General features: G+C 43.7%; 4 protein-coding genes, 1 long non-coding RNA gene and 1 pseudogene across 5 annotated transcripts in view; 5 read left to right on the top strand and 1 right to left on the bottom strand.

Moving 5' to 3' along the window:
• Positions 1–6,768, top strand: part of esd (esterase D/formylglutathione hydrolase) — a 7,270-nt gene extending 502 nt beyond the window's left edge. Inside the window, exons 2-9 of the mRNA XM_020635411.3 lie at positions 2,524–2,598; positions 2,685–2,773; positions 3,851–3,949; positions 4,044–4,168; positions 4,243–4,362; positions 4,834–4,932; positions 5,620–5,787; positions 6,360–6,768. Of these exons, the coding sequence (XP_020491067.2) occupies positions 2,531–2,598; positions 2,685–2,773; positions 3,851–3,949; positions 4,044–4,168; positions 4,243–4,362; positions 4,834–4,932; positions 5,620–5,787; positions 6,360–6,440 (849 nt within the window). The 5' untranslated portion in view covers positions 2,524–2,530 and the 3' untranslated portion in view covers positions 6,441–6,768. The remainder of the gene's footprint in view (positions 1–2,523; positions 2,599–2,684; positions 2,774–3,850; positions 3,950–4,043; positions 4,169–4,242; positions 4,363–4,833; positions 4,933–5,619; positions 5,788–6,359) is intronic.
• A 7,947-nt stretch (positions 6,769–14,715) lies between these two features.
• Positions 14,716–17,582, top strand: c1ql2 (complement component 1, q subcomponent-like 2). Its single transcript, XM_020635475.3, has 2 exons — positions 14,716–15,811; positions 16,782–17,582. The coding sequence occupies exons 1-2, from the start codon at positions 15,230–15,232 to the stop codon at positions 16,959–16,961; spliced, it is 762 nt and encodes a 253-aa protein (XP_020491131.1). The 5' UTR covers positions 14,716–15,229; the 3' UTR covers positions 16,962–17,582.
• A 16,930-nt stretch (positions 17,583–34,512) lies between these two features.
• LOC109976706 (gap junction alpha-1 protein-like) lies at positions 34,513–35,847 on the top strand (annotated as a pseudogene).
• Positions 35,848–43,300: 7,453 nt separating this feature from the next.
• On the bottom strand, positions 43,301–58,268 carry marco (macrophage receptor with collagenous structure). The gene is made up of 14 exons (XM_020635456.3): positions 58,069–58,268; positions 53,552–53,650; positions 53,290–53,453; positions 52,822–52,939; positions 52,677–52,730; positions 51,131–51,193; positions 50,360–50,395; positions 48,223–48,273; positions 48,099–48,134; positions 47,215–47,286; positions 47,100–47,135; positions 46,532–46,570; positions 45,567–45,731; positions 43,301–44,232 (listed from the first exon to the last, which is right to left on the bottom strand). Exons 1-14 carry the CDS (start codon positions 58,175–58,177, stop codon positions 44,102–44,104), a joined length of 1,173 nt encoding a protein of 390 aa, XP_020491112.3. The 5' UTR covers positions 58,178–58,268; the 3' UTR covers positions 43,301–44,101.
• On the top strand, positions 54,138–62,724 carry LOC136176978 (uncharacterized). Its single transcript, XR_010667663.1, has 4 exons — positions 54,138–55,454; positions 56,105–56,173; positions 56,412–56,537; positions 59,611–62,724. It is a non-coding gene; the product is annotated as an uncharacterized lncRNA (long non-coding RNA).
• Positions 62,725–64,460: 1,736 nt separating this feature from the next.
• On the top strand, positions 64,461–70,420 carry LOC109985173 (homeobox protein engrailed-1-B). The gene is made up of 2 exons (XM_020635458.3): positions 64,461–66,118; positions 69,479–70,420. Exons 1-2 carry the CDS (start codon positions 65,563–65,565, stop codon positions 69,796–69,798), a joined length of 876 nt encoding a protein of 291 aa, XP_020491114.1. The 5' UTR covers positions 64,461–65,562; the 3' UTR covers positions 69,799–70,420.
• Positions 70,421–70,974: the final 554 nt, after the last annotated feature.

Below are 70,974 nucleotides of genomic sequence, written 5' to 3'. Positions count from 1 at the left end.
AAGCTAAATTTAAATTAGTTTTGCAAATAATGCTCAACTAAAGTTACTGATTGGTAGCTTTTTTGCTCTGTCCAACAATCAGTGACCAACTTCATGGAACTGTATGGTGTGTAAATGCTTAGTTGTTTAAAGCTTATAGATTGATTGATCCTGAACTTTGACATTCACACATGAACATATTTAACAGATTTGATTGTTTTTTGTTGTTTACAGACTCCATAGATGTAACATTGTTTTTTTCTACATATATGAAACTGTTTTGTGGTGTTCAATGTCAGATATTCTGCCATGACACTAAACAGAAACCAGGTGTGCGCTGATCCCACGTTGAAATGCTTCACCTTTGAACCTGAGATAACCGACATGTGGATAACTGTTACGTGGCACTGTTTGAAGGCTGAATCTGGCACTTAACTGACTGTTTCTTTCACTGCAGCTGTGTTTTAAATGTCTGCTGACAAACTGAGCATTTGTTTATCGTCTCAAAAACAAGGCCACTGTGAACACCGCTGCTACCAACATCAAAACCATCCAGGTTGCAGGCAGCAGCTCTCCTTCTCTCCCCAACGATCTCAACTCATTATACACCAGATTCGAGAAGGACAACACCACACAGCTGGAAGGAACAGTGTCCATGCTCAAGCCCAGTGACTCTGCACTCACCTTCAGCAGAGAGGACGTGGTGAGAGCAGCTCACCTGGTCCAGACAACATCAGTGGGCGCATCCTGAAGCACTGTGCCGAGCAGCTAGGGGGCGTGTTTCAGACCCTGTTCCAGAGCTCTATGGACAGCAGCACAGTCCCCCAGCTGTGGAAACACTCTACAGTTATCCCCATCCCCAAGAAAAGCCCCGCCAAATCACTGAATGACCTCAGGCCTGTGGCCCTCACGTATCGGCTGACAAACTTTCAACTTGCTTCCATCTGAACGACCAGCTTATCCTGTGGATCTTGGATTTTCTGACCAACAGATCACAGAGAGTTCTGGTCAACAAAAACCTTCTCCAACCTCCAACACACCTCAACTGGCTCCCCTCAGGGCTGTGTGCTCTCACCCTCTGCTCTTCATCCTCTACACCGATGACTGCAGAACCACACAGCCAAACTGTCACCTGGTGAAGTACGCAGACGACACAGTTCTCCTGTCTCTGCTGTCAGGCCCCTCTCAGCACCACGGACCAGTTCTTTAGGAGTTTGATGAGTGGTGTGACAGCTCCTGCCTCGAACTGAATGTGAGCAAGACCAAAGACATGGTGGTGACTGTCTCCAACAAGCAGGGGGAACTGGCTGCATCAGCAATCACCACAATCCATGGGAAGCCTGTCGAACTAGTAGAGGAGTATAAGTACCTGGGTACCATCTTCGACAGCCTGCTGAAATTCGCCTCCAACACCGAGGAGATTCTCAGGAAATGTCAGCAGCAAAAATACCTCCAAAAGAAGCTCAATTCCTTTGGAGTCAGTAAGAACATTATTCTGATCTTCTACTACTCCTTCATCGAGAACATCGTCACATTCTCTATAACCTGCTGGTTCCACTCCACCAGCCTCCAGAACAGAAACCGCCTGCAGAGCACGGTCACAGTCTGCTCTGAGATCATTGGACTACCTGTAAGGACTCTGACATCCATCTACGAGCAACAGACAATCAGGCTAGCAGGTTGGATTATGCAGGACCCCTCACACACTCTCTTCCCAGCGTTTGAGTGGCTCCCCTCAGGATGCCGGCTTCGCTGTCCCTGCTGCAGGACTGCAGCTGTGAACTTTGCTGTTGTACTTCCTTTCTATTTGACATGGACCTGAACTGCCTCTGCTTTATCTGGTCTCATGCACTACATCACTTTATTCTATCCCTTTTATATCAGTATTCATACAGTTCTGGTTAATTTATTCCTGTTGTTTCTTATTCATCATTGCACTACGGTCACTTTATTTATCTCATATTTACCTTTATAGTTATATTGTCTATATTAGTTCTGTTGTTCCATTATTCATCGTGCACCTTATTAACTTATCATTTAGTATTTGCCTACTTGCACATAGCTCTGTATATATATATTTATTTCTAGTTTACTGTACATAGTTCTGTTTACATCTGTTAGTCCGATCACTGTCGACTTATATCTACACTTTTTATATTTTGTATTTTAAGTTAAGTTTAAGCTTTAAGTTGTATTTAAATTGACACTTTATATTTAGGTTAAAATGTTTCGTCTACCTGCACTGTTGTTATTTTACTGCTCCGTGTGCCTTTGAATTGCCCCCCGGGGACAAATAAAGTTTTTTGAATTGAATTGTCTTGGAACTGACTAAAGAGAACGGGTACTGTTAGTTTTAGACGCCTTTTGTCTGTAACTAATGTTAATTAATGTACTTTTATTGTAAAGTGTTACCGAATCATTCTTTTTTATGAATAGAGTTTGTTTTTTTTGACAGAAAAAAGTTTCTAAAACGGAATCCAAGTATTAAAAAAAGTTAAGGATTGAAATAATTGATCATGAACTGTTATCATTCTGCCTCTTCAGATCAGACATGGCGCTCACACAAGTGTCCTCCAACAAGTGCGCTGGTGGTTTCCAGAAGGTGTTCGAACACGAGAGGTGAGCTGAAATCTTTGAGTGTGATGTCAGCGTTTACGCATGCAGCTGTGTGAAATTCTGAATTAATGTGCGTTTCCTCATTGCAGCACTGAACTCAAGTGTAAAATGAAGTTCGCCGTCTACCTGCCTCCTAAAGCCGAGACAGGCAAATGCCCCGTCTTGTACTGGCTCTCTGGTGAGTGAGCAGCCAATGGGAAAGCTCCACAGCTGTCTACTGAAAGATGCATTAAAGGAGCAATGTGTAACTCTGACGTCCTTTAGAGTCCCCATGAAATGAAACATGTCAAGCCCCGCCCTCCTTAGTTACTGTTACTATGTTAGACATATTCTCTTGTCTCCAGGCTCCTTTAGATCCGAAACAGTTGAAAATACCTCGAGATGACAACTTTTATTTGTATTTAATTGATCTAATTATTTTCTGAGCTCGTCCTCAGTAACAGAATCAGGACAGATATAGGGTCGGGTATATGAGCAGAACTCTAAATCTCTAAAAAAAAATATGATCCACGTCTGATGCTAGTGATGGCGGCTATGGCTGTCTCAACTCTCCTGACTGACCTCTGGACTCCATCAGTGACCATCTCTGGAGCCAGAGGTCTGAAACATCCTCTAAATGTATCCAACAGATCCTTCAATATGCAGCTGAGAGTTATGAGCACAATCTGACAATCACAGCGACATCACTGAAAGATAAATGCTACAGATCAGAAACAGAAACCTAAAATTTTCTAAAATTTAGAGTCACTCCTGCAGACACCCTGAGAACCTTTAACTAGGTTTAGTAACTAAATTAAGGTCACAATTTCACTGGGACGCACTGAAGAGACTCAGCCCTGGAGAAAGTTTGGCTAACAGGAAGTAGCCCGGCAACAGTAGATTTAAGAGGGGGCTCTCTGATTGGTGAGTCAGGGGACCAATCAGAGAGCCAACAAAGGGTCAATTAAAAAGCTTTGTCGAGGCTAACGATCAAATTAAATTCATCCCAACATTCCTTATGTCCCGCCCTCTATCTTGTGATTGGTTCTATCCGTCATGTCACAGCAGTTAGACGCCATCAAAGTGACGTTTCATGGAGATTTTAACGACATGAACATGATATGAGATATTTAATTAAAACTGATTTTATGTTTTGATGAGATTTGACAAAATAATTTCGCTCTGACAAAGACAGATAGATTTAAGCGCCTTAAATGAGCTGATGTGTGAGCGACGTTTTGGTCATGGTCCCTTTTCACCCGGCGTTTCTCTGCAGGTCTGACGTGTACGGAGCAGAACTTCATCACCAAAGCCGGCGGTCAGCTTCCAGCCGCAGAGCACGGCATCATCATCGTCGCCCCCGACACCAGCCCACGTAGGGACTCAATCACAAACACACTCTTCTGTGACTAAAGCTGTCATATAAACTCCGCCCTTTCACCCTTTCCCCCTTTCCCATCATGCATCAGGTGGCTGTAACATCGAAGGGGAGGACGAGAACTGGGATTTCGGCACTGGAGCCGGTTTCTACGTGGACGCCACCGAGGATCCTTGGAAGACCAACTACCGCATGTACTCGTACATCACCGAGGAGGTGCGTTTGATTTCACCTTTGATTTCACCTTCAGCTGATTTCTTGTTGTTAATAATCTCTTTCTCTTTTTTCAGCTCCCAAAGCTGATCAACGCTAACTTCTCCACCGACCCCGACAGGATGTCCATCAGCGGTCACTCCATGGGCGGCCATGGGGCGCTTGTCTGTGCCCTGAAGAACCCTGGGAAGTACAAGGTACGGCATGTGACACGGGTCTAAAAACACTCCATGCACGCTTAGGTAGTTAGAAACACAAATATTCTCTCTTTCAATCTGAAATAAACGAGCAGAAACGTGCTCAAACTAGGATCAATATTGGAGATGCTTTTGAAAAATGGAGAGAGGTTAGAACACAGAAAGGTTTACAGACTGATGCAGAGCTGAATAAACACTGAAGCTTCAGTGTCCACCACATGGTTAACCTGTGTGAGCATCGACTGTAGAGAGGAGGGGGCGGGGGGAGACAGCTTTCTACAATGTTTAGAATCTGATCTGCAGTACCCATTTTAAACACTAGGTGTCACAGTTACATGTTGCTCCTTTAAGAAACGACAATGAACATAATCAAACATGACATCAGGGTGGCTTCATGAACACGTGATATCTTTAAGTGTTGAAGACTTTGACAGCCTGACATAAAAACAGTAACGATGTCTTTTCCTTCAGGCCGTGTCTGCATTCGCTCCCATCTGTAACCCGATGCAGTGTCCATGGGGACAGAAGGCGTTCTCGGGATACCTGGGCTCTGACAGGTCCACGTGGGAGGTAAGATCTGCAGCCTGCTCTCCTCTTCATAACTGTCATCATCATGTCGCTGTGATAATTATACTCGTATGAGAAATGCGCTCCTGTCCTCCTCTTCACTTCTCTGTGAGACGTGTCATCTGCAGGAAGCTCGACACACTAAAGCTGGATTCTTTACAGACATTGACATTGAACCTTGAACCATTGAACGTTAACTGACGGCTAAAGAAAGCTAAGTGAGACGCTCCACAGTGATGCAAACCATCAGCTTGTAAGAACGTTAAACCTTATGGTCACCCCGTTTGATGGAATATGAAGATGTTGTTTTTTTGTCCGTTTATTATCGTCTATAACTTGCTCATCGTACTTCCTGCAGTCATAAACCTTACAGCAGCTCGGAATCAGATCATTGTGTCGGACTGAGTAGAATAATCAGATTTTAGAGTTTAGTCTGTCGAACAGCTCATGGCGCTGCACAAGTTCAATTCAGCCAAAGAGACGCATCACCCAGCTGGTCTCCAATACAGGAGTCAGCTCCATAATAAGGTTTATAACTTGACTCCTTCGGATGATCCTCCAACAACCTCCCCTCCTCTCCCCTCCCCGCCCCCCCCTCTCCTCTCGTGTCCTCTAATGTCCTTCTCTCCTCTCCTCTCCTCTCCTCTCCTCTCCTTGCCTCGCCTCCTCTCCTCCTCTCCTCTCTTTCAGGCGTACGATGCCACCGTGTTGGCGGCGTCCTATTCGGGCCCTCAGCTCGACATCCTGATCGATCAGGGTCGTGACGATCAGTTCCTGTCCGCCAGTCAGCTGCTGCCCGACAACCTGATCGCTGTCTGCTCCGAGAAGAAGATCCCCGTCGTCTTCAGGCTGCAGCCGGTCAGTTCCTTTAGACTTTCAAAGCACTCAAAAGCACTCAGTTCACACGATATGGAAAACACCTGCACGTACCATCAAAATAACACCTAACAGAGAAGACGTGGTTATAATCCTCCTTCAAAATGACCTAAGTCTTTACAAACATTGATCTTAAATAATAATTCTTTAATGTTTAAGTTATAAACCCAATCCTCTTGAATGTGAAGGTTTAAATCCCACCTTCATTTTCTCAGAGCTCAGGAAGCTGTTTATAATGTCACAGCGCCATCTTGTGGCCACATTAGTGAGGTGAAGGGAAACCTTCAGCCTCTGAATTAGTTTAAATATTAATTTATTCTCACTAGAGTTAAATCATTTGGAAGATGAAGACATAAATAAATGAAAATGTTATTTACATTTTTGGAAAAAAGTGCTGATGCACTTTGGGAGTTGTAGTTTTTATATTCCGTGGTACGAAAACAGGCAACGGTGACATTAGAGTTTGACTAGAATCATATCAAAGTTTAAATTGCTCGTATCGTGACGACCATCGTATTTTCACTAACATCGATTTTTTTTTTTTCGTCCTGCAGGGTTACGACCACAGCTACTTCTTCATCTACTCCTTCATGGCCGACCACATCAAGCATCACGCCAAGTTCCTCAACGCCTGAACCCGGCTGTTCACCTGAGGGTTCACACACATACCTGAGCCGGCTTCACCTCGCTCCCGCTGCAGGACTGGCAGTAACAACATCCGCTTTGTTCTCTGGTAACAAACTCAACAAAACGATAATTCAGACGTCTGAAATCTTAAACGGCACTTAACCTGGAGTCTCCGAAAACGACAAGAAACTTTTTTTATCACGATGTAATATCATTAAAACTCCGGATTGAGACGGTGTTTCTTTATTATGAATGAGCACTCTCCTGCACACGGACAGACATGATGAGCTGAGCAGTCCCAGCTGTGTTTGAAAATAAAATCCTTCTTTCATTTCACTGTTTTGTTCTTATTGAAGTTCACTGACGGCGAGCAGAAAAACATCACGCAACAGTAAACGTAAAGCCGGCTGGAGTCGATGTCAGCTGTCATTGGTTGAGAGGCGGGGTTACACCCTGGACTGTTCACCAACCAATCACAGGGCTGACATATAGAGAAAAACAATCAGACACACTGACTCAAATTCACACCTACGGACAATTTAGAGTCATCAGTTAACCTAATGAGCATGTCTTTGGACTGTGGGAGGAAGCCGGAGTACTTGTAGAGAACCCACACATGCACGGGGAGAACATGCAGACTCCACACAGAGAGGCTCCTGTCAGACGGGGATTCAAACCAGGAACCTCCTCGCTGTGAGGGCACAGCGCTAACCACTGCATCCCTCAAAATAAAAATGAGAGCAGTAAAATAATCGTATTGACATCTCACTCTTAAGGATCATTTTGACAAATCTGTCCTAGAATCATCTCCTGTGAAGCCGGCCTGAAACAGAGAATGATAACTTACAGAAAGGAGAAGAGAAAGTGAAGTAACCCCCCCCCCCCAATTTCCCAAAACGGTCTACAACATCCTCAAAAACATAAACATCCTGTAAGGTAGACTCTCGTTGTTTCAAGTGAAGTGGCATAATTCTCAAGTTATTAAATATTTAGAAAGCATGTAATGATGATGAAGCTCTTCTCTTTTCAGGGCTGTTTGAAAATGAAATGACAACTCAGTTTTTAAAGCATTTAAGTGACATGAATTTAAGAATAATAAGAGTGAAACAAACACAAAGCTCACAGAAACACAAAGAGAAAAACTGATGGAAGAAGATTTAATGAGCGTGTGAGTGCTGCTCTTCACCACTGGGGGTCACTCTTCTACCTCGCTGTGTTTCCTGGGACGTCTGAGCACACGAGGAAGAGGTGAGTCTTCTGGCTTTGACATCTGGGTTCTTAGTTTCAGTTTAGCATCTAGTTCCAGAAACTCTTACATTTACCTATAAGAGGAAGAGTTACAGCATCAACATTTCTTGAACCGAGTATGTGTTCTGAGGAAGGTCACAATAAGAGCATTAAATATGAGTGGAAAAAGAGTTGGAGGAAAGGAGGAAAAAAGCTGTGTGGTTAAAAGGATTAAAAATAAAGAAAGCGACGTCTGGATCTTTTTTTTTTAAATCCCTGTTTGAAGTTATTTATGAAGCTAAACCTCCTTTAATGACTTTATCTGAGGGCAGACCTTTTTGTGTTGACCTTTTAAACTCGGCCCGGCTCTGTGCCGCCACGTGGTCGCTAACGTTTGACATTTCAGACTCAGACTGTGACTAACTGGAGCGAAACATTCGGAGCAGACTTCATCATCATTATCATCACTTCAGGTAAGATAAATATCTTTATAGTTATACTTTCAGTGTTCACCAAACACACCTGATTGGATGTTTGATTATTATTTTTCTTGATTCATTGCATCTTAAACATGCACAGTGAGACCCTGATGTTCATGTTACCCAATTAAACTCCTGCAGAGAGCTGTCCCCAGCCAGCTCTGCATCGGTCTGTAAACCTTTCTGCGTTCTAACCGCTCTCCATTTTTCAAAAGCATCTCCAATATTGATCCTAGTTTGAGCACGTTTCTGCTCGTGGAGCTTATTAGAAACATGCAGAGGCTTTTTAGGTCGGGTACAATCACTTCTATCTGAACCAGTTCTCTTGCCCGCTTCCATCACTACAACACCTGTTGGTTTGACCTGATAACTGCTCTCATATCTGGCAAACCGAAGGGTGTCCAAAACGGCCGTGTGGGGCTGCCTTAAAACCGCCTACCCTCTCTGTTCCAAATAAATCCAGAGCATTCAGGACCAGAATCTAAAGTTAGAAGGAGGACATACTGGCTGCTGCATTGTTGTCAGAGAAGCCAGCACTTCAACATAGCATGTTTCCTTAATGTCTGATCATATAGTAACGTACCTTTATCATTTCAGCCACTACACATCTCACTGATTGGTCCTAAAGTATGGATCTTTCAGTGATCTTTTCATAGTCCAGATGATGAGATCTTTGAAAGTGTAACTGGATCAGGTCGAGCCAATTTAGATTTTCTTTGGGAAAATGTACAGAAGGATCAAAACGTGGAGATGTGGAGGATTTGAATCCATGCCATGGAGAGTTTCTAATCCTCTCGTAGAAGGTAAGATGACTTAATAAAGGTCATACGGGTAAAAATGAGGCTGGTGGAGTTTGTGGTGACCCTGAAATTTATCAAAAGGTAAGAAATCATGTTCCCAGATTCTCAGACTGATTTCTACAATGTTAGTTATTGTTCACTGTAAACGAGGCATATTACATAACGCTGACCTTTAACCTTTGCCCTTTCTCATGAAAAGCCTCCTGAGTGTGGAGCTGCAGGCCGCTCTGCTCTCACAGTAATCTGCATGTTAATCATGAGCCCGAGGCCGAACGTTTTCATGGAGCAGGACTGTGAGGTTGTGGTCCACTGACCCACTGTGACTCTCTGAGGAGCTGAAATTAAAGGTGACGAGTTTCTCCCCCTCTCTCTAAGGCTGAGCACAGACACCCTCCAGAGGAAACTGTACCACTGTATCCGCGATTGCATTCTTTCAGTCATGACCCAAAGCTCATGTCCACAGCTGAGGGTCGGAGCAAAGATCGACCGGTAAATGGAGATCGGCTTTGACTTCAGGCTCAGCTCCCTCGTCACCATAACGGTTCGGTACAACGCCCGCCGACGCTGAGTCAATTCGCCTGTCAATCTCACGGTCCATCTTACCCTCACTGTGAACAAGACTCCGAGATACTTAAACTCCTTCAGGCCGTGACTCCCTCCCCACCCGTAGGGCGCTGTCCGTTGTTTTCAGGCAGCTATCATGGCCTCAGACTTTGAGGATCACATCACATTGAACGAGCAGAAATGTTCAGGGACACATCAGAAGTTTAAAGTTTTGACCGCTTTGACCTCGTCTCTGTGGATCAAACTGATCCTGGATGGACGTAAATATCTCAAAGACTCGATCTAACCCCGACTCAGACTGTGGCTTTGTTAGCTGCTCAGTTTGTACAGATGAAAGGAAACATAATTTAAAGAGAGTCCTAACAGAGATTCAGATTACAGAGCTCCCCGCAGGCGGTCACTGATTCAGCTGACTCATGCTTCTCTCTTTATCTGTGCACACAAACATTCCTTTTTACCTCCGTCTTTATTTTTCTTTAATACCCTTAACTGAACAGTTTTACCTCCCAGGCATCATTTGTCTCTCCATATCTAACCACATGCCCTCTCATGCACTCACAGCTATTACATCGGAGGCTTAAGTTGACCGAGGGAATTTATTTATTCATGTTTGTCTGCAGCGACCTTCCTCGCAGTCACATCTAATGTTAAACCGCACTGAAGGCGCGCCTGGCTGCCGGGCGGCTGCAGTCAGAACACGCTGTACAAACTGTTTGTGATCTGCTCAGAAAAAACATCGAGGTAATTAAAATACTGTAACAACACAGACGTTTATGTGGTCATTAGAAGGCGGGTGAAACCGTGGTCACGTATATGATGACACACACAAATAGACACGCTGAAGATGAAGAATCTGTTTACACAGGACCGGACTTTGGTATGAGAAGTTTGTAGTCCAAGTGTCGTTGACCAATCAGGTAGCAGCAGGCTTTGGCGTTTGCAGGTAAAACAGTCCGTATGGAGAGCAAAATCAGGCGGAACACAAACCATTGTTAACGACCCCCGTCTCCCATCGGCGGTTATCTGACGATGATTTGTTGATCTCTATAAACAGACATATGTACATAAAAGCGGCTCACAGATCGACTTTGATGTGAGCAACACGTCTAAAAAAAAAGTCACTCAGAGTGGAGATTTCCTGACTTCCTTGAATGCATCAGAAATGATCGATCCAACCTCCATTCAACAAACATACAGTTTGTAAACTCCACCACCAGGGGGCTCTTAATCAAAACAATACCAAAGATGACGTAGAGGCTGGCGGGGGAATCATGGGAGTTCTCTCTGCTAATGAAAATGACCTCCGCGTTGACCGTAGTCAAGACGACCGGTTGAAACTGACCTGAGGAAGAGAATATGTTTACAGACAAGCTAAAGTATCTGAGTATAATTTTCATGATGTTTTTATCACAGCATCAAAAACAGGGCGGCAGCTTTCAGTTGCAGCACACGCTTACTGATGCAGCGGTCTGTGATGTAACATCCAGTGTTTCCACGGCAACCATAAACATTTTATGTCTGTCATGGCGGCTGCCGCAACAAGACACGTCCTGTTACAACTATGAATTTACAGATTTCTTTGGCTTTGATAACTGTTAGGTCATGAAGGCTAAGTACTTATATGTAACATAGACTTAGTCCATTTTTTATTCATTTAGATTTTTTTAAATGTAATTTAATTTTTATTTTATTACTATTTTTTTTTTTATTTATTCTATTTTTTTTATCGTTTGTTGGGTCTCGTTATCGTCGCAATGGATTGTGGGATGTGTAGTTCCTTAGCTTTCCAGAAAACTTCATCTCCACAATTGAGTACTTTTGCCTTTTTCTTTGTTTTCCAGTTGTGTTTTCTTTTTTGTGCCGAATCAAAAGTTTAATAGTTGGTAGTATTCTCGTAGTTGTTTTGATTCCAGGATTTAAATATTGAAAATATTTGAGCGTTTGAGGATTTGAGCGTTGGAATGTACAACTGGAACCAGAGACGCTGAAAAAGCAGACGGTCCCTGTACAAACTGTGTGTTGGATCTCTCCCTGTCTTTAAAAATGATGAGCATGAAGAAGGATTTTAAACACTTAAATGATCAGATCCAAACTGACTCACCAAAGGCAGACACACACAAACACACACACACACACAAACACACAGACACACACACACACACACACACACACACACACACACACACACACACACACACACACACACACACACACACACACACACACACACACACACACACACACTCACTCACTCACTCTTCAAAGAGCTGTCCTCTGGCATGTGACCGTGTTTGATGTCTTGACGTTTCGCAGCTTCGGCCCGCAGCGTGTCACGCTGCCTTGACGAATGTGTCAAACTGACATTTATGAAGAAGTTGAGTGAGAGGCGGTTTGTTGGCGTTCGGCTGCTGGTCATGTTCAGAGTGTCTGAGATTACTGTTCCACCAAACCGCCTTAAGTGCCCTTCAGCTTCAGAACAGAAGCGGTCACAGTGGACTGTAGTTTGAGTCAGCGGTGACCCGGAGCTCAGATCTGACGAGTCCAAGTCCTCCGCACTAAATGATCAAATATGTCATTGGTCTTTGGCCTTTAAATGACTCATATTACTCTGTCTTCTGATCCGACACCTCTGAACACAACACTTAGTTTCAGCTGTTGTCTCTTTAAGTCAGCAGAACGCTGCAGGGCTGTCAGGGGAGGGCTGCTCTCCAGGTCTAGCAAAAGAGAGTCTATGTGAGAGGTTTCAGCTGCTTATGTAGAGGCTTGAATTGAAGCCGTCTGGTGAAATTCTTGGTTTCATATCGGGGGAACTATGCCGTGATTAAAACAAGCCGTTTAGCGCCCTCTGCAGACTCACCATCGGATTACTCCAACACACGTTTACCTCATGATCTGAAACGTTGCCCACAACGTTGCCCACATGTTTGAACATCCAGCATTCTAACACTATATGAGTTTATAAATTAAGATCAGCAGAAGAGGTCGACTTTGAGCATCCTGTGCTATCAAACCTCAAAGACATCTGGACCTGCACAAACAAAGGTCCAGAATCAAGTTATTTGCGTCGTTACATTTGGTGATGAAATGAAGGGAATGTGTTTTAACGCAGTATGAGAATCTGTTCGAGAATCTTCAGAGGAGACGCACAGATTGTTACTGAATCAATGCCGTCTTTAGCCGTCCCTGAGCCCGGGTTTTACACGGAGAAAACTTCAAATGTGTCAAATATGTCTTTACTGAATCACACACTGAATATGCATGACTCAGTCTTTAAGAAATCCAGCTGTGAGTGAGTCTGTTTTATTGCATCTTTTCCTGCAAATCAACAAGGACGCGGATCGCCAACAGAGCAGATTTCATTTCAGCCCATCAGGGAGTGAGGTGACACCATGGGGGCTCTGCAGCTTCCTGTTTGTTCGTGTGTGTGTGTTCACTTTTCTGTAGGGATTGTGTTTGTGTGTTCTCGTGTGTGTGTCTGGCACTCATCTGCAGGGTGGTGGTGGTGGGGGGGGGTGAGGTGGAGGAAGAGATGGGGGCTCCTTAAAATCGACATGGGAGCTTTGTTAGCTGCTAGCTTAGCGCTCTGAGCTGAGGGGATCTGAAGGAGGTTAAAGCGTAAATGTGTGGAGATAAGGATTAGCTGATCCTGACAACAGAAGGCAGCTCGTGTCTCTGATCAGATCAGAGGAACAGGAGGGTGGGACCCCGCCAACTTTTGGATGACTTTGACTGTAGGGGGTCTGCTTCTGGGGGTGGTGGAGTGGGGCCGGGAGGGGTCTGTGGTGTCCGACCCCTGAGCTTGAATTAATCTGAAACCAGAGGCCCGATGATGTAAGATGTGTCAGGAATCCAGCCAGTGTATGACAGATACACACAAAGGGATTTCCTCCCTGTGCAGGCCAGCTCCCAGCATGCATTTGGCCGCCAGTGAAGTGAAGCTACGTGCTCGAGTCGGACTGAACAAACTTTCCAGCAGTCTGTGATCATCGTCTCAGGGTCACAGGAAACTCCTGCTGCTAACATGAGCTACTGTAACTCATTTAAGACCAAGTGTGAAAGACTGCAGTTCTTCGAGTGTCCACTGGAGGCTGACTTTGAAAGTGAGTCATCCCCATAGAGCCCCGTGTTAAACTGTCCATCTTTACAGCAGAAATAAACATGTTTACAGCCGGGTTTAAAAATACACTCAATATACAAAATACACTGCAATGATGCGTCGGGAAACAAAGATCACACATGACTACAAATCTTCTCCTTCCTCCATGTGTGTGAATGAGATTGTCATCACTGTGAGAATGTGTTGGTGTGACCCTAATGGACAAAGCATGAGTGACGTCACCCGTCTGTTCCTGTAGGGGGCGCTTTAGTTCCATCGATGGCGGTCTCCATCCTGGAAATCCTGTCTCAGCCTAACTTTCAGTTAACCTAACGACAGGCTGAGAGCTGGAGCTGAGGCGGGTTTTAAGCCTCCTGACAAACCGTTACACCGCGCCCACCTGTCAATCAGGTCAGCTACACGCCTTATTGTGAATAACTCTTATCCTTCATCAAATCATTGTTCCTTAGAAATAGCCTTCCATGCCAAACACAGTGTGCTGCGATGCCTGGGTTTAAACAATTGCTGCTTTTTAGTTATTTACTCGAGTTATTCAAGGAAGCATTTCAGCCCTAATTTATTCTAAAGTGAGTTATGAGTGAGTGACTCTGCTTTCCCTTTAAAGCTCTGAGTTTAAACCTGGCTGAAGCAGATTTAACATCTTACACCTGCACAGAGTTTGTGCTGGTAAAATAAGAGGCTCTGAATCTTTCTATGTTCACAGTTCAGCTCAGATCTCTCGGCTCTCTCTGCTCTCACACACTGTTGAACAGCTTTTATTATTTGCATTCTGTCAATCTTTTTCAGAGAATGTTGAGCATTGTCTCTGTCTTTCTTTTGCACTACATACAGATGTTTTCAGATTTATTTAAGAGGTTTATTTTGTGGTTATTTATCTGTCTCATCCAGTTTCCTGATGTAGTTTCCGTCTTCATTAATGCTTTGTGTAATAAGTCCTAAAGCATCTGAGTCTCTTTAACTTTTTAACTTAACCCCCCCCCCCCCCACCCTTCTTCTCCTCCTCCTCAGACATAATCAGCATGAGTGTGGTGTTGTTAAAGGAGGGGATATTAGAGGAAACGTCTCAAAGTGTCATAATGCTTCCTGATCTGTTCCTGTGAGGCAGCGCTCCGGGGTTTATCATTCATACATAAAGATTGCATGATTATTGTTCACTCTTAATCCAAATTGCAACAGGCTTTGCCCCTCCACTTGTTACGTCACAGCAGCTCTGTGGGTGCAGACGGACTAAAAGCCGCTCGGAGACCCGCCGCGTGCCAACACGAATCTCTGCGCTGTCATCCTCGTGAAGCCGAGAGAGAGAGAGTGACATCGGGAGAGAGAGAGAAAGAGAGAGAGAGAGAGAGAGAGAGAGAGAAAGAGACAGAAGTGACCGCTGCAGGGCGCACTGAGCTCCGGGGTCTCTGTCTGTCCTGTCTGTCCTCTCACCCCTCCATCCCTCCCTCTCTCTGGGTTTAAGACAACCTGCTCCGCTCGCTTCTCTTTCCGCGGCGTCTCCACGCGCGCTCTCCACCTTCACCATTACGTCCCAAAGTAAAACGGACTTTTTAGCGCTCGCGTCCCGGACTCTCCACAGGAAGAGGATCGTCGCCGCGGTGGTAGGTATCGTCATGGTTCTAGCTCTGATAATCGCGATTCCCCTGCTGGTCCAAACCTCCAAAACGGACGCGCACTATGAGATGATGGGCACGTGCCGGATGATCTGTGACCCGTACAGCCCCAAACCGAGCGCCACGGCTCTGGAGGTCATGCAGGACCTGAGCGCCATTCCGTCCCCGAGCTATGTCACAGGGAATAAAGGAGAGCCTGGCCGCCCGGGAAAACCCGGGCCGAGGGGGCCACCGGGCGTACCGGGGCCGCCCGGACCGAGAGGGCCACCTGGGGATAGAGGGGACACCGGGAAGAACGGATATCCCGGGTTAGGAGGCACCGCGCGCTCAGAGACCGACGGAGACCCGGGCTCGATCATCGGTGGGTCAAAGATCGCCTTCTACGTGGGTCTGAAGAACCCGCACGAGGGCTACGAGGTGCTTCGGTTTGATGACGTCGTCACGAACCTGGGTAACCACTACGACCCCACGACCGGAAAGTTCACGTGCCAGGTGTCCGGGATTTACTACTTCACCTACCACGTGCTGATGCGCGGCGGGGACGGGACCAGCATGTGGGCTGACCTGTGCAAGAACGGACAGGTGAGAGACGTGCACGCGCTGATTCACCTTCATGCTGCCTGTTTATTCAACATGAAAGTTTTTTTTAAACAGATAAATTTTCTGGGAAAAAAAAAAAGCTGCAACACAGCATCAAAACATTTCAATCATGTGATAATCAGAACAAATATAAAAACATTTTTAAAGTCCCTTTTCTGTTTAAATCGAGATCATTGTGTTAAATCCACAAACCCGCTGCAGCTGCGTCCCTCTCCTTCATGATGACACATCAGCTGTGATACTTTAAATCAGGAGCCGTGACTCTAAACACGAACTGATTGAACTAAGAGAATCCATTTAGTCCATGTTTCTTGCAGAGTGGGTTCATGAGGAACACAAATATAATGTAACATACAAACATAATACTTGTGTTCCAAATGAGAGATGTGCAGGAATGTGCCAGAAGTAAAAGTGTGACTGACAGAAACAATGCGTAAAGTGCAGAGACGAGATTCCAGTGTGTTTGAATGTGACGCATACTGTAAGAAGTGGGATCAGAGGAACCCATCGCATCATTTTAATTATGGTCTAAATCAAGGAGCCGAAGTGTAACAGGTTCAGGTTAATTATAAATGACGGAAAAACGTGGCCATTAGAATCAAACAAAGGGCGGTATGGACTCACTTTCTTTTCCCTCCAACCCTCAAAGAGAAGCTTTAAGCACATCAATCCTGATTCTGTTATTTGTTCATGTGTTTATCTTTGTGTTGGCTCCGTCCTGGATTCTCTCTGTCACATAAATATCAGGGATGTTATTGTCTGAGTGACTTTTACGCACACTCCTCCTGCTCGCTCTCTGCTGCTGCGCGCGTAGCTCTTTACTGCGAGAGAGGGAAAGGAGGGGCTGGAGTTGGAAGGGGCATGTTGACATCTTCTTCTGCTGCTGCTGCTGCTGCTGCTCTTTGGTTTATTTAAGTTTTCTGTCCCTCCATGTCCCTCCATGTCCCTCCAGGTCCGAGCCAGCGCCATCGCGCAGGACGCGGACCAGAACTACGACTACGCCAGTAACAGCGTGGTGCTGCACCTGGACTCCGGGGATGAGATCTACGTCAAACTGGACGGAGGGAAGGCGCACGGCGGGAACAACAACAAGTACAGCACGTTTTCCGGTTTCCTTTTATACCCGGACTAAATATTCACGGGATAAATATTTACGCCACACCCACACCTCTGTAATATCTCCACTTCTGATCAGGAGGAAGATGCCAAAACAGTCCTCTTTTCTCCGTCTTTGAACGCATCTTTTCTTCCATAGAGTATGGATTATTTCTGGATTCTATAATCCCACGTATTCCGCAATAGTCTCACGTGCTTGGCTGATTGTTTACGCAGAAACAAAAGACTCATCCCTTGTTGGAAAATTAGCGAACATACATTAGAAGCTTTTTTCAGAATCATCATAAGCGCCCTGGCTGTATTGGGACTGTGTTCTGGATAAACTGGCTCCACATGAAGGAAGCTCCACAGTCTGTTGTTGCGTCTCCTCTTTGAGGATGTTTGAGGCTGAAACTGAACTGAAAGGCCTCCATGCTCCCCTGCTGTATTCAGAGGATATTACTGTGTGATGTGATACATAAAGATATATCCTGTAAAGTCTGAACATATGTATTTATGCACTTCTGTATTTCAAAAGAGAGTCAGTGAACCCGTATATAAGCTACAGTTAACTGCCCATCCAGTGTTGCAAAAATGTCTTTCTATGTCCTCAGTCTATATGTGGATCAATACTTTCAATAAATGAGTATGTTTTGTACGATGGCGTCTGATGTCAGGTGGAGTCGGAGTGAAGGCGAGTGTTTCCTGAGGAGGAGGAGGAGGAGGAGGAGAGATGTGAGGCTGCAGCAGGAGCAGCTAATAGATTTTTACAAAAGAGCCACGGGCAAATCTCTCTGCAGAAAATGTAATTTCACACATTTTTTTGAACCTCTGACGCTTCACTTTTATAATCAGGTGTGACGTCCAGGTGACATGTATTAAAGTGAAGTCTCTGCAGTCTGCAGTTTAAGCTTTACAGACCGTTTCTTTAGCTCGTCATGACTGCACACTGCTCTCACACTGTGCAGGCTTCAGTGAGAGGCCTGAGCTAAGCTATACTTTAGACAACAAACCATCAATGACGGCCAACGATTACACACAGGAGAAGTCCGGTTTTGAGAATTATTGTTGATCCAATCGAATGTTTCCCTCTTTGTCTCCGTAAAGAAACAAAAACATCCAGCCTAGAAGGCGCTGAGCCGACTCTGGAGCCCGTCTGAGCACGTCCATGAGCACTTCTACTTTCATAATTTTTGCTGATAACTCTTCTGTAGCGTCTTTGATTGGACTGGAGGTGAGCCGCGTGTTTGTGTGTGAGACAGACAACTGTCCGTGTGTTTGCAGTGATCCATTCGTCCTCTGATAGATGGAGAGACGATGTTTGCTGCTTTACCAGAGTCTCATTATTTAAGTCAACATATGAGCACGTCACACTCGTTCAGAACAAACGTCCTCGTTCAAAACCCCCAGAGACACCTGCAGCATGCTAAAGACCCACTTAAGATCTTTAAGGCATGGAGCGTCACATCCTGCAGGTAAACACACGTTATCTATCCAGCTGCAGCATGTTTGTGAGGCTTTCAGGGGTTAATCCTGTTAAACACGCTAACATCAGCCTCTTCACTCAGAGAGAAGAGCCCACAGAAAACACGTCTCTCACTCTCAATCATGCAGGCTCGTCCGTCTCCTGTCCAATGAAGAGGACCTCTAATGAGTCTGATGTGATGAAATGTTAATGCTGTTTAGTCCAGATGTTTTTGAAACGTTAGCTCCTGAGAGGTTAAGGTTATGAATGTGTTGTAAAAAGAGGTGACACATCTTACCACTGTTATCATAAGGATGATTGTAACTCTGACACCTAGTGTTAAAAATGGGTACTGCAGTCTAAATTCTAAACATTGTAGAGAGCTGTCTCCCCCCGCCCCCTCCTCTCTAGAGTCGATGCTCACGCAGGTTAACCATGTGGTGGACACTGAAGCTTCAGTGTTTATCCAGCTCTTCATTGGTCTGTAAACCTTTCTGTGTTCTAACCTCTCTCCATTTTTCAAAAGCATTTCCAATATTGATCCTAGTTTGAGCACGTTTCTGCTCGTGGAGCTTATTAGAAACATGCAGAGGCTTTTTAGGTCGGGTACAATCACTTCTATCTGAACCACTTCTCTTGCCCGCTTCCATCACTGCAACACCTGTTGGTTTGACCTGATAACTGCTCTCATATCTGGCAAACCGAGGGGCGTCCAAAACGGCCATGTGGGGGTGCCTTAAAACCGCCTACCTTCTCTGGTCCATACAAATCCAGAGCATTCAGGAGCAGAATCTAAAGTTAGAAGGAGGACATACTGGCTGCTGCATTGTTGTCAGAGAAGCCAGCACTTCAACATAGCATGTTTCCTTAATGTCTGATCATATAGTAAGGTACCTTTATCATTTCACTCTCTACACATCTCACTGTTTGGACCTTTTAACTTGAATGCATCACCAGAGTTGACGGGCTTCTTTCTTTCTTTACTGATTTATTCAGGATGTTGTAAACCTCAAACTCCAAAAGTAAAAATCTGAGCAAAGAAAAACAAACTCGATGTAAGATGATGAATGTTCACTCTTTAAAAGGCTCTCGACATTTCCCAGCACACTCTCTGAATTACAGGTAAACCCTCTGTGAGCCTCTGAGGCTGAAATGTGCTCGTGTCTGCAGCTGTCAGCCTTCATCAGACCGGCTCGTTTACCGTCACACCTCCTCCATCCCACAATCCTCTCTGCTAAATCAAAGGCAACAGGTTTTTATGGCGCTGCACAAAAAGTGAGCCCAGCGGCGGGGATAAAACATCTATTTGTTGCTCACTCTTTAGCCGGCTGTCAGAGCGAGCGGGGCAGGCAGGTGATGTTTATGTGAGTGATTGACACCTGATGTTCGAGTCCCAATCAAACCACACGCTCTGTGTCACCTCACAAACTAACCAGGGAGCTGCAGGTGAGCATCGCACGCTAACTTGTCCTGACAGGAGGCAACAGTTGGAATGGGTTTGTCTCCGAGGGAGCAAACAGAGGGCCCATCAGGCAACAATTTAAGGCAAACATTTCATTAGAAAGAATCCAACGCGCCCAGGGACAGAGGTTTCGGCGGTGCAGGGAGATTGTGCGGTTAGTTTTCTGTTGTCTCTGTGAATTTGTTCAAACAGGAGGAGCAGAGAAAGGAGGCCACGCTGATCAGCAGGAGAAGGCGACCTCGCCAGCTCTCCGTGTCACTGAGATGACTAACCACACAGTTTCCCTCCCGCCCCATCTGCACAGACGTGTATGTCACTTCCTATCGGCCCCCGGTCAGGGAGGAGGGGGCAATGGAACGAGAGGGTTCACCCATCTGCAGCCTGATGAGCCGCTGTGATGTGAAACCATGAGGCCTTCAGGGAGACGAGTGAAGGAAAGGAAACCAGAGAGGGAGTGTTCTCTGAGATGTTTAAAATAAGAATATTTAAACTGAGTCATTACGATGCTGAGGTAAATTCACTCAAATATTTAACATCAAGTTTCACTTCTTATGTAAAAAGAATTAACAAAAGGTCTGGACGACACTGAAGCCTCTATGAAACCAAATAGATCAGATCAAATAGTTCAGAGCTTTTATTGAAGATGTTAACTGCGGCGATTCAAGAGTCGGTTTGCGCCCAAATCAACAGACTGGGGAAACGGTGTTAATTTCACATCTTCATTGGTACAAATAAGATGCTTTCACACAGACACAGAACTAAAGAAGGGAAAGGAGCCGTAGGCTGGATTCGAACCTGGGTCGGCCGCTTGAAGGACTATAGCCACAAACGCCCCATTATGTTGAACTTCACGTAGCCGGCCATGTCTTTCCTCCTGAGACTCCATCGATATCTAGTTGGTGCTTTATTTGCAGAGGTAGGTCTTAGAGAACTTCTGTAGTCTGGCATGAAGAGTGAATGCACCTGTAAGTCTGAATTTACTCTTTTTATCTCTGTTTTTGGTCTCCACCACCTCCTCAGGGAATGATCCTTCTTCTAGCTGCTAAATGCTTCTAACTGTGTCCATCTGGTTCTCTTGCAGATATTTAAAGAACGCCCTGAATACTTTTGTCCTCATTAGTCAGAGATTCAAGATGAACAAAAGACGTGTGCGTCAACCAATCAGCTCCCTTCACCCATCCCGGTGTTGGATCTGATCCCAGCTGACAAACTCAGTAAATAAAACCAGCGGGACTCTCTTTGTGTGCGGGTGAGTGGAGTTTTGTGTTACCTTGTCTGACCTTGTCTCTTTCCATTTGTGCATCATCTTAAAGCGGGACAGAGATCGTCTGCAGCGCTGCTGTCAAAGAGCTGATAAATAATGGAGAGAGGAAGAATGGGCTCCGGGGAATCAGGACGCCAGTATATGGCTGCAGAGGAGCCATTTTAAATGTGAAAATGTCTGAGCAGGTGTGTGTGCGTATGTGCACGTGAGTGTGTGTGTCACGGAGAGGGAGGAGGGATTTATGGGAGGATTTGTGGATTTCTGTCTGTTCGATAAATTAGAGCAGAGGACGTTCATCCTGCTGGATCTCAGCTTCATGTTTGTGTGTCACATCAGGCTGACGGTTACACACACACACACACACACACACACACACACACACACACACACAAAGTTTCTTTATAATTAGCATCGTGCCGTGTGTGATTGGCGTGTCTGCGGGCGGTCTGTGGTACAAGTCGGCCCTGTGGCAGAGCGGGAGGGGGCATGAAGCACGGGGGTCCACATGCAGAGGTCTGTGGTGTCATGACATTGTGGGAGATTCTCTCCAGGGCTCGTTCATTAACATTGATGTGTTTACAGAACAGACGAGTTAATGCATCGGCCGTAAAGCAAACAACGAACATCAGCTGACGTCGCTAACTTCAAATGACCTCTGTGACCACGACGAAGTGATGAACACAGGTGTTTACATCGTTTAAAATGTGAGGCGACAGATAACGATTCAACACTTTTGATCCTGTTGTCAAAGCTGGGCACGTGTTAAATTGGGTGTTAAATTACAGTTTCTTATCTTACTGTTTTTATGTAGTTAGTTTGGATTCCGGATGTTTTTAATTTAATTCACTTCTGGTAAATTCTGTTTCCGTTAACGTCCAAACCCCTCTCTTACATGGTCAGATGGATTGCAGACGACCTGAGCGAGATCATGGCGCCCCCTGTACTTTATTGAGCTCATTGAATAACGAGGCAGTCTCTTCCTCGGGCACTTTCATTGCAAAGTTCTGTTTGACCTACATGAAGGTCATTTCAGAGCGCCACGGGAGTGAAGACAGCAGAGAGAGATATCAACAAAGATTCTGTTATTTATAGATTTTCAATACAGACACTTTCAGAAATGTTTTGTTTTCATTAGCTATTTGAAATACAAAACAAACCAGATATAACTCCATGATTGACAGCTGTGTTGACGAATGAGGCGCCTGCAGCGCTGCGTGCACGGGTCATCGGGTCCTCTGGGTTCCCTTGCCACAACAGGATATCTGATCTTAACATTAATCATGTTTAATATTTATGATTTAAAATCGGAGCAGCCCTGATGTTCCTCTAAGCAGATCGGATCGCTCTTAGCACATCTCACATCTTGAGCAACATCCAGAATCATGACTCTGATAACTTAAGTCTGCAGGAGGGAGTCAGATGCCAGGTCAGCGTGATAATCCGTGTGTACCCGTCTTTATGAAGCTGTGGTCCTTCATTTCTGTGGGACGCCAAAGAGCCGAGGAGTGAGTCATCTCTGCTTTATTAATCCAGAAAATATTGACTTCTCTAATATCTCTTTAAACACACACAGCTTGTTCCCCTCTCTCTGTTAGCACAGCGAGGAATGTGATTGGCGTCCACAGTGCCCGCCCCCCTGGCAGAGTCGGGTCATTCTGGTGGAGGTCACCGCTGGACAGTATCAGGGGAGCCCACGTGGGGGGGGGGGGGGTCTGCAGAGCCGTGTCACCCTCAGAGTCTCCCGAAGGCTCATTCCTTCAAACGTTAATATTCATGAGCGCTTATTTCCATTTTTAAAACAAGAACCATGAAATGCCGCCGCTTTAACTGCAGGTACCAACGCCACATTCACACACCTGCAGCGTGAAAAAGTCAAAGTGATGACCGAGGTGTTTGTGCCGTCCGTGTGAGTCTTTCCTGAAAACAAACGGCGGGCTTCCTGCATCACTCTCCCTCAGTCTGTTGTTGTTTAAGTGTCTCTGTTAAAGGCGTTTTGTCCCTGAAGTGCTGCAGCTGAGCCCACATCGTCCGTCTGTACGCCTCGGGACCAGTTTATATTTAAACACCTCAAAAAGCAGCATGCACCCTCTGACAGCACAGCGGTGTCACCCTCAACCTCCCCCTCACTCTCCCTCCCATCCTCTAAAGATCATGTAACCACGGCGAGCAGATTTACTGGTGGTGATATAAATTAACGATTCATTAAAATATATTTGAGAAGAAAGCAAAGATGTCCAAAATGAAAATGTGTCTTCAGTAAGAGTGAAACCAACCTAGAACTTCCACCAGAAACGCCCTCACTCTTCATCTCGGACCCTTAGATTGATCAACATTGGCCTCCTGGCTGTCCCTCGCTCACAGCTCAGGTTCAAAGGTGATCTTTCCCCTAAACTGTGGAGCAGCCCCCCTTCCATCAGGTCTGTCCCCTCTGTTGATGACTCTTTTAAGTCACGCCTCAAATTGTTTTTTCATATGTTAGCATTTGAGTCCTCTGATCCTGAACACGTAGTTTCTATCAGGTTTTCTTTATTCTTACAAATGCTGTACACTCCTGTATATTGTTCCTTTGATGCGTTGTACAGCACGTCGGTCAGTTGCTGCTGTTATTAAATGTGATTTATTAATAAATGTGACTTGGCTTGATCTCAACAATCAAGGAATAAAGGTCAATGACACGGGAAGTTTCCTCGCTCTGAGGGAAAAGCAGGATTCCTTTCTAAAATAAAATCCTGACTTCACTTTAGGTTTGGAGAGCAAACTGTCAGCGTGTGAAGGATAACTAATAATCATTAAAAAAAACACGAGTATGTTTAGCTTTGAACGACAGTAGCTTGATTGTGGGACCCCAACCCACAACAAAAGGAAACATTTCAAATCTGTTCTGATCAGATTTCAAATAATAAACTGTAGAAATGTGCAAACAGAAAAGATTTCCGTCTCTGCAGCTGGACCAGCAGCTTTAACGTCAGAGTGAATCTGGATTTAAAGTCGTGTGTGATGTGATCCTGTTTGACCTTTCTACCATTTTGCCTCTTTTCATCGCCTCGGACTCACACGAACGCACACTCGCACACACACACAGAGAAGAGTGTCCTGACACTCGTCCATTTTTACACCCTATGCCTCCTCTACAGCAAATAACAGAATCACTGCTGCTCCAGGAAACCTCCTCCTCTCCTCCTCTCTTCTCCTCCTCCATCTCCTCTCTTCTTCCGCTTCTTCACCTCTCCTCTCCTCCTCTCATCCTCCACTTCTTCTCCTCCTCCTCCTCCTCCTCTCCTCCTCCTCTCTTCCTCTTCCTTCTCTCCTCCTCTTCTCTTCCTCCTGATTTCTGCGTCTGCTGTGGACTTGATCTCTCAGTATTCTGTAAGGTAAAACGGCTTTGTAACCACCATGAGGAAAACATTTTGTTTTGTGCACGCTTAGGGACAGTGAACCTTTGATAAAGAAAGGAAGTTAAAATGTGATATTGTAGCTGCAGCAGCTCTGTAAGGAGTGTGATGCTGCACTATGAACATGTGCAGATGTTTGATAACGACCAAAGCTCCAGCTGAAGTCAGAAGTCCTCTTGATAAATGTAGATTTCAGAGAGAAAGGGAAATTAAAGTGATGAAAAAAGAGTGTTCCCCTGCCAACCCTCTCCTCCTGAGTACATATTTTGATTGGCCCTCTGCTCCCGCTCTGCAGGATAAAATAATTTACTCCATGGCAAAATGCTCAGCTCGTCTGAAAATAAACAATCCCACTGTCAATATTTCCTGAGAGGCTCTGTCACTTCACATGGACTAGGAGCTGTCGTCTGTGTCTAAACAAAACCAGGATTAAGCCTCCTGGCGTGTTTGTCTCATTACTCAGAGTAAAGTGTGGAATTATTGGATTATTAGACGCCTCGCTTCATGTTTCTGATCCGATCAAATCTCCTTACAAAGAACAACCTTTCTCCTCCTGCAGTCCTGCAGTCCTCCTGCAGTCCTCCCTGGAGCTGATTTTTCATTCTCTGTTTGACTTCAGCAGACTCTCACACACCGAGGTTAAAGCTCAGCTGACCCCCCCCCCCCCCCCCCCCACACGTCTCACACTAATGAGCCCGCCGTCTGCACGATGCTCTGTCTCTGAGTCTCCTTCTCTCTTGTTGACTGATTGTAGTGAAAAGAAAATGTAAACATTCACATTTTACATTTTGTTTCTCTATTTGCAGCCAATGAAGGTTCAGCGGTGACGAAAATAAATCCTGATAAATTTGTTCAAACAGTACAGAGACGGGCTAACTGGCTGCTGTGTGAAACAGCGCCGTAAAGTCCTACGCACTTCTCACCAGATGACCTTGACCCGTTAGCAAAGTTACATAGTGCTGAAAACAGGTGAGCGGGGCTCTCTGTGGAGAACGAGAGAGACGCCATTCTCCCTGTTGGAGGTTATTGTTCTATTAGATCGACAGACGTTTGGAGGAGAAAGTGGGGGATGACATGCAGCAAAGGGCCGAGGTCGGATTTGAACCCACGGCCTCTGGGACGAGGACTAAAGCCTCCTGTCGGGTGCATGACTTAACTAGTGACTATCTGTTAGCGATTAAGAAACAAGCGCTGACGTTTCCTTGATTTTCTTCATCATGGCGTGCTGTTTTTGTTTATTTTCTACAAGAATGGACAATAACAAAGAAAATCCAGGTCAGTGCATCCACTATGCACTGTGGTGGCAAACAGTGAGTGGGTGCTGCTGATGCAGCTTTGACCATCACTGCGTGTCATAACAACACAGTGAGGTTGGAGCGCTGTGTCACCTCTGAGCAGCTGAGACGAGCCGTGACGTTCAGACGAGCTCTGACCGCTCAGCTGAGAGAGTACGACAGAAAACAAGGACGACAGACGGGTCAGAGCCGAGCGAGAGTCCGACCTGCCTAACACACAAAGACCACGACCTCTGCAGCCTTCAGGGCCGACGCTGCAGTGCCCGAGTGGATGAAGGGGAGGGAATGGTAAGGAAGCAAGTCACAAACGAACCCTCCAACGTAAGATCAGGCTTAAAGAAGTGTTATGAGGACGTTGATCCTGTCTGGGTTTAGAATGAATGATTGAATTTATTATAGTTAGGAAGACAGTTAGTTAAAGTTGTCTCAGGGGCTGGAAGTCTTTTCTCAGCGTTTCAATCACAGGAGGAAATGAATGCAGACTATAAGTTCTCCTTTAAGCTTGTGCAAAGAGTTCAATACACCTGAAATGATGCAAACGAGCAGCTAGCATCTTTGTGCTCTTTGCTGCTCTGTGTACAATCGGGGGGGGGGGAGGAAGCCCCTCATGGCCAATTAAAGTCCAGCTTTAAATCACCGGAACTAACATCAAAGAGACAGAATCAGCGTTTTCGGAGAATGCGAGTAATGCAGTGTGGCATTTATTAAATGCTCGACATGCCTATCTACTATGGAAATCATTCCATCAAAATAATAAAACTGTCTATTAATTCAGTTTGTCAATATTAGTTTCTCTGCATTAGTCTCGTGCTCTGCCATTTTTGCAGGATGTGTTGAGACAGTGTGGAGCCGTTAAAGCAGGACAGGAGTGGGAGAGTTTAACCAGGACAAACCGCTCTTCATGAATTATTGCAGGAAGGAAGATAACGGCTGTTTCAAACGGTGAGACTTGTATAACACCTGAAAACCTGGAAAGAAGAGACATTTTCACCCCTCCTCCTCACAGCTTTTTTTAAATCTTTCTGTGGAGAGGAAGGAGCCCCGTGATGACCTCGGTGCACGGCTCTCTCTGCAGAGCACAGACGTAGAGACGTGAGCAGCTACTCTTTGCAGTCAAACAGGAGAAGATGTCGAGCTGCAGAGGTTAATTGGCGAGAGTGCAGTAGGATTTGCACTAAGTCCTTCGTGAATCGGACCTAGAGACGGAGCAGATAGAGTTGGCTAGAGAAGCACAATTCATGGTTTGTGCAGAAAAATCCATGCAGTCCATTCTTGCAGGAATAGTGCGGTGCTATCGTGTACATAGTGACATCAGTGCATAATAATGAAACCAGAGAGGTAGCATGCATCTGAAAGGCAGTACCTGATTTGTGCACTCAGTAATAGTCTCCTGTTCTTTGTAATAGAGCCTAAATGTGAGACAGAGGCGTTACTCCAGTGTGTGCAGGAGAAACTGTTGTTTTCTGCAGGATGTAAGAAGGCAATCTGCCTGGGACAAGAGGAAACAGTTGTGTTGGTTTTTTTTTTATTTTGCTTGTAGTGATTTGTTTTGATTCTGCACAGCTGGATGTTCACTGACTCTGAAGGCTCACCTGGTAATCAATATGAGCCACCGTGCTGCAGCCAGGAGCAGGTGAATCAAATTTCCCCGCTGAGAAAAAGGCTGTGACCCTGTTTGGAAAGCTCTCAGTCGGGTGATGAGTCCACAAACGCTGCACTTCATCACCTCTCAAACTGTATAGAGTAAATAAAAGATTCCGATTCAGCCGGCCTTTAAACGAGAGATTTCCATTCTGAGCTCCTCTGAAGCCTCTTCACTCCTCGCTGACCTCCCCGTGCTCCTCACATCTGCAGGCGGAGGGGACACATCGGCCTGAGTTATGTCCCCGCTTTTCCGCTTCCTCCGGGTTGATTTAAACTCGGGGCTCCTGTGAATCAGCCGTAATGCACGGCCGCTGTTTCTCAGACGTGTCACATCTCTATTCATGGCAGCGGTCGGTAATGAGACAGCAGCAGAGACCTGGGAATCTATCACGGAGGATGGCTTCCCCGAGGGGAGGAGATTGGAGTGGACGGCGGACAGACAGCGTGGATCAGGAGTTCACCATTATTCTCCAGGAGTGGGTGGCTCACGGCGAGCGGCTGCCTCGCGCTGACGCCGGCTAATCACCATGCTAAACGTCTCGTATGAGGCGCTGTCACTGACACGAGAAACTTTAATGTCAGCACACCGCCTGGAAGACAAACCTCCAACATCCACCCAGGATACACGGACAGACGGACGGCAGAGAGAGATGATGGAGGACAGAGACGACGTACTCTGACATTAGCTGCCGTCACATCAAATTCTAAAATACAGCACAAACCTTTAGCATGATATTAACCTTTCACTTTTTAAATAGAATCATTTTTAATGCAGGCCAACGTTTAGAATGTGTTATAAAAGCTGCGACTTTCTAAAGTTTGAGCTTTAGAAAAAAGAAACTAATAAATGAACACTTTCAGACTCAAGCTTAGCCATGTTACGTTCTTACGTCAGGATTCCAACTTCTCTGTTTACATGGACGCTAAATAAAGTGATCTGATTATGGAGTGTGACGTGCATGAACACACATCAGGTGATGAGGATGAAACCATGACGACACGAGCGGAGCGTCCTGCAGGTCCAGTCTGAGGTAGCGGCAGAAGAAGAAGCGTCAGAACATTTACAAAAATCTGTCCAAAGTCTTGAAGCATAAAATAAACATCAGTACCTTTTTCTGTCTTTACCTTTAATTTAAACAGTTTAATTCGTCTCCTTGTTTTCTTGTCATCAGAATCTCCTCAAACATCGCTCCTCAATTTCACCCTTTTCTTTGCATTAAAAGCAACTTTATTTTCAAGTCTCAGTTTAAAGGTGGAGTCAAAACATTCAGACAAGGCCCCTCCTCCTGGGATCATCGCCCCCCAGAAGCTCTGCCCCCGTAGTGTGTATGTTTAGTGCTTGTACCTACACTGCAAGCTAACGCACGCTAGCACAAGCTTACCGCCGGCGTTTGTCACCTGCCTGTCCAACAGGAAGCAGACCAACACAAGGTTCACCCTCGTTTTAGAACGAGCTTTATTCGCTTGGTGTTTCTCCTCAATGTGATTATATTATCTCTTTGCTGCTACGTCCATGTCCGTCATATTCAGCGGTTTGAATGACGTCCAGTCACTGAATTGTATCCACTCCTAAACTCACCTGCTGCACTGTCATTGGCTGGAGGAAACACACCAGCATCCCGCCCAGAAAAGTCCTGAATCAACCAGAACAAACCAGAACAGTAAAATCCAGTCAGAGGACAGATGGAGCAGCTTTACTTCAGGAGAAGTCTGTATTTTATTTTGAAGGAGGACGCTGCTGATGCTATATTTGAACAGTTTCTTAAATCTTTGATTTGTTCCTCTGCTGCACTTTTCTTGCCCTATCAGGAGGCTGCTGTGCTTAACCTGCACTTGACAGAACTTAAAGTACAGTCGGAGGCTCATTTGCTCGGGGAGTGAAAACACGTTAACACCCCCCCCCCCCTCCCCTCGGTGCTGTGTGGCTGCCCTTTAACACCATCATTGACATGCATTGTATACAAATGAGAGCACGCCCCTCCCGCAGGGCCGCTCTCAAAGGTTAGCAGCTGCATGCCGCATGGCAGATGAGTGCCTCTAATGAGCAGCAGAGAGCGGTTTGATTAGTGGGCCGGTTCAGACCGGGACTCGACGCAGACTCGGGTTCAGAGTCAGTAGCAGACTCAGGTCAGAGACTGCAGCGGAGGCGGAGAGTCGGAGGGAGAATTAGACACCTGTTGGAGAGTTTCTAATTGGTCTTAAAATGATTGAAGATGCTTGTGTGCTGACATGACCCTTTTTTAAAAATGCACCTGAACTGTACGCGAACAAGTTATGATTCTGTCTGCGTGGAGCTTAAAGCACTTCAGGAGAGTTTGAATATCTTGAAACCAAACTTAAGCCTTTTTGTTCACGGTGGAGAAAAGCAACAGTGAGTCTACTGAAAGTGGTGCTTTATTCAAAACCATGAGGGGGATATTTATCAACAGGCCCTTTTATTAGACATTGTTTAGACGGATATTTAATTTAATATTTGTACGTTTGTTTCCATCAAGCACGGAAATACACCAGGGCTTTACATCATAAATTGGTCTAGCCCTAGTTAAGCTCCCTTAACGTATTTTGGTAGTTTTGTTTTAATTTTAAATAAAATGTAAAAATAGCACCCCAGCATATTAGTCAAGCTCTGCCCTCAGCACCGGAAGAAAAAAAATCCTAAACACAGAGCCTGTCCATGATCATTTACATATTTTAATTATTTATAGAAATATTCTACAATTCTACAACTCACTTAGCAGACGCTTTTATCCAAAGCGACCATATAACAACAAGCTGTGTATGTCTTCCCCTCTTCATAGATAAAGATAATTTTTCTCGGATTTTTCTCTTCGGCGATGAACACATAAATCAAAAACACGTCTGACGTCTTGGTCGTTTAAGTTTCACCACAATCAAAGGACCTTCATGAGAGTAACTCAATGTGACGATAATGTGAGAAGAGGAATAAAAACATGTCAGTGTTTTAGCTCATCTGAGATTTCTGGATCCCTGAGGGTTAAATGTATGTGACATAAGACGTCTCGCTCTCTGCTGTCCCCGACAGAGACACCAACGCCAACATAATGCTGTTAATTAACGCTTACGTAATGCTGACACTAAAAGAAGCTCCTTTAAACACCCTGTAGTGTGTGTGTGTGTGTGTGTGTGTGTGTGTGTGTGTGTGTGTGTGGGGGGGGGGACTGGGGACTCAAATTTTTGTGGGAACCAAAAACCTGGACCCCAAAATGTTTTTCTCTAATTCAGTGAAAAAAAGGTCTAAATAATGCCTTGTGAAGTATTCAGGCTTATCCCCAAAATGCACATAAACCGAGAAAAGTGTGCTTAAGTGTGTATAGCGGATTTACTCTGGAGTGCATACTAGTGGTTGGAGTTTGCCACTACATCCTGTACAGACTTCACACACACTTCACACACACTTGCTGAAATGCACATGTGCAAGCAGCCATCTTTGGTGAGGGCTGACTCCAACAGCTGTTTAGCTGCAAACAGTGATCTAACTTATTGAAAATTTAATGAATTGACTGAAAAGACAGTTAATTTTGTGTCAACACTGAGTAATTGCTAAACATGGATTTATTGTAAATACAGTTACTATATAAAAATATTCACTTATTCCATAAATAACTTTTAAGACCCCAAACATTTCACTTTTTTAACAATGATACATTAAGTAACATTAACCAACTTTTTCTATCTGTTTGTACAAGTATAAATGCTAGGCTAAACTAGTCTTGATGACATAAAGGCCTGGATGGCTCTGAACTTAAACTTTTAATTTAAAAGTTTAAAATTTTAAATTAAAATTTTAATGATAAAAAGACAGAAGTGATGGTTTTTGGTGGTACCACTGGGACCCCCCTGTACAAACTAGGGGTTAAAGTGGACCCTGATCTTAAGCTTGACAGTCAGATTAAGGCTGTCGTAAAATAAGATAAAATAAGATAATCCTTTATTTATTCCACAACGGGGAAATTTACAGTGTTACAGCAGCAAAGAGCAAAGATTGCAAACAAAAAGTGAACATAGTACACAATTTAAATAAAAAAAGAAAAATTAAGAATGTACAAAAAAATAGATACTAAAAAATAGATAATATAACATGTTATTGCACAAAGTGGTTTGATAAACATAATATAACATTATTATTGCATGTCAGAGTGAATTGTCCAGTTGTGTGTGTGTTTTGTGATCTACTGGGAGCAGGCTTGGTTAAACAGTCTGACTGCAGCAGGAAGGAAGGACCTGCGGTATTTCTCCTTCTGACACCGCGGGTGGTGAAGCCTGAAGGAGCTGCCCAGAGCTGTTACAGTTCCATGCAGGGGGTGGGAAACGTTCTCCATCAGGGATGATAGCTTTGCCATCATCCTTCTGTCTCCCACCACCTCAACAGGGTCCAGGGGGCAGCCCAGGACAGAGCTGGCCTTCTTCACCAGTTTGTTTAGTCTGTTCCTGTCTGCAGCCATAGTGCTGCTGCTCCAGCAGACCACTCTGTACAGGATGGCTGATGCCACCACAGAGTCATAAAAAGTCCTCAGGAGTGCTCCCTGCACAGAGAGTGTGGAGTCTCCTCAGCAGATGAAGTCTGCTCTGGCCTTTCTTGTAGAGATCTTGGGTGTTAACAGTCCAATCCAGCTTATTGTTCAGGTGAACACCCCTACTTTTAAGAGTCCACTTCTCAATGTCCTTTCCCTGGATGTGTGTGTGGGAGAAGTGGGTAAAATCAAGCCTTTTCCATTTGAGGCAGCTGGCCAAAATAAAGACAATTCTTTCAAGGAAGCACTTTGAGACGGTAATCCACGCCTTTGTTACCACACGGCTGGATTACTGTAATGCATTGTATGTGGAGGTTAGTGGGGCCTCCATCGCCCCTTTTCTCCAGATGGTACAGAATGCAGCTGCATGTCTTTTAACTGGCATACGAAAATATGACCACATTTCCCCCATTTTAGACCTAACTCCACTGGTTGCCCATACAATTTAGGATCAATTTTAAAATTATTTTATTTGCTTTTAAATCTCTTCATGGTCTTGCCCCGCCCTGCCTCTCTGAGCTTCTACACCCGTACACGCCCACCCACTCTCTCAGGTCAGCTGATCAGCTGCTCCTAAGGGTGCCAAAAACCAAGCGGAAGCTCAGAGGGGACCGTGCGTTTGCTGTTGCGGCTCCAAAATTATGGAACGATATACCTATACCCATTGTGGGATAAATAAAGGATTGTCTTATCTTATCTTATCTTACCTCAGCACGTTAAACAGGCCTCTTCTTTGCCTGTTATTAAATATCGTCTTAAGCCCTATCTCTTTCCCCTGGCCTTTGACACATAGTAAGACGTCAACTTATTTATTTATTTTATTTTGCTTTTTTTGCATCCCTTTTCATTTTTACTTGTTTTATGTCTTTTAACTTGATTCTGTATTTCACATGTAGTTTTATTTTATCTCATGTGAGCTGTTACATATTTTATTTATTCTTCTATACAGCACTTTGGTCAACTGTGGTTGTTTTAAAGTGCTTAACAAATAAAGTTGGATTGGATAAACCTTAGCAGTGATTAATAGCCTATGATAGCTACAGCTGTTGAAGTAGGCTAAGATACGACAAGCCAGTGATCAAATGTTCTGACTTCACTTAAACAAAAATTAACAGAAATGAAAATGAATGAAAATTATATTAATTAACCTTAAACATAATACAAACAGGTATTATTCATAAATAAATGAGTGAATTTCTTCCGAAAGATTGTGTTGCCTTGATAAATCGTAGTGACATGCCAGGCGGGCGGAGACGGGAATCGTAGGTGTAACCGCCTCCCCACCCCTACAGGACGTGCTCACTTTACTGAACAAGCGCTCCTCATCTCATCTCGTGTGAGACGCGCAGCAGAAGAAGCACTTGACTCCAGTTTGATGAAGTAAATGGAAGCAGGGCTGCTGATACTGAAAAGGTAAGTTATATTTAATTTAATATGGATTTATTTCAGTGCACTGAGCCAATTTGAAGTTGTAAAAAATGCAGCATGTGGTCAGAATCAAAGAAGTGTAAAACTAGGCTACATATTAACTCGGACATGAGTCTGGTTAGCTGAGTTAGCTTAAACATAATACATGTGGATTGTTAAAAATGTGTTTGCTTGTTATAAAGTTAAAAAGGAACGTGCCTTGCCATTTTTACCTTTGTTGTAAAGTTGTTGTGTTCTGTTGAAGTAGCTAAATGCTAACTACAAAAGCCAAGTGGCGAAAGTTAATCTTGTAGCTGCCTTGTTTAAAACTGAGGATATTCCTTGTAAGTAAATCATATTTGTGTCATATTGATTCTAGTAAAGTTACAAATGTGTGAAAGATGTGAGCCAGAGAAGAGATTTTGATAATAATATCTAGTTAAATCTTCCATTACGCCAAGCGGCCATTTAAATAATTCAGTGTACACCTTTAAAAGCAAACGCATTATTTCTCAGTGAAATATCAAGTAAAGTCATCACAAGTTAACAAGTAAAGTAGATATTGCTTCAAAATATATCCACAAAAGGAGATGTAGATGTGATTGTCAGCCGTAAAAGTGCTTCATGTGTTTGATAGACCGCAGCATGAGTGCGATGTTCCAAAGGGTAAACTATTTTAAAGTGAGAGCGTGCAACAGAAAGCAGCTGACACTGAGGACGAAGCTGCCAGGACACAGACTCAGAGAATATGTCTCATTACATATGAAGGCATAGTTTCATATTTGATGTGTTCAGGTGGTCCTGGTTGCAGACTGTGAAGGGTTCATGTTTGTGTGGATGATATGCTGTGTTGTGTTTTGAATTGAAGATGACCTTGAAGCTTGTTGACTCTTCTTTTAATGAGTCACTTGGTGTTCAGGCTCTGAAGTGTTAAACAAACAGAAATGTGTTTCTGAGCTCACTAATTGGATTAAGTGGAGTTTTACGTCATGAAAGGAAGAGTTTTGTCTCCTTTAATCAGGATGTTGTTTAATCCCAGAGGAGAGGAATGCAGAGGATGTTGAACTCTGTTTGTTTAAATCTTTCTGTGTGTTGTTCTTTAACAAGTTTCATATCTTCTCCTTCACAGGCTAACGCTCTCTCACCATGGGCGACTGGAGCGCCCTGGGTCGTCTGCTGGACAAAGTCCAGGCGTACTCCACAGCCGGGGGGAAGGTGTGGCTGTCGGTCCTCTTCATGTTCGGGATCCTGGTCCTGGGTACGGCGGTGGAGTCGGTGTGGGGAGACGAGCAGTCGGCCTTCAAATGCAACACGCTGCAGCCGGGCTGCGAGAACGTCTGCTACGACAAATCCTTCCCCATCTCTCATGTCCGCTTCTGGGTGCTGCAGATCATCTTCGTGTCCACACCCACCCTGCTCTACCTGGCTCACGTCTTCTACCTGAACAGGAAGGAGCAGAAGTTCAACAGGAAGGAGGAGGAGCTCAAAGCAGTGCAGAACGACGGCGGTGACGTGGACATCCTGTTAAAGAAGCTGGAGATGAAAAAGTTTACGGCATCGAGGAGCACGGCAAAGTGAAGATGAAGGGCGCTCTGCTCAGAACATACATCTTCAGCATCTTCTTCAAGTCCATGTTCGAGGTGGGCTTCCTGGTCATCCAGTGGAACATCTACGGCTTCAGCCTGTCGGCGGTGTACACGTGCGAAAGGGACCCGTGCCCCCACAGGGTGGACTGCTTCCTGTCCCGGCCTACAGAGAAGACGGTCTTCATCATCTTCATGCTGGTGGTGTCTCTGGTGTCTCTGCTGCTCAACGTCATCGAGCGCTTCTACGTCTTCTTCAAGAGGATCAAAGACCGCGTCAAGGGCAAGCAGCCGCCCACGCTCTACCCCAGCGCGGGCACATTAAGCCCCACCCCTAAAGACTTGTCTGCTGCCAAGTACGCCTTCTACAACGGCTGCACCTCCCCGCTCTCCCCCATGTCCCCCCCGGGCTGCAAGCTGGCCACAGGGGAGCGGGGAACCGGCTCGTGCCGTAACTACAACAAGCAGGCCACCGAGCAGAACTGGGCCTACTACTCCACCGAGCAGAACCGGCTGGGCCAGACCGGCGGCGGGAGCAACATTTCAAACTCCCACGCACAGGCCTTCGACTTCCCCGATGACACCGTGGAGCACAAGAAACTGTCCTCGTCTGCGGGACACGAGCTGCAGCCTCTGGCGCTGATGGACCCTCGGCCCTGCAGCCGAGCCAGACCGGACGACCTGTACGTGTGAGTCCCATGTGGCCTCCTCGTCCTCCGCCTGCCTGCAGCCCGAGGATCACTTGTTAAAGGGGCGGGGCTAACCTCAATCACTGTCAGCGTAGAGACTCTTAGTGGATCAAAGAGACATTAAAACCTGTAACACTGTCAAAGGTATGCTATGAGCTTCTTTCTGACGTTATGCCTCTCCAATTAAACACTACAAAGTGTATATGTAGACAGCAAAGACAGAAGAAAGTGTACATATTACATTTTTTCTTCAATCAATACTTCTTCAGTTCCATATATCTGCATTAATATAAATGAAATGTGAGATGAAAGAAAACAATACACTAGATGATTGATGATTATTGTGCAAGGCTAATTCTGTGTAGAAAGTTAAGGGATGCTGCCGACCTCTGCAAACTGTCTGTTTGGGCACTATGATCATATGAGCCACAGCAGATCAACAGGTAGCAGTCACAAGCTACTCATGCAGGTAGTGTGTCCAAGCTGTACATTTTATGTGACTATCAGGTTACATGCTCTGTATTTGATTACAGGATGATCAATGGCTTCGCTGAGACGAAGGAAATCCCCAAAACAGGATGCAATAGAACATGCTTTGAAAGGCCTGGACAAGACAGCAGGGTTGGAAGTGAAATACATTGACTCTTTTAAAGGTATGATTTTTTTTTTCTGTATTATTTAGTTTTGTGAATTTGTAGTACTATCAGAGCTTACCTCTTACTATTACTGATGGGTACCAAACACCAGTGCCTTTGGTACTGCTGCTGTCAGCAAAACAGCGAGTTGGTCACTAGTCATTACAGCCTGCTTCTTTTTCTGTTGTTAAGTCTAATAATATGGTTTAGATTAACAAGCTGCTGTTTGCAAGCTGAGAGGAGACTTCATTGTCAGATAAAAATGAGCAAAGTAATTGAAGGAAAGAAAAATTGATGTAATTTACTGCACAGACACTCGTAGTTGCTACAGCGTGCTTCAGAAAACACCAGAAACACCTGTGGCACGTTACGTGCGCGCAGGAAGCATTAAAAAGTTTTTCTCTCACTAGCTCTCTCTCTCTGCCTCTCTTGGCCTGTGGGAAAGCTGTAAGACTGTACATCCTGTCATGGTTGCATTATGATGGAAAATACTCCTTTTCGTGCAGTTTCCCTGGTGTTAAAGTATAACACTGAAGCTCTGTATATTGAAAATGTATCTGTGTGTTTGCATCAGGTCGAGGGGTCTTTGGTCAAAGTTGGTCTGTTGGGCAGCGTGCCTTGTAGGTTGCGTTGTCCCGACGCCTTGGGACAAGTCGATGTTGGGTGATCATTCTGGAGGAGCAGTCCTCTTGAAATGATCTAGATATTTTCCAGAGTTGCAGATTCGTCTGTTTGGGGTCACACATGCAGCTCAGCCTGAAAACTTCAGGATATTTTTCAGGAGTTTAGGGGAGGTTTGAAAGCACCAACAGTCTGTGACTAAGAACTCAAGATTAAATTAATTGAATAACTGGCCTTTAGATTTTGTTGTCATATTTTTTATTTTTTATCTTGATTCTGTCTCTGCACTCAGCTGATTATTTCTGACCCCAGAGCTGTTATTCAATGACTGATCTCTGTGCATACCTGCACTCTTCTTCTCTGAATTCCTTTCTCTTCTTCTCACTTCCTCTCAGCTGTTTCTTCATCCGACACCTCTCAGCTCTCGATCACTGTTCCCTCCTCTTTCTTACACCTCCAAGTCTCTCACACCTTCATATGGACCACCAGCTGTTATCCTCAGCATGTGGTGTCAGTGAGTCTTTACAGGAAGTGTTTCTGTTTAGAGTGATTATTTCACCTGTTCGAGCTCCACACTGAGCAATCTCACACCTGCTCCTGTCTCACTAGATCAATGTCCTCTCATCTGTATCGTTGTTTGACTGATACGCGCCCACATGCAGACTTCCATGTGTCCCCCTGACATTGTGACTCTGGGATTTCTTGGAGAAGCTTTCAGCAGTATGAGACAATCCCTGTTTACCCTTAAGGCCCTGACACACCGAGCAGACGGCAAAGAAGTAGTGGCGACAAATGCCGCCTGTGGTGTCGCCTCACGTCTTGGCCAAAAAGTTGCACTTGAACACATCGCAAAGACTACAGCCGAAGGCCAACCCCCACTCTCAGGAAATAACTCCCCATGCCAGCAGGCGGCGGTAGTCCGTTGTTATGATACGAGAAGACCATTTTCACACCGCTGTCGGTCACCACTTGTATTATAGGTAGCCTACTAATGGAGAATAATGTCTGATATAAAGTTTAAAATTGTGCTGGCGTTGTCAGCCCTTGGTCTTTTAATGGAAAAAGAAAAGAAGAGGCGTAGGCGACAAATAAGGAGAAACCACACTAATGCCGGATGATTTCAGAAGGACTGCTCATGAAACACTCCTGTTCACACATGCACCTCACAGCGAGAGATATTTATGTGCAAGGAGATCGTACATTGTCTATCAACAGTCCATATATATAACATGACGCAGAAAGAAGTATGGATTGGAAGAAGTCTGTGAGCCACAGGAAGAACGTGAAACCACATGGCAGCCAACATTGCCAACAAAACGCAGTAGATTCAGAGCAGAGAGACGTTCTCCATCCATCTTCTTTTTTTTTTTTTTAAGCCTTGTCCGTCATCATTGTTTTCGGGGGGTGCGGCTGTCGCGCCAGCGGGGGTTGAGGCGGTTGCTGCGGCGCCGCTGGGGGGTGCTGGAGGTGGGGTGGCGGCGTGCAGCTGGTTGGATTGCTGCAGCTTCTGCCTCGGGGGGTGCTGGAGGTGCTGCGTGTGCTTGGATTGCTGCAGCTTCTGCCTCGGGGGGTGCACTGGCATAGCGCCTTGGGAGGAGTTGTAGGTACAGGGGTCTGTAAAAAAAGTTGGTCTGTTGGGCAGCGTGCCTTGTAGGTTGCACTGTCTCGACGCCTTGGGACAAGTCGATGTTGGGTGATCATTCTGGAGGAGCAGTCCTCTTGAAATGATCTAGATATTTTCATCATTGTTTTTGGGGGGTGCGGCTGTCGCTGGGGGGTGCTGGAGGTGCGGTGGCAGCGTGCAGCTGGTTGGATTGCTGCAGCTTCCGCCTCGAGGGGGTGCAGCTGGTGCCGCGTCTGCTTGGATTGCTGCAGCTTCTTTTTCGGGGGGTGCTGGAGGTGCCGCGTCTGCTTGGATTGCTGCAGCTTCTTTTTCGGGAGGTGCTGGAGGTGCCGCGTCTGCTTGGATTGCTGCAGCTTCTGCCTCGGGGGGTGCACTGGCATAGCGCCTTGGGAGGAGTGGTAGGTACGGGGGTCGAGCTCAAACAGGTGAAATAATCACTCTAAACAGAAACACTTCCTGTAAAGACTCACTGACACCACATGCTGAGGATAACAGCTGGTGGTCCATATGAAGGTGTGAGAGACTTGGAGGTGTAAGAAAGAGGAGGGAACAGTGATCAAGAGCTGAGAGGTGTCGGATGAAGAAACAGCTGAGAGGAAGTGAGAAGAAGAGAAAGGAATTCAGAGAAGAAGAGTGCAGGTATGCACAGAGATCAGTCATTGAATAACAGCTCTGGGGTCAGAAATAATCAGCAAAGACTACAGCCGAAGGCCAACCCCCACTCTCAGGAAATAACTCCCCATGCCAGCAGGCGGCGGTAGTCCGTTGTTATGATACGAGAAGACCATTTTCACACCGCTGTCGGTCACCACTTGTATTATAGGTAGCCTACTAATGGAGAATAATGTCTGATATAAAGTTTAAAATTGTGCTGGCGTTGTCAGCCCTCGGTCTTTTAATGGAAAAAGAAAAGAAGAGGCGTAGGTGTTACACCCCTGTACAGCGTACTGTAAGGGGAGAAATAAAGAAGAAACAAACAAACACACGTTGTTGCTGGCTTTCATTCAATGGTATAATGAATAATATGCAATGACACATCATATTATCATTGTACAATATTATACACTTAGATGAACATACATGCACTGTTTAATACCTTTACATCTGTCATATAACAGGCTAGTATTTCTCAATATTGTATAATCTACTGCTCGTTTTATGTAAACACATTTAACTCTTTCTTAGTTGCTTTAGTAGTTATACACATACACACTTGCAGAGTGATATTTCTTTAAACTGTACCATGTAACTGTAATTGTTCAACTGACCGATACAACTTAAATAACACACTCTCAGTAGACGCACTACACGTGTCTCTATTGCGCTCTGTGTGTGTGATTCAAGCTAGCATGCACGCGTCACGGCAAACACATTCGTGCTTAAACTGCTTCATAAACATACTGAAATTACTTTGTATACAGAAAACATATCACTAACTTGTTCCCGGAAACTTACAACACATTTATACTTGGTTTTATTCACTTTTAACCAGTATTCTTACCTGTAAGGAGAGAAATAAAGAAGAAAGAAACAAACACGTTGTTGCTGGCTTTCATTCAATGGTGTAATGAATGACGCTCAGACAACACGCTCCCCCTGCTGGCGTAAAACCGGAAGTGTAAAACAATAACAAAAGCTTAAGACCAAACCAATCAATTATAGATATGCTTTTAAACTTAAACTTAGCAGCATGAATTAACATTAAATTATAACTAGCTTTTTAGCATTTTTTAAGGATATACAACATTTTAGAAAGACACTAGTTTTAACATGTATTATTAATTTAACTTAGTGCACAATCTTATATCTATTACATAGGCGACAAATAAGGAGAAACCGCACTAATGCCGGATGATTTCAGAAGGACTGCTGCATGGATACTACAGCGGCATGCTCAAGGGGCTTCCAGAACCTGTGTCGAGAGCTGGAGATAGATGAAACCTCCCAACAGCCAATCAGAGAGATTCCTCTCCCCGACCACGGACGCCGGTTCAACGTGTCGAATTGGCAGAAAAAAGACAGACGGGGGCTGACGGTATAGGGACAGAGCCGGACACACCGCTAAGCTAGAGCGACGACCGCTCACCGACGGTCCAACTAGGACCGACGGCCGTCGATCTTCTTGGTGTGTCAGAGACTTTAGGAACCACTCGTCCTGACACACCACTGAATGTCGCTGTTCCTGAATCATTCAGGAACTGCAGCTCTCAGTTTTCAGTCCTGACATTGCTCCTTGGTGAAAGTTAATTTCCTGGATCAGACGTAATTGGATGCCAAACGTTGCCTTTTATAAATATTCAACGCTAACATTCAACGCTAACATTGACTTCAAGGTGTTCTTATTTGCACGGATACAAACAGTCACTTATTTTTATACCTTTTTAAAAATCAAGGAGAAATTGACTCCATTCAGTTTTTCATCTCTGCAGTGACCAACAAAGGAAAATGGCTACCCTTGACACTCACCATCTCGTCCTTTGGCGTGCAGGAATGTCAGCTCTTGATGGGTTTTGTGGCTAAGCCTGTCTCCATGCACAGGCCTCACTCTGTCCTCCACCAACAGGCCCTCAGCTGGAGCCGCAGGATGATCGATGACTTGTCTTCCAGGCGACGCTGCAGCGCTGCAGGACCGTCCAGCTGGCCTCGCTTCCACGGACGCCGCTTTGTCAGGGACGCACCGCTGAGCTGCTGCCTCCTCCCTCGGAGCTCTGACAGCCTGTTGTACTGGAAGGTGAGAGAAATGCTCTTCTTTTCTTCACAGGTATGAATGAGCAGCCATGAATCCTGTCAGTGGATGAATGGAGCTTGCCTTCAGCCGCAGGAAACTAAAAGTGGAACGCTAGATTACAGAAAGGTTAAGAAGCAGCTTCACAGAGACGGAATAAACAAACACAACAAAAAGGTACAGCACGCATGAAACAGGCTGAAAACAGCGATTTTAAAAACGAGCTGTGGGGTAAAAACCTAGCATGTTAAAACCAAACGATGATGAGGCCGTGTCAGGACAGAAAAAAAAAAAAAAAAAACATCAGTGAATGAACAAAGCCAGGAGCTGTCAGCAGAGGTTACTGAGAGCCGCAGCAGTGAACACTCTCCTTCAGCTGTGACTGACACTGATTCAGACTGACTAGAGAGAAACAAAGTCACAAAGCACAGTGTGATGGAGACAGAAGAACATGACTCACTTATAAATAAACACCTTAAATGAATTAGTGAACTCAGCAAATGACCCTCTTATTTTGGATCTGAATGACTAATGCCGAGGTCAGACGTCTGGTACGATGGTCACTGTGTCAGATTAGGGGACCACAGAGCCTTTTCTTGACCGACAGAACCTGGTATTTCACCTCACGTGTACATGTTGTCTTCTGCAGTAAACGTCTTAAAAGTTATACGTTAGTTATGCTTATTGTGACTTTTTTCAGTCTGATAATAAACTTCCACATGGGGCAGTCAGTGGTTGCATGCTCTTTAAACCTCCTCTTTTACCCTGAGCGGCTCCTGGAGTGTGGGGCTGTGGGGAGCTGTGGGTGGGGGACAGAATTAGCAGATTGTGAAACACCTAAAGATAACAGTTAGTGTGGCCTGAAGCTGAGCCTACAGAGCGCTGGACCGCAGCTGCTCAGGGAAGATTGCATGTCAGTGTCTTTGCAAGCCTTCAAGACACAGCTGCATTAATTAAGATTTCGGCACATGTGGATGAGACATTTGATAAACTCAGTTTTTAAACATCCCCCGTTGCACGGACAGAATCATCTATTTCTTATTTCTCGTACTGCATTGATGCCATCAGTTTATGCAAATTAAAATCAGCCTCCCGTCCATCATTCCTGCACACGTTGAAACTTCTCTCAGGGTACAGGCGGCTCGGTGTCACAGACAGAGAGAGAGTCAGAGTGTGTGTGACTCAGATGACTCAGTAATGTGCCGTAATGGCTCATGAATATCCTCTTAAACGTCTCTGCTGCTCAGAGAGTCTGCAGCAGTACTGACGAGGTTCACACAGGTGAGGAGGACAGCGGGGGCACCCTCATTACCCATTACCCCTCCTGTCACCACCCCCTCCCTCCTCCCCCTTCTCTCCCATCATTTATTTATCCACGTCAGCCCTCAAATGCAAGCGGTGGTCCGGGGGCCAGGGGGCGAGCTCGGCTGACCCGGGGTTGTTCTGGCTAATGAACGACAGAGAGAAAGACCCCCCTCATGTTTATTTCCAGCTCTCACCCTGAGCAGACGCCCAGGAGGGGGGGGCGAGGCTGCTGAATTCTAATCAGCACTTTGTAGTTTTAATACCTCTCGCCTCCTTTTCTGCATATGGCGACACAGACGACGAGGTGTGTCTCAAACAGGGAGTGATGATGATGATGGCGGCCGACGTCCCCCAAAGGGAAGAACGGGCAGACGGATCGGCTGTGAATCAAGTCCTTCCTCGCCTGGCCGAAGAGCGAGCGTTTCTATCGTTCTGTAATGACGCCTCGGTGACACTCGGCTCGGATTCATTTACAGCGGCCTCGTCCTGAAATTAAATGTCTCAGTCCGCGTTCCAATTTGTCCTCGCTCATCAGTCAGCTCAGCGTCTCATGATTAAAAACCTGCTTTTCATTTTTTATTGAACTTTTTTAATATTCATCTCTGATCCAAACCGCCTCCTGTGGCGGACGAATGAAATCGCAGTGACTCCGGAGAAATCCAGATTTCACACAAATACCGGATTCAAATCATCATTCACAAATACAGAAACAATAACGACACGGAACCAGAACTCAATGGGCTGAAAGAGATTTTATACCTGGACATGTTAAACTTTAAATCAAGGTGGGTGTGGCGCCGGGTTAATTTGCATATAAAGTCACATGATCAGTTTGTGTAAAAAAATAAAGACACTCCTCCTCCTCCTCTTCCTCCCTCTTCCTCCTCCTCCTCTCCCTCCTCTTCTTCCTCCTCCCTCTCTTCTTCCTCCTCCTCCTCCTCTGATCTACAGTTTTTCTTCCCGAGGCGTCAGGAAAAACGTGACATGCCAGCTGTGTCAGAAACATTTCCAGTCCTTCAATGTGACCTCCTCATCTCTGCTGACCGATGCAGAGTGGTGTATCGTGATGTTGGGTGGACGGGAGGTGATGTGGTGTGTCGCTGAGGGGGAGAGGGGCCGAGGGGGGGAGGAGAAGGATTGATGAGGATGGAGCGACAGATGATGATTTGAGCTAAAGAGGCAGACGGTTGCAGCTCGTGTCTCATTTGTGGAATATAACAAACAGCTGAGTGCAGAGCAGAGAAATGATGCTGCAGAGTTTGATAGCAGAAAGTGAAATCAGCATGATTCTGTTTACAGTACGCTGTCATTAAAGCTAATGTGTTTAGCGATAAAAAATAATTTTATATTCTATGTTTTATGAATATGAAATGAGATCCAGCTGTGGGTATAATTAGCATCAGTACTGTTCTCCTCCCTGCAGTCAGTCGAGTAAATGTGAGATCTATTTTTGATTCCTGCCGGTCATTTTCTCCCACTGCATGTTATCAAAACGATCACAATAAAACATCACTTTCTTTTTCTTGGTTTCAGCTTAAACACAGCCCACTCCAACGTCCTCGTTGTGCTGGCAGTTGTTGATGCCGATTGGCTGGTGAGGACAGTTAAAGATATCTGTTTCTGTCCCCGTACAGTGCAGGTCATCCAGCCAGATCTCCCCCGAGCCTGCAGAGGGGGCAGGAGTAAGACACGTTAACCGTGAGTTTTAAGGTTTGCAATAACAAAGCTTGTACCGTGGCCGGACAGAATACTCGACTCTGATTGGTTGTAGGGTCTGCATGATACGAGATCAAATATGTGATGTGCGATAACATGATTCAGTATGGCGATAATAAGGATACGAATTGTGATAAATACACAAATTTAAAGAGTGTATATAAGCTATAATTCACAGTTATCTGTGTCTAACGGTTCTTCATGTTCCAAAGAATATCTGTGTTGGCAACTGAATCCAAAATAAATCAATTCAATGTTTTAAATCCTCTAAATTAGCCCCAATTAGTCCGAGTTAGCCTTGGTAATATGTACACATGCTGAGTGAGAAAGCATTGTTTCATTTACTCTGCCATGTAAATGATAGAATAGACTTGAGCTTGTTTAGTTCTTTTCTAGTCTTCTGACTACTCAAAGCTCTTTGACACCGCAGGCCACACCATCACATTGACACCCTGATGGTAGAGTCTGCTGAGTAACCATCAGTATTTACTCATTCATTGACAAAGTCATTGTTTTGCAAGTCACAAGTAAGTCTCAAGTCTTTGGTCTCAAGTCCAGAGTCAAGTCCCAAGTAGTGACAGGCTAGTCTTGGGGTGAGTCAAAAGTCCTGACCTTTGAATTTTGAGTCCTTATCAAGTCATTAGCTCTGTTCACCAAATGAAAAGCCATTTTAACAGAGTAAGTTTATCATATTTTCATTGAGAAACTCTGTGATTCCGTCCGTGTTTTGCGCGTCAAAGAAATTATAGGGCCCTAAAATAACACATTAGAACCTCAAGTGTTTTCAAGTCATTGGTGTTAAAGTCCAAGTCGAGGTGTCTTTCATGATTTTGTCAAGTCGAGTCCAAAGTCATCAAATCTGTGACTCGACTCCACACCTCTGCCATTCATACACATTCAGTGAAGCAGCAGAAGCAGCAACTTGGGGTTAAGCGTCTTGTCCAAGGACTTTTGGCTGCAGGAGCTGGGGATCGAACCCCTGACCTTCAGGTTGAGAGACAACCAACTCTACCGACTGAGCAATGTGTACATTGCAAAAACGTATATATCTCAATATTGGTAAAAATTCGCAACCGTAGTTCCTGTGATAGCAGTGAAACGCACAACTCAGCCGCTAGATTCATCGATACAAAGATGTGAGACATGAGAGAGTTTAAAACATTTGGAAGGCTACATGTTAGGTCATGAGCTCTGCCTCCTCTTTGTTAACAGAGTAGACACAGTGCAAACTATGAAATCAAAACACACGTCAAATGCATTTTCTTCAGTGAGGGCATAGTTACCTGGGCTGGCAGTGAAAGTCGAAGTAATACTTTTGAAGCCCAGCATCTTACAGACCACCTTTCCATCTGTGGGGTCGAAGTTGTCGTCACATACCGTGCCCCATACGCCTTTGTACTTCACCTCCAAGCGGCCCCGGTTCGGCCCCGGCACGAGACGCACATTCACTGTGGTGACACAAAGATTCTGCTGTTTAAAGTCGGCTTTTAGTTTAACTCTGAGACGCTTAAAAAGTTTGGCTTTCAAATCAGAACTCTGTTTAAATGTGTGGGAAAACTGCCATTGATCAGAATAGAATATCACAACCTTAAAGGAGCAATATGTAACTCTGACCCCTAGTGTTTAAAATGGGTACTGCAGTCCAAATTCTAAACATTGTAGAGATGCTGTCTCCCCCTGCCCCTCCTGTAAACCTTTCTGTGTTCTAACCTCTCTCCATTTTTCCAAAGCATTTCCAATATTGATCCTAGTTTGAGCACGTTTCTGCTCGTGGAGCTTATTAGAAACATGCAGAGGCTTTTTAGGTCGGGTACAATCATTTCTATCTGAACCAGTTCTCTTGCCGGCTTCCATCACTACAACACCTGTTGGTTTGACCTGATAACTGCTCTCATATCTGGCAAACTGAGGGGCGTCCAAAACGGCCGTGTGTGGGTGCCTTAAAACCGCCTACCTTCTCTGGTCCAAACAAATCCAGAGCATTCAGGACCAGAATCTAAAGTTAGAAGGAGGACATACTGGCTGCTGCATTGTTGTCAGATAAGCCAGCACTTCAACATAGCATGTTTCCTTAATGTCTGATCATATAGTAAGGTACCTTTATCATTTCACTCTCACATCTTACTGATTGATCCTTTAAGACACGTTACCATCCCTTCAGGTGTTTGCACTTAAAGTGACCTTTGAGTTTTGGGTCATCATAACTCTCTCGTTGTGTTTCTGTGCGGTCAGTCCTCTGCAGACTTACACTCTATGTCTCCTTTAGGGCCTGCTGGTCCAGGAGAACCTGTGGAGGGAACACGGTCAAAGACAGCTTTAGACTAAACAGGCAGTTAACAAATTCAAATCATACCGTTATACATACAACTTAACTCATTGGTGTAGTGACCTGTTTACAACAAATCTAAAATATTTCAAACAAGCCACCTAGGGGTGAACTGGGGATCTATTTCTGTATGTGCCTTCTTTGTGAAGCCATTCTCCTCTTCCACTTTAAGTTATGTTGAGCCATCTATTTACTTGTTAGATCAATAATATCACCAGCTTCGCCTTTTATCTGCACATACAGGTTCCATTAATCCAATTCAAATTAAACATGAGGCTGATAAACCTCAGGGAAAAAATCATGGACAGAGACGCAGCCAAAAACTGGTCCCATCCCTCTGGGAGCTCATCTGGAGCCTGGCGTCGTGCAATCATTAAACCAAGTCTCTTTAACATGTTAAGACTTCATTTATTTATGCAAAAACATCTGTTTAAACTCAGGTCACATGCAGAGATCAAACGAAAGCTTTAAAAACTCTATGTACACTCACCGTCAGTTCCATTGAAACCAGGAGGTCCAATTAAACCTAATGAGAAAAAGAAAAGATGATGTAAGGATCAGGTTTTATCGGGATACGAGAATCAAACCATAAAGATGAAGCTGACCTGGAAGTCCTTGTTGACCATCATTTCCTGTGTCTCCCTTTTCTCCCTTGAGCCCAGGAATCCCGGGTATTCCTGGAAGTGCACAAACAAATGAACAAAATTCAAATTAATATATCGAATACAGACATTACAGTACACAATGTGACACTGCTCACACCAGCATATTGAGCTACTAGATACTTTAAACCACAGCAGTGGATCAATGTGCAAAATTTTGCAACAACAGTAGGAAACCTCCCTAAGGGGGCCCCATCTGACAGCACTCACTCTCATTGCCCAGTAAAGTGTTGCATGCATTATTGCTGTGAAAACCAAAGTTTGTCAATGAAAGACACCAAAGGAAAATGAAGAGGACTTTTCTGGGTGTAAAAACACTGGGACAACAGCGGACATAATGTTTACGAACGCTGGTTAGAGGGGCGCCCAATAGACTCTATGATCGACATTTCCAGGTGGTAAGTTATTTTACTTTATCTGAACTGGACTCTGAAGCTTCAGTGTTTATCCAGCTCTGCATCAGTCTGTAAACCTTTCTGTGTTCTAACCTCTCTCCATTTTTCAAAAGCATCTCCAATATTGATCCTAGTTTGAGCACGTTTCTGCTCGTGGAGCTTATTAGAAACATACAGAGGCTTTTTAGGTCGGGTACAATCACTTCTATCTGAACCACTTCTCTTGCCCGCTTCCATCGCTGCAACACCTGTTGGTTTGACCTGATAACTGCTCTCATATCTGGCAAAAAAACTCCCGATATTCACCTTCAAATGTTTTTTTAGTTGCTCATAAATTCGTGTTTATGTTTCTGAATCTGAATATAAAGATGTTAGAAAGTGTGCTGTGTGAATATGTTTAACAAACAGCAAGTCAGAACATTTCTAAGGTACCTGAATGACCAATTTCCCCCACGTCACCTTTCAGGCCTGGAATACAAACGACAAATTATGTTAGACGTGAACAATAATTTTCCAGGAAGTGCTTAGAACTCTTGATCATTGTCGAGACCTTTACCTTGGACCCCGGAGTCTCCTTTTTCTCCCTTTGCACCTGGTCCTTGGCTTCCTTAGATACCAAGAGGCAAAACAAGTGGAATAAGTTATGATGTCATTTTGTAGTTATGGTGTTAAAATCCGTTTTGGGTGTCCAAAATGAGTAGTTTCTGTGAAGCTTCTTTAGTACCATCGGTTTTCTTCATTTCTTTTCTTCACTTTTTCGACAAAGTACAGACTAGAGGTGCAAACGAGTTTATTAAATAATAAACGGTTACAACAAATAGTAATAGTAAAAAAGTAATCAATAATCGTTTTGCAGTCCACATTTTTGTAAATGTTTCTTGTCGTATTGTGGGTTCTAGGATAGGCCTAATTCAAAACAGAAAAGGAGCACACTCAAACAGAAATAAAACTTCAGGTGCACGAGCGCAAAAAGAAAATAGATGACAAACAAAGCGTTGATAAAGGCTCTGTGCTGAAACGCGTCCGTTGTTGATCCATACGCTGCTACCCTAACAAAAATATCCCTTTAATTAATCCCTATATGAATACACAATGAACAAAAAGTCCCAAACAAACGAAATATGCAATATGATCTACGAAAGTTCAGTTCGAATTGTCTTTTTAGTCCACAGAAAAAGAAGGACTTTCACTTTGCGATTACCGCTTTACCCTGCCAAACCAATGACGTTTGATCATCCAGGACAGAGCAGCATAACTAGATGTTTTCCTATATTTTGGAATTTTAGATGATTATTCTTTTAATAACTACAAAACGGAACAACCTTATAGGGAGAAATAGTGGACGGACGAGCGAGACTGATTGAGTGTGTCATTATGCACAGAGGAGAAAGATGAAACAAACACTTAAATCGTTCACCTGTTCTATTGTAACTTCATTTACCAGAGTAAAGTGTGCTCTACACTGCAGACTGTAGTCTTTGTTAACACAATGTTGCTGTCAAAACAGCTTCAATGTTCGATGAGTGCGCATTGATGTCTGCACGTCCGCTCGCCACACTCACTGCTCTAATTATATTAAAGTGTTAAAACAGGAGTCCGCTTGCACAGTGCTGCTGAGGAAACATCACTGTGTCACATTTGAAATTATGTCTCCCTATTTTTCAGGACTGTTTCACCTTTACTCTCAGTCAGAGAGGTAAGTATAGTTATAGCTGAATGCTACGCTAATAACCCCGACATGTCTTCATGTCTTTTCAGAGCATGCTTGTGAAATTATTTAACTCGTCACATGATATAGTCATGTGTCAGCAATATGAACGGAAGTTAAAAAAGGAAGAGAAACTGAGCTATTTCTTTAAATCTGCTGATACATGATTTTATTTAAGATTTCAAACACATTATTTGGAGTTTTCCCTAAACCTGTAACATGATGTGAAACCAGGGAGGTCAGCGTGTGATTCATAATGGGTGCTGCACACACAGTGACAGACATGATTCCAGTAGAAAAAAACTTCACCTAAAGAGAATCCTGTTTTATTTAATATATATTCAGGCAGTCCAGTGTGTACCCCACCTTTCACCCAATGACAGCCGGGATCATCTCCAGCCCCCCCACCCCCGCATTTGGCTGCATGCTCACTTCGTGCACATGATTAAATGTTTTTTCTCACTTCACTAACATCTATTTTATCAGATTAATTTTGTGTTTAATTAATGTGTTTCTTTAGTGTCTGACACTTCCGTTATATTTTAATAATTGTCAGTGTTTCTTCGATACTCTGTGATGCATATTATTATTCTCATTCTTGCAGAACGAGAGGAATGTAAAGGCTGTGCCAAGTTTCAATCCATTCGTCCAAAGTCACGCTTGAGGTGAGTCAAATATTGTTTTAAGGTTTATTTTTGGGCCTTTTTTGTAATTAATTAGAGACAGGACAGTGAAACCAGGGTGAGAGAGAGGGTGGGGAATGACATGCAGGGAAGAGACCACAGGTCGGATTTGAACCCATGGCCGTCTGCTTGTAGAACAATAGCCTCTGTACACTCGATAAAAGTGTGCAAAAGAATAAACAATTGGACATCTGACGATACAGTTTTTGTGACTGGCTGTCTCCACGAACACACAGCGAGGCCGGGGTACTTTAACAGATGATAACAGATACCATGAAACAGATGGATCAGTGGGTACTCACCGGATGATCCAGGAGGTCCAGCGGGTCCAGGTGGGCCTGAAAAACAAAAATAATTTTTCAGCTCGATGTAGACACCGTCGCCTGTAAAGTATCTTCTGATGTGGAGATCCTGTGTTCTGCTACATTGAGGTGCTGCATTTGAATTATTGGTTCAGTGTTTTCTCTCTTTGTTGATACTTCAGAAGAGTCGTTTTCCACGACGGTTCAGTTTCTCACAACGCTGCGATCTTAGCGGTTTACATTATCTCTACGAGTGAAGGAGGAAAATTACTCTCATGAGAATCTGCTCCTGTTTGTGTTCGCTGCTCGAGTTCTACTTTTGGTCTTTGGTTTTTCCTTTTTCCTTTTTCCTTTTTCCTTTACATCTTGTTCTTCTTTACTTTTCTTTCCTACCAGTCCTCTTTCTCTCTCTCTGGCTGAAAGTCGGTCGCTCTTCAAACCATAACACCGGTTACTGTTAAGGTTAACTTCAGTTGCTTTACTGCTATGGAAGTAAAAATCTTTGTTAACAGATTTACGGTTATTGAAGTCACATTTGTGATCAGTGCCCACCTCATGTGAAACAGAGCTTTCAGCTCAAGCCGCTATCTTGTTTCCTCGGCCTCTGCCACAAACAAAAAACAAACTGTTTTTGATTTGAAGCATGAAGCTGGCAAAGCAGGGAAATAACTTGTGCTTTGATTGGGATTGTAGGTTTTGACCTCACAAAGGAGAGATGCACACGCCTTTGACTTTTCTTTTTCCTCATTATTCTGTTGTTATGAAACCTACCAACATCTCCTTTCTCTCCTTTGGGTCCTTCGCCCCCTTTGGGTCCAATAACACCACTGTCACCTGGAAAAAAGCAAACAGCAGGTTTGTTATCTACTGTAGCCTGATTCAGCGCTGTGTGTGTGTATGTGTGACTGTATGTGTATGTGGAGCTCCTGCTGTGACGTGCTTCTGCAAGGCAATGTGACCTCACAGACTGGGACACCGATGTCACGGCGTAGCAGAATCAATATAAATGTAGAAAGACGTGATGAAGGCGGGGCTTAGTTACAGCAATTTTGCTAAAAAAAAAAAAAAAAGCAGTCTGAAAAGGCCGAGTGAATAAAGCGTACAAACAGGAGCCGTGTTGACGTCCTCACAGACGCAGTAACCACAGCCACAGTTTTGGTAAGTTTGTCAAATTTAAATATCCTGGAGTTGTCTGTCATCACACACTTTGAGGGAGGGGTTCGGGGGGGGGTGGGGGGGTTGATCTATTTGAAAACATCTGCCTCAGCCTTCAGGTGATTTGTGGGCCGCAGTAAAAGTCCCGCCCTGATAAAGATCTCACACAGGAAATGTCAGAGCATTGACTAAGTTGGGATGGGAAATAATGGCTGCAGCTCATCCATCAGCTGGTTCTCATCAGCCGTCTGACAGGAGATGACAGGTCATCAACGGCGGGATCATCACCGGACCTGCAGCTGAAAGCTAATGTCTCCTGCTGCACGTATGCACCTTTATGCTAACGTAACGAACCTTTAACTGCAAAGTTTTATCCTGGTGTTGGTTTTAAGTCCTGGGGTTTGAGGGGAGCTCTTTTATTATTAATAACAATAATAATAATAATACATTTTATTTATAAGCGCTTTTCAAATACTCAAAGACACTGTAAAATTGTTAAAGAAACAGAAAGAAAAGCACAGTAAGTACAGACTAACAGACATTACAACATTACTATGATTTACTACCAGGAAATCTTTACACATACTTGTACTTTTTGTGCGGCCACTTTTCAGAAAGGCGCTGTTGACATCACTGGTGCTCTTTTCCAAATGTACAATATTCACCATTTTTGCCGCTTAAGAATCGGGTCTTGTACCCTCATCCTCCTCGCTCCGTGTCTGATCAGGTAAAAAGTGATCTCAAATATTAAACATGCAGTAAAAAGTAACGGAGCAGTGTTGGTCATACAGCCGCCGTTGTCAACAGACTGTTGTCATAGAGACGGACGTGCAGCGCTTTTGTTCACAGCCAGCACTTTACTGACCAGAAAATACGCAAGGTGGACACGGGGCCTTAGTCCGCCAACGTCTGTGATCAAAGCCCCACCCCTAGTAACCGTTTGCTCTTCATACTAACGGTGTGGTCTTCTTCTTGACGGTGTGTTATCAATGTATGTCAGTCGGTTCGGTTGCTTGGGATAATTAGCCAATCAGAACCAACTATTTAACACAGCTTTGTAATAATGAGAAGTACAACCAAGACTTTCCGTTTATATTTTTTAAATGTCAACTTAAACTTGACGCCTTATCTTCAAACTTTAAACTGCTTCAGGTTGGCTCACCTTTGGGTCCCTTCTCTCCTGGAAGTCCCCGTATCCCAGCTGGACCAGGAGGACCTGAAGATAAACGCATAAAAACAAAACTGACTGCAGAAGGTGACGGCTTCACCCTCAATACTCGGCCCAGACTTTAAGATATTTCTCGTACCTGGTTTGAGGCTGATGTCGCTCAGTTTGCCCTCCAGCTTGAGTGTGCTGGTGTTGAGCAGGTTCAGATTAGACGTGAGTTGGTGCAGCTGACCGTCCTTCCCACAGAGGCCGTTCACCTGTTGGCATGGCAACCACGAGAAAAACACAAACTGTGACGTTAAAGCAACGCTGACCAGAATACATGCATGAAAATTAAATTTGAAGTACAACATGATTCAAAGGCTGCCATGTCATCAAACTGAAGTCTCAGATTCTTCTTCTACATCTTTAAATACAGATTTTTCATTCAGACGCCTAAGCATGTAAAACTAGAGCCTAGGTTTACAGATTCCAGGTTCCCCTTTCCTATCTATACTTATCCTACAGACATGCGATTCATGGATTTTCACATCCCTCGGGAAAAAAAGGAATCTGATGTTCACGAAAAAGGAACTGCACTACAGTAAGATATAAAGAGCGGGAGGACCTGGCTCTGCAGGGCCGACACGTTGGCCCTCAGGTTCTTTGTTTCTTGGCTGTTGTTGTGAAGCAGAATCTGGAAGTTGTCGCCCACACCTCCGTCCTGAGGAATGTGATTGGACGTCTGCTTCCCCAACTGAGGCTTAGAAAGCGAAGACTCCAAAGTGAACACTGGGAGAAAGACACCAATGTTAAATATGGTTTACGGTGAGGTACAGTATGTTAATCTAGTGTAGTTCTGAATTCTCTTGATCTGCATGCAGTCGTACCTTTATAAATGAGAAATGCATTGAGGCCAGTCTGCAGGATGAGGTAAACTATAATGAAGTAAAAGCACCAATGTCTCCGGGTCCGCGCCGGCTTCAGATCTGAAAACACAAAAACAGGAGACACATTTTCAAACATCTCAAAATGGGATCTGCAAAACTTCATGGGGAATGTCATTTCAGGGGACAACAAGTATCAGCTGATAGTCACGCTTTCTAACAGCATTTGTATCAGCTGGTATTTCAGCTCAGAGCGTCAAACATTTGGACGACCAGAGGAAAATGTCAGCCATCAATCACAGACGGAAATCCTGAGGCTGTACGAGTAACGGTTTGGTTGATTTGTCTGCAGAAAAGTCAAATAAAAGTCTTGATGATGGAGGTCGACTTCGTCCCTTGTGAAGGTTTTAGAGTGTTCAGTCAGACATCGGATTGGTGGTCAGTCCCTCTGGACACGCCCCTGGCTTCATTCCCTTCAGCTGCTTCAGTCTCATGGTCCTAGTCTTGACTTTTGGGCACACTTTAATATATTGGAGCCACTGATTTACATGATCAGTGACACCTAATAGTGTTATTAGGACTATTCAAAATGTCTGTTGTGAAAAAGGCTTTTTAAAAATACATGCAAATTTCAATTCTTCTGGTTTTGATACAGGTCATAATATTTACTGGAGTTTTCCTTTTTCATAAAATTATTTCATTGATCCAAAAAGTGTCAACGATCAAACATGGATAAAATGCTATCTATATATTTATAAATAACTCATCACAGAAATGATAGAATAGGTGTTTTTAAGATAAAAAAAAAAAAAACCTTCACACATCCATTTAAAAAATCGGGTGCATAGGAGAGCAATGTGTCAAAAACTCAAAAACTTACAGTTAAATTCCCGCCCAACGGTTTGCAAGTTAGGGACAGTGTGCATGAGTTTACCTTGAGAATAGGTGTTTTACAAGCTTTTTGTTGCTATGTTTGTTGATGAAAATATTCATAAATATATCTGTTTCATTTAGCCCTTCACTTAAATACGATGTATTTTAAATGTTTGAGTTGAGTTGTGCATATTCTTTACAGCCTCTGTGTCAGGATTTATTGGTCTGCTGGGCAATCCTCTCTACCACAGTTAAGACAAACTAATTCATTCTCTCTTTAGCTGTGCATGTGTTCAAACTTTACATGTGTGTGTCATGTGTTGCACTGCAGCAGTGTGTAGTTCTTTAAATGGTTTTGTATATATCACCTCTGCAGAGATGTTTCTGTACTTCTATTTAAAACTGAACAGGTGAAAACGCTCTGCAGCGACACCTGTAGTATGAAGATCACCTTTATGAGAAGTTGATCTTCATGCTTCAAATGTCACCTCAGCTTTTTGACCTCTTTAAGCCTCTCACTGTCCATGCAGATCGGTAGTTAGTGAAGCTAAAATAGTCCTTAATGACGCCCACGTTCCCCTCAGAGAATCTACTGTCACACTGCTGCTGTGACATGTTAAAAAGGAATGCACTTACAGTTAAGAATAAAACACAGAGTTCATGATCTGTTACAGGGTTAAATAATTGATTGTGGTTAAAAACATTGCATAGTCACAAGAAGTTACATAGAGAGTGATTAAAAAGTATGAATAAGTTAAAATGCTTAAATATCAGTTTTATGTTAAAAGAAAAGGTTAAAGATGCTGAAATATTTAATAGACATGATTTAGTTCATTCTTTATTGTTAAAAGTAAGATTTGTTGATGTGTATCTGTGATCTACTGACTTGTCTGAGTTAGATTATCTGGGAGCAATTGCTTTTGTCTCCGCCCACATACCAGGAGAAATCGCGGTGTTTTCCTCATTACACTAAACGCTCTTGATGAGGAAACACAACTGAATCACTTTCGTGATTATTTCTCTCCGTATTCAGGTATGTTTATGGTCATAAACACAGCTAACATGTCTGAAATAACTTAGTAACAAGTAAAGAGTTTCATGACTAAGTAATTTCGATGTTTGAGTAAGTTTAAAGTTAAGTTTCAGAACATTAAGTTTGCTAGCATACGAGACCGTGCTCAGAGCCACAGCACAACCCGTAGCTGCGTACAGCTCAATACGAGTTTAAGACATATTTGATGCTTAAAAGAAATGTGTGAGGAAAAGATTTATTGCAGGAAAATACTGTTTGTTATTGTTTGTAAAAGGAAAACGTGTATATCCTACCTCCACCTCTATTCAGTCTGAAATGTGAAAGATGTTGTAAATGTGTACTTTTGTACATTGTTATATTTCTGTAAACATGCGTTTAGTGTAATTCATTACACTAAACGCTCTTGATGAGGAAACACAACTGAATCACTCTTGATTATTTCTCTCCTTATTCAGGGGTGTAACACTGCCACCTAGTGGTCATAGCTGACTTTTCATATAATCTCAGGGGTTAATAGTGAGGGAAAGGAGACAGACTTGCACCTTATTAATTACATGTAATTAATGAGACTAACTTCCATGGAGAGCTTGTTTCTCTGATGCTGTGAGACTTAGACTTTCTTATCTTCTTTTTTCTCTTTTCCTCTTCAGATTGTCAGACAAGTCGTTTGTTCTGAACTCATCTCTACAAGTCATAAATGTCTCCTCCTTCCCATCACGGTCTGTGTGACACTAAGAGAAGATTTCAAACCTGTCACAGCTGAATAACAAACGTGTGACTGATGATAATAATAGACTCGTCTTTGTTTCTTGTTCTGCTCTAAAAAAAAACCCTGATTGAGGAAGTGTTGAAACTGACACCCCCGCAGCTGAAGAAACCGACTCTGATTCTGTGATGAAATATTAAATTTTTCTCCCAGTTCAAGGGTTTCATCTTTAAGTTGTTTTTCTTTTCAAGCTCAAAACTGTCTGCAAGAGTCCTCACCTGCACCAAGACCTGCCAGAGGTCAGAGTCCTCACCTGCACCAAGACCTGCCAGAGGTGTTGCTGGTCAAGGGAGGCGACTTCTTGAGTCCCCATGCAGGTTAGTAAGGGTCCCCCGAGGGCTCACAAACTTTTAACCGTAGCAGTGGCTTAAAATGTGCGCATTTTGGGGCGCCGGTATAGTGGTTAGTGCTCACGCCCCATGTACTGAGGCTATAGTCCTCCAAGCGGCCAACCAGGTTCAAATCTGAAACCTTTCCTGCATGTCATTCCCCTCTCTCTCTCACCCTGATTTCCGACTCTATCCACTGACCTATCTCTACAACAAAAGCATATACAGCCCAAAAAACAATGATTTTTGTTGTGCACCTTTTGCAATGACAGTAGGAAACCTCCCTAACAGGGGCCCATACGACAACAATTACTGTCATTGCTCTGCTAAGGGTTGCTTGCATTATCCCAACGTCTGTCAAAGTCATCGAAGAAAAATTTAGAGGAACTTTCCGACTGGGATTGAAAAGAAAAGACACTGGTTCATAACAAAACACTCCTCCTCTCTTATAAATCCCTCCTCGCCCCTCCTCGCTCCTCAGTACCTCTCCGACCGCCCACTTCCCAAACCTCCGGTCCTCTGACACTGCCCTGCTGTCTATACCACACACCAGACTCTGCACATACAGAGACAGGGCCTTCAGGGTCACAGCCCCCCACCCTCTGGAACCCCCTCCCATCAGACATCCTCAATGCCCCACCTCTGGACTCCTTCAAGAAACTTCTCAACACACCACTCTGCCTCTCCATCTGTCCCTGTCTCTCTGTTCTTTGTTTGGTACTTCCACATCAGGGGCGTCTCCAGGATTTCTAGGCCCCATGAAGAGATCTCACATCGGGCCCCTCCACTACAGCCTCAGCGTCCCCCTGAGATCTTACACCACACCTCCATTACCCACACGACCCATTAAAAGATTTACATTAAGGTCTCCTCCAAAACGCCTACTTTAATCCAGTGGTGCATCCTGACCACCCCCCCAGGACCCACACGAGTAAACAAACGATGAATAGAAGTGAAAAATTAACATACATTTTATTTTCACTCAAAGCAGCTGGAAATCAATTTACTGCATTCGTTGCTTTAATTTAACGCTCATGATAGAGAGAAAACATTTCAGTTGTTTTCTAACAAAGACTTCTCGACCTGTGAAACACTCTAACATGTTCCTTGACTCACCTCGAACTCTGGCTCATTTAGTTTGCATCAATTTATCAAATAAAATGTGATCTGTGATCAGGGTCGGCCTGTGGCTTAGGCAGGATAGAAAAATGCTGAAGGGGCACCGCCGGTCCATAGGGGGGGCTGCTAGAAGATTATTCCAGTATTTTTTTTTTTTTTTTTTTACAGTAGTTGCATTCAAAGAGGGTGACCAAACAATAACGCCTTGAGTAAGAATTTCACTGAAGGCTCACCTGCACAGGTATGAGTCTTTGAAGTCTTTGGGGTTCTAAACGTTGAAGCAGGTAAGTCTGAATTGTTACTTTTAGCTTTTCCACAGAAGTCTACCTTAAATCTGTAAATGTTGCTGCCATGTTTCCTCTCACAGTTCTGAATGATCGTGGTCGGTCTTTTTACTCACCGTCAGGCTGGAAGCTGTAGAGTTCACTCCTGCTCAGCGACATGTCAAACAGCGGGTTAGTCTGAGTGAACGACACTCGATCATTCATGTCGTCCATCGATGTGTCCATGCCCCGCAGATTCACCTTCACTTCCTGATGCAGGAGCCTTTATACTCACAGAGGCACTGCGTGATTATCGTAAGCAGTGCCATCCCCTGATTGCAACAGACCGTATGTACAATAAATACAGCAGGGTTTTTTATTACAGCCGGGGGAGGAAATGTGTGTGATGTTTAGCTGAGGTGGCTAAAAAAAATCCAGTTTTAGAGAAAAGGAAGTTACCACAGAGGATTGCAAAACTGGAGAAAATGCTTGAAAATGAAGTTCAGCTTTTTAGTCAAAGTTAGAGTGACTTTTTGTGGGTGAAAAAATAACTCCACACTCCCAATGAAGATTTTTGAAGTCAGCGTCTCTTCACTCAAGCAGTGGACAGAATCTCACACAACAGAGTTATGGGAGAGGAGCTCCCCGAATTGAGAGAAGTCTCAGTAGTTAAACACAATACAGATAACACTTAATGTATGTCATGCAACTTAGCAACAGAGAAGTTATCTCTTCTCTGAGGGGCCCAGTTGCACCAGCTTCCCACCATCCCAAGGACACCTGCTTACTCCCACTAATAAGACCTCTAAAAGAACAAGACACTTACTCATTGTATGAACACAGCACTCAGTTTCACACTCAGTATTTTTCCATCACTTTCCTTTCTCGGTTTCCTCACTGCTGCTGGTTAAATCTGTGCTAAAGCAGCTACACAGGATATCACACATCCGTCTACAGGAGAAGAGAAAGCTTAAGATTAGAGAGGAAAAAAGAATATACAGGTTTAGACAACTTCTGCATCATAGACTGAATTTAAGTGAACAATAAAGCTCCGTTTCCACCAAGCGGTCCGTTCTGGTTCAGTACAGTTTGGTACAATTCAGTAGGGTAAACCCTGATCTTGCTTGCGTTTCCACAACAAACAAAGGGTCCCTTTGGTCAAAAGTTGGGAAAGGTAACTTAATAAGGGATCTGTACGTCCTACTTTTTTGTAGTACGTCCTTCTGTTGGGGTGCCAAAGGTCCTGATCCGACTCTAAAGGGTCCCTTTTGTTTACTGTGTTCCGGTCACAGCAAACCAACAGGTGTTGCAGCAATGGCTAAACACTGAAGCTTCAGTGTCCACCACATGGCAACCTGCGTGAGCGTCGACTCTAGAGAGGAGGGGGCGGGGGGAGCAGCTCTCTAATGTTTAGAATCTAGACTGCCATTTTAAACACTAGGTGTCAGAGTTACATATTGGCGCTTCAATGAAACTCAAAAAATCTTTGTGAAAACACTATTAATTATTTTTTCTTTAAGTGATATTTTGATATTTTTGCAGTTCCCCTTCAGGCCACCATACTTTAAGTTTCCATTTCTGTTAGCTTTCATTTTTCATTTTATTCCCTAAATTAGTTTGGTTTGCTTTGTCCTGTCTTTCTAAAGAACAACCTCTGTGTTGTTTTCTCTACGATGTAGGAAGTGAAACTTTTCCAGTGAACCTCTTCGAGTTGACCGCTCAGATTTCCAAGTGAAGTGTGCTAAAAGTGAACTCAAACGAGGAAAACATAAGTGGGAAGAAATGGAGTGAAAGTTGATCATCATGAAGAAGAGGAAGGAAACCGCTCTTGTTCTTCCACGGTGTTGATGAAGCTCTAAATGAGCCTTTTTAACCCTGTGTGGGGAGAAACAACCAGCAATGAAAACTCACTATGATTCTCTCCACACAGAGAGATGTATGGTGATAATCAACACAGATCGTGTTATGATTCAGGTTTTACTTCCTTTTTAAAAGTGCCACATTCAACATTTTAAAACCAATTATATGTCCACACATTTATTTTATTAAAACAGTAACTCTCACTCACTTTGATTTCAAGGACGCTTAATTCCACACGTTTGTGTTTCTTTTTAATATTCTGTCATGTGAACCAGCAATGCAAGACACTCTTTCCCGATCATCTTTGTAACACAGGCGAGATTTTGTATGTTAAACAGATACATCTCACCTTCTGCGGGTGACTATGTGACCACATCTGTTTCAGTCGGGTTCCTCAGGGTTCAATGCTCTCTCCTTTAATCTTTTCATAGTTTAAATCAGGAATAGAAGAAAGTTTTTGAGTTGAGGAATACTGATTAGGTTAGACGAGTTTTGAGGGATGATACTGTACCTGCGCAGTAGGTTGTTGTTTTGATCAAAGCATAGACTGTAAATCATAATGGGCAGATCCTGGGTGATGTCACCCATCTGTTCCTGCAGGGGGCACTGGAGTCCCATCGATGGTGGTCTCCATGCTGGAAATGCTGTCTCAGCCTGACTTTCAGTCAACGACAGGCTGAGAGCTGGAGCTGAGGCAGGCTTGAAACCTCTTGACAAACCGTTTCACCGCGGCGGCCTGTCAATCAGGTCAGCTACACGCCTTATTGTTAATAACTCTTATCCTTATACAGTGTGTGCTGATCAAGACATGAGCTAATCAGATGTATTTAACCAGGCTGTAAACATGTTAATCTCTGCTGTAAAAACAGGCTTTTTGAATGGGTGTGTATGTGACTTCCTGTGCTTCTGCAGCCAGCCTCTAGTGGACACTTGAGGAACTGCAGGATTTTGCACTTCAACATCGGCTTCATTTTTCAACAGCGCTTGGATCTTAGTTTTCAAGACGTGACTTTTCAAGTCTGAACTAACTGGAGGTTTTTGTTTTCAAATTCTCTTTTTATTTAAGGTTTTTAAAATCGAGACAGAAACAGGTGATCAGACAACAAACACAGGTCATACGGAAGCTAAAATTTCCCAAACCTGTCTGCAAATCCTCAAACCCTAGTGCATAAGTTTGACTTAGGCACCAAAGTATATGCAGCTTCTTTTAGGTTGACTGTATATGGTAACCAGCAAAGCCCTGGACAGGCTCCAATACGTCTAAAACTCTTCTGCCAGAGTCCTCACCCACATAAAGACCTGGCAGCACATCACCCAAACCCTCATCCACCTTCACAGGCTCCCAATTAGATCCTACATCAACTTTAAAATACTCTGTCTAAATAACAGATCCCTATACCAACACACCACATCCTAAAAACCTCCCGTCCTCAGACTCTGGGCCACTGTCCGTACCACACACCAGACTATATTTTGTTATTCTCTCCTGAATAAATACCCCAAAACCTTCCCAACACACAGGACGAGATCAGAAAATAGGCAGATGATTCGCTCCCTGTCCCCCACACTCACTCGAGCAGTCAACGCTTCTTGATGAATTATATTTTGATGTGATTTTCTGTGTTGTGAAAACCAAACAAGTAAGTACTCTAAAGATCCAAAGACTTGTAAAAACTACGGATTTCCAAAAATAAATAAATAGTTTTTGTCTTCAACTATTTAATATTTCTCTTTGCACAATATTTATACAGTATACTTTATTTTTTAAAAGGGAGGGTGAGGGGAGTGGTTCGCAGCAGGTTGCAATCTGCTCTCTCACCACTAGATGGCACTAAATCTTACACACATGCTTCAACTGTTCATGCAGTCAAAGCCGAGTTAAAACGTCCATACAGAGCGTGACGTCACGTTTGTGATAAATAATTCTCGTATGAAGAAAAATAAAATCTTTAAAATCCTTCTGGAGACTTTTCACAAAGCAGTTAATTTTCTAATTTATCCTGTAGAGAATAAACTGAAATGAGGGCTGAATGTGTCTCATCTTTGTCAGTATTTAATATAATAAATCAAAATATCAGAATCAGATTATTTGCAGAGTACGTTTTTATTAATGAAGTAGTAGCTCCTCTGCATGAATGGAGATTCAAATCCTTTTTTCTAATCCACACACTTTGAGGTTTGATGTTACACGTGTTGTTACCATTATTGACCACTAGATGTCGCTGTGATATAACAATCCCTCTGGTTTCTGACTGGTTCAAAGGTTTGTAAGCATTTCGGTGTGCAGCTCCTGAGTGAGAATAAAAGTGGAGAGGGATCAGAGAGTCAGCACTTGCTGCTGCTGCCACGCTTTAAAAACACGTTGTGTTTTAAATGTGTTTAATTTAATCCAGCTTTGATTCATAATTAGAATAGTAAACGCTTCCTGACATTTATATTTTCATTTGTGTGTTTCTGTTTCAGTCTGAGGTTAAAGAGCAGACTAACATCTCACATCTCTTTTTCACGAGTTTGTCAAACTGTCTCTTTTGTGTGTTGGTGTCAGATAAAATAATAAGATGATGATTTTTTTAAATGTAAGTGCTGTACCTCCTGTTGGCTCCTCTTCACACTCCACGGTCGCCATAATGTGCTCCTGCAGCTTCTTCTTCTTCTTCTTCTTCTTCTTCTTGTGTGTTTTCAACCCTCACAGCTTCAGCTCATTTCATTCAGAGGCTTTAATAATAAATATGATTTAATTCAAATGAGTAAGAAGTTTCCCCTTAGCTGAGGAGCTGCCGTCATCTGAGTATCTGAATTATTATTATTATGGGTTAGGGTTGGGGTTAGGGTAACCTCTGATCCTAACCAACCTCTGTGTTTTTTCTATAAGAGTATTAATCTGTAATATGTATTTTATTATAAAGGGAAATAAAACCCTGATTTAAAAACGGGACGGTTTGAATTTATTTTAAAATATGGAAAATGTAATTAAACAAAGTTTCAGAACAGAGCATGAAACTGATGAGCTGAATAAAGAGTTTATAGGTATTTCTGATGTCCACCTCTTGTCTCTAGTTGGGCCTTAGGGAGGAGAGAATAAACTACAACCTTTATTAAATCATGATCATCAACATTTCAAGTTCAGTAATCCCGAGAACACAAATCAACGTTTATTATTTATTGAGTGAAAAGTTCATTTTCTGATGTTTCTTTTTGTCCTCCTCCTCCTCCTCCCCTCTGACACCGCGTGAGACTTTAAATAAAGACCCCGGACAAACATGGACTCCGTGTATAGTTCCGTCCAAACCTTCGTGAGCTTCATGGAAGCTATAGTGTTTTTTAATAAAGCACAAATTAAAATAAAATCATCATATGACATGGAGCCATTAACGGGATGAAAAACAAACTGTGATTTATGATGATACAAATATAAAAATTATTCTACGTCAGTGTGCACGTGAGGCGGAACAATGAAGGTTAATTGTTCTGTTTTGAATTTCCCCCCTCATTAAAAATGTCTAAAAAGATGTCAAAATAAAAGCCTCTAATTTAACAATCTGACTGGTGTAATTAAATTAATATTCATGGATATTTATGGATTATTCTCCTTTTGTATCCTGACTCAGGACGAGATCTCAGACTGAACCTTTACCTCAGGTGTGTGTGTGTGTGTGTGTGTGTCTGACTGAGACTGAGCTTTACTTAGAATAAAAAAAAAACCGATATGAAAGGTGAAAGCAGCGCAAGGACAACCTGCTGTGGATCGCTTATAAAAAAAGAGTCCTGCAGGCGTCACGTTACCTGCATGATGATAAATATGATATAGAGTTATTTTAAACCATTTCTTTGTTCTGAAAAAATAATAAAAATCTGAGAAAGAATATTAGAATACAACACTAAAATTTATTCTCAGATTATTATAAGGACATGTAAAGGCACCTCTAAGGGCTTTAAATAATCACTCTGTTCGTTTTGTAAACAGTGTGACATCCTGCAGGAATGGTTCTTGATTTAAAGTCAGTTATCTAAAAATCACAAAAACTACCAAAGTAAAAGCCTTTTCTTAAAATGATTTACTCGAGAATCTTAGAAAACTGGTACTAAAGCGTGGACATTTTAGCGCCATTATATTCAGTTGTAAATCAGTAAATAGGTCATAGGAGTGGGTTGTATTTATTATTTTAAATGGTGGGGGTTTGTCTGTAATACATCCCAGGTATGTGCTTCATCTTGGCGCACGTGCCTCCAGATTCAGTCAGAGAACAAATCAAACAAAAAGCTTTAATATGAATGAAGTTGTTCCATCACACACAGTCTCTCTCCCTCTCCCTATCTCTCTCTCTTTTCTATTAACACCTTCAACAAAACAGCTCCTCTGCCTGCACGCGCCTGTCTCTCACGTTGCATTTATTATCCTATCGGCCCTCTCTGCGCGCGCTGTGATGGAGTGTTTGGCGCGCGGACGGTGACAGAGCCTTTGAGCAGCTTTTTTCTCCCGCAGCCAGGTGATGAACGTCCGGCTGATCAGGCGGAATTTGGAGTAATTAAAACCTATAAATTATCCTCCGGCAGCCTCTCTGTCCCTCACACACTGATAACAGAACACACACACACACACACACACACACACACACACACACACACACACACACACACACACACACACACACACACACACACACAGCTCGGCCTGCAGGAAGACAATAAGAAGCTGACAATGGAGGCTGAAACACCTCAGAGAGGAGGGAGTGCGTCGGAGCGCGTGGATGAGAGCGCGTGAAGATGTGCAGGGAGAGTCAGGATTAAACATCAGACTCAGAGAGCCGGTTTGTGCGCCCCAGTGCGCGCGCAGTGAACGCCCTTCTCGCTTCATCAAAGCAGTTATTGTTAGATTCCTTTGATACGGGACGATTAAGTTGATGTGAAACCATTTCACAATATTTTTTTGCTACTTCTTGAATCCAAATTTTGTTGTTTGGGTCTCCCTGAGCAGCTTCAGTTCAGAGATCTGGAGGCCAGAAGTTGAATTCCTCCCAGAAAGCAGCAGCAGACGGCCACGCGGATGGTGTGTGTGTGTGTGTGTGTGTGTGTGTGTGTGTGTGTGTGTGTGTGTGTGTGTGTGTGTGTGTGTGTGTGTGTGTGTGTGTGTGTGTGTGTGTGTGTGTGTGTGTGTGTGTGTGTGTGTGTGTGTGTGTGTGTGTGTGTGTGTGTGTGTGTGTGTGTGTGTGTCTTGGTGCTCTCGGCTCTGCCTCAGCTGTATGAGATGTAACAGATACACCGTAACAAGGCAGAGCGCGCCGAGCAGTGATAATCTCTTGTTTGGTTTGTGTGTGTCGCTGCTCCTCGGCTCCCCTTTTGGCTCAGAGACGCCTGACATTATTGGACGTCGTCACCCCATGTCCAAAAGTGTCCCGGGCGCTGATTGGCCCGCTGCGCTTTGGATGTTATTCATGCGCCTCCGGTTGGAGTGTGTGTATGAGTGTGAGTGTGTGTGCGCGCGTAGTAATGTGATGTGAGGACTTTGTGAAGATCCGACTGTCATACAGCGGTGAAAAGCTCGAGCTGTGAGAGGAGCAGCCATCATAGTGGTGGAGTCAGTCAGCGGCCATGACGCGCTGGAGCGCCTTTACGCAGGCAGGATGTCCACCGAATAACTCCAGCAGGCTGCAGCATTCCGGAGACAAAACCAACATGTGTTAGTTTTAGTCCTCGTGCCACATTTTGGATACAAACGCAGGCGCACAAATTGGATTGAGAGCGCACGAGCCACGTTCTTCAGAGCAGCCGCGATGGAGGAGCAGCGGGACCCGAACAGTTCGGACAGCAGCGAGGCAGAGAGCGTGTCCCCGGCCCCCAGCATGCCCTCCCCGCCCATCCTGCCGCTGCAGGTCGCACAGCAGGCCCACAGAACCACAAACTTCTTCATCGACAACATCCTGCGGCCGGACTTTGGCTGTAAGAAGGAGCTCGGCCTGGGCCCGCGGGAAAGGGCGCACACCTCCGGCCGGGAGCGCGTTCACCCGGCGGTCAGCAGGCCGAGCCTTCCCGGGACTCCGTGTCAGGACTCGAACTGCAGCACGGACAGCTCCTCCTCCTCTTCCTCCTCCTCCAGCACTTCTCGGACGAGTCCCAAAAAGAGCAGCGGCGGAGCAGCCGCCGCGACCGCCGGCTCCACCGGGAGCAGTGGAGTGAAAGCCGAGGAGAGGACGGGCGGCGGGGCCGGGGAGAACACCTCCTCCTCGCTGGTGGTGCTGAACGGCTCCGCGGCTCCCACACCGGAGAGCCAGCCGCTGCTGTGGCCCGCCTGGGTCTACTGCACCCGGTACTCGGACAGGCCTTCATCTGGTAAGGCAAGAGTTTCAAGAGACAGCTGAGTTGAGTGTTTTTAGAGAGGAGATATTCAACACATTTTATATCACGTCATATTTTATTTTATGAATCACTGAACACTTTAATTATTCATCTTATATTTTAATATAGGGTCTGAAAAGAAAGTAAAGCTGAAATCATCTGTGTTTAAAAATTCACAGATCACCCAATTGTATTCATTTTATTATCTATTTTCTATTTCTTTTACTTTTATTAAAAATAATAATTAAAATTAAAGTCTAACTTAATTTATCCGTCAGGCACGTGGGTTATTATGGTTTATTTTAAAGGGGAATATATTAAATTACATTTCTGACAGCTGTCATCTACACTTTATTTCTCTACACATTTTAATTTAACTGAATTATTTTGTTCGGAAAATATAAAAGTGAAACTAGATTTTTTTAAAGGACTACAAATACAGAATCTAAAAGGGAACACGTTCAAACCTCACACTTTTAAATCAAAGTAAAAAATAAACAAACAAACGCGTTTCAATCCAACGTCTGAAACGTTTTAAACTCGTCATTATAAAATGTTTACAGATTCAGAATCAGCTTTATTTGCCAGGTATACACACACACACACACACACACGCGCGCGCACACACACACACAAGGAATCTTCGGTAGCTGTGCTTTCAATGTACAAAAGTACAACATTAAATATAAACATAATAAGCAGAGAATAATATAAAGAGGCTAAATAAGACAACAACATGATGAGATGAGATTGATGGTAATTATGTCTCTGATTGTTTACATACATGAGGTAGAGTTTTACAGTATTTACATAAAAGGTGTGCACGTGCATAACAGTTAAACTTCGTTTAAATCCTGTAGATTATTTTATTTAAATGTAATTTTAAAAAACTTGCTTTTACGCCTTCCTCTCTGTCAGTGTTTTTAGGTTTGTTCAGATGTTTATAAACTGATTAAATAATGATACTAATGACTTCAAAACTACACGTTTTTATTTATTTCTTTATTAATTTAAAATGAAAAAAATAATAATTGAAGATTTAAATATATATATATATTTTTGTGTTAATATGAAGCTGCAGGTTCATCCAGCTGTCCGGTTAATCGAATAACTGATCAGCTATTTGCATCGAAGCTACAGGATCATGAATGTGTGGATGTGTGTGTGACTCTCGGTAGTAAATAATGTCCATTCATGTAAGTGTGTTTTTGTAAAAGTGTGTGTGTGTGTGTGTGTGTAGTGTAACGTGCCGGACCGGATATGAGCTCGTGCAGAAATCAAACACAAAGAGATTGAAGTTAAATAAAGGCTGCAGGAGACATTTTGAATTGATTAAAGTTCTGACTGATTTGACTCACTCTCTTCACACCAACACAGAGCGGAGTCAAGCACTTCCCCACAACCCTTCAGAATAAAATCAAACTTATTTTAATTAAAGCATCTAATGCACTAGAGGATTAGTAAGACACATCAAAAGTTTAATTTATATTTTATTTTGACAAGTTTTGATGATTCGCTCAGCAAGTTAAAGAGCTTCGATCCTTTTTATATCTGAATAATAAATCTTTGAAACACTTGCAGAAAACATACGCACGTAAGAAAGGCTTCAGGGCATCTCATTTATATTTCTATATTTTAAATCAAGACGTGATCATTTTTAACATGTAAACATTTGAGAGCTTCTGCGCATGCTCTGACTCCTCAGGAGGAATCTGTGTGATGGAGCATTTATTAATTTAACGTCCTGACTCCTCTCTGACGCTCAGTATTTATCCACAGCAGCGACAACAACATTATTTATCTATAATTAAATTCCTAAGAAAAAAATACTGTTTAAAAAACGAGTAGACTATTTAAAAAGCAGTTCATGAGTTTGGAGGGTTTTTGTGTTTCTGCGCTCACTCCTCAAAATATCATAACATCATCATGAAGCGCTCACCAAAATAAAACATCACAGGATGATTATTTAATTAGTTTACTATTGTGTCATTTTAAAAGAAATGTGGAACAGGAGACATCCGGAATAAAAAACATTTGACTGTGCAATAAATCGACTTTCTTCTGCGACAAGGTTTCACATTTCAAACATTTCGTTTCTTTATTTTAATCAAGTTAAATATATAGACCTATTTGTTAGTACATGTTAGGTTCATTATTTTGAAAAAACGTGACTAAATCTTCCAGAAATTAGATTAAAATGATATTTGTATTATCGTGTTTAACGCAGTGTGTGTGTGTGTGTGTGTGTGTGTGTGTGTGTGTGTTTATGAAGCTCAAATCATGAAACTGATAATTTTACCTTTTCATAATATATATTCCCCTGTGATCCCCACTCTTCTTATTATTATTATTTATAATTATGATTATTATCTGAGCACTTTAAACACTTTCATCAGGCGGCTTTTATTTTGTTATTGTTATAGTCTTTGTTTCCTCCTTACTCGTGCTCCTGTTTGCTCTGCTTTAATTTTGTTAACCTGATCAAATCTGAATTCTGTATTTCTTCTCTTTTTATGAAGCACTTCTGACTTCATCATCATTATCATTATTGTTGTTGTTGTTGTTATTGTTGTTGTTTTGAACGAACAGAATCACCTGCTGCAGACTGACACAGAAAAACTGTTATTATTGTTTTTATTCATTATAGCTTCACTCTTATTGTCTTTGTGTGCGTGTTTGTGTGCGTGTTTGTGTGCGTGTGTGTGTGTGTGTGTGTGTGTGTGTGTGTGTGTGTGTGTGCTTACGTGACTTTGCACGTGTGTGTGTGTGTGTGTGCGCGCCCGTGTGTGTTGGCGTGCAGGCTGACGTTGCTCTGATTGGTGTAGAAAAAGTAGCTCTCCATGCTCATCGATCTGATCCATCAATCAGCTTCATTTAAAGTGCAGATTCGCGTGCAGCCTGCTGCGAGGCCTCACAGCTGACAGGGCTGTACAGAAACACATCACACAGGAATAAATAATAAATAATAAATAATAATGTTCACATTATTTATTTAAATTAAAGTGATGACGATTAAAAGAAAACAACTATTTTCAGAAACACCACAGTCACATCAGGAGGACATCATTGACCCCCCTGAGGAAACTCGAGGTTTCACAGCTGCTCCTCAGGGCCTTCAGCATATCATCAGGGTTATATTAATATCAGTATGAATAAGATAAGATATGTAAATAGGAAGCCAATGAATAAATATCATACAATAAGCACAGCTGGGTGTTTTAGAGATCAGAGCCAGGCCTGCGCACAAAAAGCTGGATTTCTTCAACAACTAACAACCTAATCGGTTAATCGGTGATGTGTCAGTATGCGCTGAATATTCATATTTCCGCTCTCGTGTCTTCGTCCTTACTGCAGGCCCAAGGACCCGGAAACTGAAAAAGTCGAAAAGCGGCAAAGAGGACAAGCGGCCGCGCACCGCGTTCACGGCGGAGCAGCTGCAGCGGCTGAAGACGGAGTTCCAGGTGAACCGGTACATCACGGAGCAGCGGAGGCAGTCTCTGGCCCAGGAACTGAACCTGAACGAGTCCCAGATCAAGATCTGGTTCCAGAACAAGCGCGCCAAGATCAAGAAGGCGAGCGGCTTCAAGAACGGTCTGGCGCTGCAGCTGATGGCGCAGGGACTGTACAACCATTCCACCACCACCATCCAGGAGGACAAGGAGGACAGCGACTGAGGAGCGGCACGGCACGGCACGGATACAGGACTCCTCCACACACTGTGTACTATTGTAAATATATGATATCTAATTTAATGACGGGGAGGGGGAGCAGAGTGGACCCCCTCCTCCTCTCCGCAGCAGACAGACAGACAGACAGACACACGGACTCACTGAGACTGAATCTGCCGCCAAAAACCAAAGAATTTCCCGGGAAACAGAGCCTGACACGTTCACAAACTGTAAAAACAGAAACATCCCTCATCGTGTTAATTTCTGTTTCTGTGAGCTGAGAGTCAAACCCTCCACCTCATCTTCCTCCACCTCCTCTTCCTCTCGCAGTGAGGATCCGTCCAGCAGCGGATGTTTCTGATGTCTCTGGCACTTTCTCTCCTCCTTCACTTCTTCTCTGTGCTTCAGAAACACGACGAGAACAGCCTCTAGATTTTCATTGTAACCGTTCTGTCTTTCTTTTTGGACCAACATGCCTCCTAAGAACTGAAATACTCCTGCAGCACGCGCGCATTCACACAAATCAAAACCGTGCAAAAAAAAAAAAACTGAACAAAAGCACGTGCAGGATGTTAAAGAAGCACGAGAGTCCTCACAGGAATATGAAAGAGACTCATCATACCATAAACATGAATACTGACACGTCAAGAGAAACTGACCAATGAGAGGAGAGTTTATTTCACACGATAATGAAATAAAAACCAGGATAAAGGCCTAAACCTGCAGAATAAATGAAAGTTACATATCGGCATTTTTAAGGTCAATGAATATCAAATTTATGAAAAATAATCTGTCACTCACTATGGAAGGATTTCACATAAATTAAGATAAAACTGACACGTATATTTTAACATATTGAAGTAATTCATTTTAATCTGAAGGAAACTTTGATTCGATTCTAAAATAACTGTTCATCTTCAAGCCCACATCATAAATAAGAATCATTTAGTAAAAGTAAAGCGTTTTTAATTTAATATTTCATGTGATTTAATCACTTCAACCTCGAGATACACGTCATGATTAATGTCAGATTATCTGTCGATAATTCGGTGAGAAATGTTAGAAAACATTTTTAAACGTGACCCTCAGACCCCTGACTCCGTGTCATGAAAATGAAATAAAATCAATCTTTATTTATCTTACAGTGCATACATGTTCCGGGTTTATTGTCTTCTTATTTCT

The sequence above is a fragment of the Labrus bergylta genome, chromosome 13 (genome assembly GCF_963930695.1).
Source record: "Labrus bergylta chromosome 13, fLabBer1.1, whole genome shotgun sequence".
In the NCBI taxonomy this organism is placed as follows: Eukaryota; Metazoa; Chordata; class Actinopteri; order Labriformes; family Labridae; genus Labrus; species Labrus bergylta.
This window is presented reverse-complemented; position numbering and strand designations above follow the sequence as displayed.

Excerpts from the sequence above, each read along its gene's own strand:
- c1ql2 (XM_020635475.3), top strand. The coding sequence starts at position 15,230 with ATGGTTCTAGCTCTGATAATCGCGATTCCCCTGCTGGTCCAAACCTCC. Across the intron at positions 15,812-16,781 it reads ACCTGTGCAAGAACGGACAG|GTCCGAGCCAGCGCCATCGC; the intron begins GTGAGAGACGTG and ends ATGTCCCTCCAG.
- marco (XM_020635456.3), bottom strand. The coding sequence starts at position 58,177 with ATGGACACATCGATGGACGACATGAATGATCGAGTGTCGTTCACTCAG. Across the intron at positions 50,396-51,130 it reads AGGAGAGAAAGGAGATGTTG|GCCCACCTGGACCCGCTGGA; the intron begins GTAGGTTTCATA and ends TTTGTTTTTCAG. Across the intron at positions 45,732-46,531 it reads CCCTAAAGGAGACATAGAGT|TGAATGTGCGTCTCGTGCCG; the intron begins GTAAGTCTGCAG and ends GTGTCACCACAG.
- LOC109985173 (XM_020635458.3), top strand. The coding sequence starts at position 65,563 with ATGGAGGAGCAGCGGGACCCGAACAGTTCGGACAGCAGCGAGGCAGAG. Across the intron at positions 66,119-69,478 it reads CTCGGACAGGCCTTCATCTG|GCCCAAGGACCCGGAAACTG; the intron begins GTAAGGCAAGAG and ends TCCTTACTGCAG.